General features: G+C 38.0%; 1 protein-coding gene and 1 long non-coding RNA gene across 5 annotated transcripts; one reads left to right on the top strand and one right to left on the bottom strand.

Moving 5' to 3' along the window:
- Nucleotides 1–15,892: 15,892 nt before the first annotated feature.
- LOC140647003 (uncharacterized) lies at nt 15,893–21,708 on the bottom strand. Its single transcript, XR_012040631.1, has 3 exons — nt 21,624–21,708; nt 20,523–20,602; nt 15,893–16,189 (listed from the first exon to the last, which is right to left on the bottom strand). It is a non-coding gene; the product is annotated as an uncharacterized lncRNA (long non-coding RNA).
- A 9,733-nt stretch (nt 21,709–31,441) lies between these two features.
- Nucleotides 31,442–71,247, top strand: RBBP8 (RB binding protein 8, endonuclease). 4 transcript variants are annotated; one of them, XM_072852640.1, is made up of 20 exons: nt 31,463–31,556; nt 33,054–33,191; nt 34,742–34,966; nt 40,213–40,255; nt 44,947–45,042; nt 47,822–47,934; nt 49,652–49,727; nt 52,841–53,010; nt 54,444–54,545; nt 55,662–55,759; nt 56,412–56,539; nt 57,499–58,384; nt 58,468–58,594; nt 59,632–59,732; nt 60,559–60,673; nt 61,554–61,724; nt 62,329–62,398; nt 63,373–63,469; nt 67,888–68,029; nt 70,614–71,247. In XM_072852640.1, the coding sequence occupies exons 3-20, from the start codon at nt 34,855–34,857 to the stop codon at nt 70,709–70,711; spliced, it is 2,745 nt and encodes a 914-aa protein (XP_072708741.1). In that variant the 5' UTR covers nt 31,463–31,556; nt 33,054–33,191; nt 34,742–34,854; the 3' UTR covers nt 70,712–71,247. The 4 variants fall into 4 exon arrangements, with proteins under 4 accessions (XP_072708740.1, XP_072708741.1, XP_072708739.1 ...); XM_072852638.1 differs by having other exon boundaries at nt 31,471–31,997; XM_072852639.1 differs by lacking the exon at nt 33,054–33,191 and having other exon boundaries at nt 31,442–31,556.
- The last annotated feature ends 450 nt before the right edge of the window (nt 71,248–71,697 follow it).

Here is a 71,697-nt window from a genome sequence, read left to right as displayed (position 1 = left end):
GGGTTCCTACTCTTTATTGTTGCTGCCTGGGATTTAACTTGTATGTCTGAACTATGTACATATTTCACTGATTTAGGTGGGGCGCCATGAACGTATTTATACGGGCCGAGACAGTGACAGGACTGCTGATGTTTACAGTAACAGGTTAGAGAGACTTTGCCAAAGCATTCTTAGTTTTTAAAATGATCGGTCCGACCCAGCCCCCTTCCCCCTCTCCATTGTTATTTTTTCTGCTGGATTTACGGAAGAAGGAAATGGTAAATTACAAGAAAAAAATAGCATTTATCTTGCCAGGACGTGTTGCTTTGAACTTGGATGATATTAACATATCAATCAGATTCAGTGATATGTTAAACAAGGTTGTCCCTGGTTTATGGTTCACTGAAGCTGGGAGTTGAGCCGCAGCTTTGTCTGCGCGGTGGGCAGGGAGCTCAACTCACCAGTCTAAATCCTTCACGTGGGCACATAGCACTGACACTGAGCACAGGGCGCCATTTAATTTATCTCTCTGAGTTACGCTGACCCAAAATAAAGTCCAGTTTACAATTTAGTTCGGGCTGAAAATTTGCCCAGATGAAGCTATTTCAATACAGTGATGATGGCTGAAAATCCTTGAAGGAGGAAAGCGTAGAACAGGGAATATAATGACAGACTACAAACACTCTGTTTAGAGTAGTCTTGTAAGAGGAAATATTTTTGGATGACATTTCCAGTTCCCAATCATATCTTGGCCAATTAGATGGAAAATGAATTTAGAATCAGGAAACATTAATTAAATGTTGATACAGATGCTAATTCCAAAACTTCATGAGGCTTCAAAGATTTGCCTGCTCCACTCCACTGTTTCCTGATTATGGAATATTCATTATTTCACAATAACTCTTCAGGCTGGGGACAGCTTAATTTAACTACATTGCTTCCTTTGGGGATGACTAGGAACTTGGTTTTTAAGTGTTAAATGGCAGTACTGAACTGGATAGTGATTTGAGCTGGACCGAACTGGATTTACCACACAAAGAGGCATGCCATGCACCAACCTACTGGCTACAAGGAATTTAAAAAAAGGAGAGAGAGAGAGAGAGAGAATGGAGTAATTCCCACAGGTAGTAGCTTGGAAAGAAGTCTTACCCTTTTCCTTCTTGCCTCTCTTAGGAAATAACACAGAAATCAAAATGAAGAAAAATAGACAAATAATATTTAATCTCACTTGTTTCTGCTTTCAAAATGACACTTTTCTTCCCATATGTAAGCCAACAGTGAAAACAAATCTTGCTAAATAAATAACATAATAACAAAATAAATAACTTAATAAACCATAACAATGCCCCAAAAGTAAATTCATACTCAGGGCTTTAAACAAATACAGACAATTTAACTCAAAAGCATAATTTTTTTCTCAAGGAATTATAAGCTGAGAGCTATAGTGAAATCTTGATGTAATCATAACCACAGTATCTACTATAAATAAGTTGCACACACATTATTGTTCGGAAAATGAAATCAGTCCTTGCAAAAGTACTTTTACTTACTATTTTTAAACATAGTGAAACTCTACAGTTAATCAGCAGACAGACTTCACAAATACATTTTTAATACTCGGACTTACTATGCACATTTTACGCAATTAACTTTTACATTGATGGGGTATTACAAACTAACAGAAAGGGAGCTACAGTTAAAAAATAAAGATGCTGTAGGTTCAAAGTCCAGGATCACAGTGTAGTAATAATTCTCTGGAAGTGAAGAGAGAGGAAAACCCCAAACATTCTGATTTAAGAAGACAAGTAGCTACAGAAAATGAAGCCCAGTTTCCTGTGGCTTTGTGTCTTGTGGTTGAATTATCCCCTGTCTAATAAGATGCAAACTCTGATTGAAACTTTTCCTGTGGTTGAGGCATCTATCAGCTCCTTTTCTCTCCCATGTGGATTTTCTGATGTCCAGTAATAATGTTTTGCTCATAATGAAGTCTTTCCCTCAGCAGAAAAATGAGTCAGGCCCCCCAGCTCTGCTCAGCTACTAATTTTCACTAAACACAGAAGAAATTAATATGAAGTTTCTTTCATCAAATAGACTGAAATTAGTCAGCAAATTCAAAAGTTATAGAGGACTGAAAGATAGGCACACAGGCAGCATGATGATAATATGCATTTCTGTAGGAAAGCAGGTTAAAAGTGCAGATATCTTGGGTGCACTTGCTTTCGTCTCACACCAAGTTTTCCCTCTCTAAAGACCAAGTTTTCCCTCATATGTCGATTTGTATACGAGATCTGTGTAGACAAAGTGTGTGTTCTTTTTACAAGGAAAACTCTGGTAATAGTGGGGGAAAGGAATCCAGCACAGACAAGTCACCAGAGGAGAGTAAAAGATCTGTGAAACTGCTACTCAGTGCAGGTAATTCTGGTAACAAGGTTAAGCAGACTTTTTTTTATAAGATATGCTGATGTGCTTTACTGGCAGCAGGAAACCAATGGTCTGAGAGGAGTAGAGGAGTAGTGGGTTGATGGTTTATGCACAATATGAAAAGCCTTTGCTTTCCATATATGAACGCTGAGGCCTATCTCTGAGCCAACCATCATTGTACCAAGTTTCTAGCCTCCTATCCACTGAATATCCTGGGATAACCTACATCAGCAAAAATAAGGGCTTGAATAAATAGAACTTAATTCCACACTCTTCAGGGGCTCTCTCGCACTTTATGTGAACTCTCTTTCATTAAGTGGAGAACAAGGTTTCTAGAGCAATGCCAAAAAGGGTAAAGGAGGACAGATCTTCTGCTTCAGCCTTTCCTTATGTCTATATTCAAGTAGACAGTCATCACTTCAGCATTTTTGTCTTGGGAAAAAAATTCTCCTTGCTCAGCTTTTGCCTGAAGTGTAGTTACATCCACTATTGAGAAGAGCATGCAAAAAGACAAACGGCTATATTTGTCTCTAAAAGTGCTTTAATAAAACATCTCTACAGCAGGGGTAAAGGCTGTACAGCCAAACCTTGCCAGCAGCTCCTCTGCTATTGCAGGGCAGCAGTGGCACTGCCCCTCCTGCTCTCCTCTCTGCCAGATCGCCCCGAGGGTGAACATGAATTCACTGTTGAGTGTGGATGAGGCCTCAAAGACCTTCCATGACAAGACAAAGCAACACCAGGGTCTTATTTGCCTACTCAAACAATAATGTAGTGTATGCTTTAAAAATTAAAGTCATTTGATGAATTTAAAGATGTATTTCATCTGGTGAGACAAACTTTTACAATGGGGAAGGATTAGCAAACCTGTAAGAACATCTCTTTGCCACAAGAGTTTCCACAATTAACTGAGTCTAACAGATTTTGGCTATGTTCCCCAGAAGAAGCACTAGAGGTCATGCATATTGCAACTATGGTTTACCTCAGCCAGTAAAACCAATTATTCTTCACATCTCTCTCTTCATTTTTTCTTAGGGAGACCATTTTTTCTTGGACTCTTGGCTCATGGCATCTGGCTGGGAGCTAGGGATATATTTGAAAGTCCTTAAGATGAATCCTTAAGTCAAAATTAGCTTACACAGGGATGCACAAGTAGCCCAGCAGAAACAAAAAGCTCCAGACATCAGCTCAACTCTGTTGACAACACTTTTCTGTCCAGCTTTCTTTGAGAAGAAGAAATCAAATGCGTTAAGGAAAGTCTGCCATAACAAGTTTGAAACCCAGGGTCCCAAAGCTGGACTCTCTTCCTGAGTATGAGAAGCATTTGCATTTAGGCATGCAAATTCTCTCTCCAAGGAATCTCAGGTGGCACTTGGGTCTCCATTCAGGAACCTCTAAAGAACAGCTGTTGTGGCATTTGATCCTTTCTGAGATAATCACGTCTTCTAGTACCTCCAACAGCGAACACCAAATGGGATCTTTTAAATATCACCTACTTAAGCCTACTTGGCCCCGCTGGCCCAGAAAGGTCATGAATAAAAATTAAACCTTTCACATAGTTCCCGTTGAGGTTTTGAAACCAGTTGTTGGAAATGAGCACCTGAAGGGCTCTGCTTTTCATGTGCTGTCTGCAAAGAACCAGCAAGTACCAGTGCCAGCCTCCATAGGCTTTGATGGTTCTCATCCGACTGGGAGCCCCTACCTCTTCTCCACTGCTTGATCCACCTGGACTACCCAAGCCATGAGAGGAATCAGTCAGCACAAATTTTCCATGTAATTTACCCGAGATTTTAATTACCAGACAAATCAAACAGCAGAGGGTTCAGGCAACACACAATCCACTTGGGAATTCACCACCTGCCTGGCTCAAAAAGCATAAGCAAAACCACATTGTTTTATAGGTTTCAAAAAGAGAAGGAAGATGAAAAACAGTAAGCATTTTATTGCTTTTGCTTCTAGCATGTATTAATTTCTCTTGTAGCTAGATTTTAACAGAACTACTATAGCAAACTGCAACCTTTCAGTGGCTCGGACTGTAGCTTTGGGTCTGCATTTTCCCAGAGATGAGACTGACAGAAACTTGATTTGTTCTGAGAATGCAGCCCATCCTATACAGTTAAGGACCCTGTGGGAAAAAATCATGTAAATGTCATGGACACAGAAGGAAGAGACAAATTAATGTAACACAGACAACTTATTTCTAATATTTTGTTACTTTGTAGTGCTTGACTTGCAAGCTAAATAATGTAGTTTTTGACTTGCAATTCCATTAAAGAAAAAAAAATGAGGGAGAGAGTGCTGGAAAACTTCATGAGTAGTCATCAGGCCCCAAAAACTTAGATCCACAGCACAGCCTACGATTGTCCTAATCTGCTTGAGCATTTGGTGACACAGTAGAAGACTATTGTCTGTGCCCAGCCATGGGAGGGAGACGAGACAGATCTTTACTGAGTACATTTCAAAGCTATTTGTTAGACAGCAAATGAAAGATGAAAGTTGGGAAAGCACAGTTCAATCACAGAAGAAAAATGTATTTTCTTTTTGGAAAACTCCGCTGTTCTTGTTCTCCCTGGCTTCTCTCTCCATCCCCACATCTGTTCCCACTTAGTCTGCCCCCATTTTCTCATTGGGAAGCATCAGACAATCTTTACTGCAGGCACAAGTATCCATTCCAAGTGTCTTCGAGGGAATACATTCTTAGTCATGCTTGTACTCTACTGGGTGTCCTTGCCTTACATGCAAGTCCAGGTCCACATGTGTACCAGGCCTCGACTCAGCAAAATACTTAAGCAGAGACCTCACTGTATAGAAGTGCTTAAACCCCCAAATCTCTAGCATGCATTTGCATTTAATTTTGAGAACTCATTCCACTGAAGCTAGCAGAAGTGCAGTGTTCGTCACTGCCTTCTCCTAAACTGGGGCCTGAGACCCACATAGGCACTTACCTTTGATATCAACAGTCAAAAAATTCATATTAAATATAGAGCAAATAGAACCTTTAAAAAAAAATTAAAAAGCATAGTGACAAGACAGACTGTTCTTTTCCCCATCTTTTTTCAAGATGAGCTAATTAGGAATTTTCTTCCTCATTTTGTTATACGCTCAAAACTCAGACCAGGGCATTACTCAAGCTGACTCGTGAGACTTGCTGGGTTTCTGTGTGTCCCTTGAACCAGGGAGAACCAGTGAGCCCCTCAGGCACTCATGTTGGACAGAAAAACCTCTTCCTTACTCCTCCACTGACCTTCCCCTGGGGAAGGCTCCTTGCCCTCAGCCCTCTAGATGGCTCAGGTGTCCTTTACAGCCAAAGCACACCACAACCACCCTGACAGAGGGGAAAAAAAAAAACACCCGAAAACCTGACAACACCCGTATTTGCCTGCTGCTTGTGGGTAAATGATTGTGATCCATGGGAGGAACAGAGAACTGGCATGGATGGGGGAACAACATCATAAAAGCAACAGGTTGCTAGGCAAAATAATGACTTAATAGGCAATGCCTGTAAGCATTTGTTGTATTAATAAATTGCAATTAACCTCTTTCAACTACTAGGAAGAATTTCGTTCTGTTAGAAATGGCAAGTGTTCAGTGTGCAATGAAGCAGCTAAATGTAGAAAATCATCGCTCAGAAAATCATAGCCCTGCAAGAGAAGAACGTTGCTGTTAGTTCTTTTTCAGGAGAAAAGGAGCTGACATAACAGGACAGGACATTTCACACTCAGAAAACATGCATGCTCAGGCAAGCTGGAGGACTGTGTAAAGCAGGCAGCTGGGGAGAGATGAGTAAGTCCCATCCATTCAGAGATAAAATAACTTTTTTTTTTTTTTTTTTTACATAGGATAGTCTAATGTGGAAACTGCCAATCCTTCTCCTCTCACTACTTCTTTGATGTTCATGTGCTTTAAAATTTTTCCCCTGTGATGAACAACAGAGATTGCCAGTAAGTATTTGCAAGCTCAGCAGCAAAGCAGAAGGAACTGAGGATTTGTTGCTCAAAATGAATCCTTCAAAATGATTGTCTACAGTCATTCCTTTCTGTTTGCTTCACTGTTACGGGATAAAGGGAAGCAAACAAAGTATGATAGCAATAGCTATAATAATAACTCATTAATGTTTGCAACACTTCTATTGGAGGCTTGTGAGTGTGCAAAGTGCACTCTGAAAGGGATACTGAAGAAGACGTATTTATTTTCTCACAGCCCACCTCTTTTTACTTATACTTTTTACTTGCAACTGATGATTTTTGATAGTAAATTTAAACACTGTCAAAATTACCATGAGAACAGCCAAAGTGCACCCAAACCAGTACCCTGTCCGTGAGGGTGGGATGCTTTGTGAGGAGTGCAAGAACAGAGTCAGAATACTACAAGACGGTAATATTTCCTCCAGACACACTCCCCGTCTCAAACCTTTGTATATGCTGCACAAGATGAACATAGGCAGCATAACCTGCTCCTTCAGAAGTCAGCCATGCTGGGGCCCTCCTTGAACGAGATGTTACTTGCCCAAAGTAGGAAGGCGGGTGGCGGCACTAGATGGCACTGGAAGCCCTGCGGGTTAGGCGTTTCCACGGTTCTTTTGTGCTTTAAGCGCCATCTGGTGGTATTACCGACTTTTTCTTGAAAAGTCTGGTTATGTGACCTTGTCACTACCAATCACCACTTTTCACGTTTTTCAGTAAGTGTACATAACTGGATATCAAAATACAAAGCCATCGAGTTTTTCTAAACTGAGTAGTATTTCCACTCCTTTCTCATTGTACTTTTGGAAAGGAGTTCAATATGCGATGTACTTACCAATTCTGATTTTTGGCCAAAAACTTTTAATCAGAGAAAGTTTGGCTTAGAGAAAGGCGTGCATGTGCTGCCAAATGCAATCCTGCTGCTGGATGTAAGAGTGTTTCAATGTCCTTTCCTCCATAGCTCTTTGGCTTCTCCTCCTTCGTGCTTCCTCCTGAAAACTCAATCAAATAGGTAGGACAAACCAGGGAGACTGGGATGCCATGGGATGCAAGAGCACAAAGACAATCAAACAAACAAAATCACACATCCATATAGTCTGCCAACACCCCCTCCTCCCCCCCCCAAAAAAAAAAGAGAAACAGCAAAGGACTGGTCCTTCGCAATATTCCCCAAAATCAGGAAAGTATCTAATCATCCTTCAAGATGCTGCACAAAAATGCCGACCACCTAGCAAGGGGTTTCTTCCATGCAAGTTTGTTGCAAACCTGCTCATTCCTGACTCCATTCTTAGCTTGAAATGTTTTATGCCTGAATATGTTTTATGAAATGTTTAGCCTGAAATGTTTTAGTAACAAATAACATCTTATTTTATACCCATAGAATATTCCTCCTATATAGAAGGGTGTACCATTTGTGTATGTAAAACTCTAGATTCTGCTTTGCCATTTCCTGGACAGCATCCATTGCTGGGTTGAAGGCAGTGTGTAACAGGTATACATTGAGCTTCCCAAAAGCAGGCATCTGTTTCACATTTTGAAAGACTTTTGCACTATTATAAAGGCTGGGGAGGGGGGCTTCGTTTCAGTCTTCCTCATGTTGAGGCTGACAGAGAAAGGTCCCTTTTATTTCTTTAGGAGCATACAGTAGATTTTGTCTTTTGCTTCTACCGTGTAAACTGATGCTGAAACAAGAAATTGCCAAAGCAGTGTGACAAGGAGGAGCAGCTCTGCCCCTGGGAGCTGGTGGGTGACTGGTGCTGGGGTAGCAGCCAACTAAATCATTGCAGACTGGTCTAAACAACTCCAACAAACTCCAACAAACAACTCCACTGGTCCACCTTGAAAGGCAGAAGGGCTAACTTGTTCTTCCTGGGATTACTGACAGTGGCACACCAAAGCCAAAACTCAGACTACCCTTGTGTAACTTGCCAACAATTCATTTACACCGTTATCATCCTACATCACATCGCCGGCGGGCAAGGATGGAGGGGGGGTAGCAGGTATACACCAGGACATAGGGTAGGCAGTTCTGCAAACTGCCAGACCAAGTAGGCTAGCCAGGGGAATTCAGAAAGGAGTGCGAAACGGTTGACCTACCTAAAAATGAATCCTCTCGCACACATAATGAAGACAGAATTTGCATTAGAAATCCATACAGCTGTTTGGAAAGGGGAACGTTGCCCTCAGGGACAAATCCACTCCCTAACACCCAGCCTTAGCGTCTCCCTCATGCCTGGCCAAGATCCTCCCCCTCATGAGGAAGAATCCTCCCCCCGAGGCACCTAAGCAACAGTGGAGCAATCCCGAGGAGGCTGCTTTATTAAATTAAATGTCCTCGTGGGAGGATGCAATTCAGGGTTTTTTTTCCTTCCCTCCCCCCCCCAATGAACCTCCCTTTTCAAAGAATAGGAAGGACTGCTGCTTTTGTGTGGCAGAATTCAGACTGAACTTTGTCCCTTTGTTCTTTTTTTAAAGTCAAGCATGCACAAAAAGTAACAGATTTCCAAAATCAGGTTGCCTCTTCCTTCAGATCTCATTACTCACTCCAAGTTCATCATTAGGATAGTGTAATGCGGATCCATGTTTTAAGCAGGACTCCCCAGTGAAAACAATGAGGAGTGTCCTGCCTAAATTAATACCACAACATGTCCCATAGAAAATAAATAAAAGATAAATCAAGCCAAGTCTGTTTCATTTAGGCCAAATGTGGGAGTTTTGCCTTGAAGTAAAAACATAGGAATTTGGTCTTGTTCTGTTCTAAAAGAAATGAATTTAAGAAATATATCCTAAATAATCAAGACAGGCAAATGTTTTGTATATAAGTAACCAGGACTACATCCCTGAAACAAGAGATGAGGATTCTTCACAGCTTTAATATCAGGTTTTCTATATAAAATACTCAGCAGAAATTCTCAAATCCAATATTCTTCTTTACTTTTTATAGTCAGCATTTTTTTACTTCAGTCAGTGTAAGCTCCTTAACAACACAGTCCTGTTGCCTGTACTATTCTTTGTACGCTGATGATAGGTCCACAAATATAAAGCATCTTTGCAGAAGCCCCTTAGAAGGTCTGTATTTTTGTAGGGTAAGTGCGTGCTTTACTTGGTGGATCTGCCAATTACTTAAATATTGTTCTGTTTACTGGCCAGCTGCAAATGGTATAGTACATTTATGATCTGAAAAATTACTCTAAAAACAGTAACATGGGGCTTGGTGTTTATGATCACTTAGTGACTTAACAACAAATATTCTTGGTTTAAGTTTTCTTTAAAAACTGTTTTTCTAACCTCATGTAGTACAAATTCAGTATAAGATATAAAGGCCAAGCTATATTATCCCAGTATTTTACTGGTGACGCCATAAATAAACAAAAGCAGAAGGTCAGATCATGATGCTCCTACGCAGCTTCAGTAACGGGACTTTGCACTATAGTCTGCATGGGTATGGACACCACCATGGTTGCTTCCAGACTGCATTTCAAGCTTGGGTCCCAGCACATGCTTAAGCTCAAATTCATTTCATGTCCAAATAACTTGAATACTAACACCCAAAATGCAGGCACTTCAAACAAGCAGAGATTTGGAGTCACACTATCCGTTAGCCCAGATTCAACCATGTGCCAACCCACAGACTACATTAACTCGCATCAAGTTTTCTGCTCTTATCACCATGCAGCAAAATCACATGGTCAACACAATGCAGACAAGTCAACCTACGAGCCTTCTAAAAAGGCTGGTGTCTGCAGCAAGACACTATAGGACATGTAGGCTGCTGAACTGTACTTTAGGGCCAGAACTGCAGACACACAGATGAGAAAGTACATTTAGTTTCAGGCAGCTTTCTGGCTTGTACTCCACCAAGTAAGGGCGATGCAGCCTATCTGGCCCAGAATGTCTTGATTCTTCTTAGAGCAAATGCAATCTCTGCCTCTGTCTTAGGTTACACATAGCAAAAATGTACTTCAGTCAGAAAAGTGACATGTAAATGTTCCTGATTGTGGCACAGGGAGCAGATTTGTTAAATAAGTTCCATTTTTACCCAGTGGCTAATTCCACCTCTGCAAGACAGTTCCCGTTCTAAGATCATACTTTTCATAAGACTTTTCATAAGTCAGGATGTCAGAAGGGCTTTCCAGCCTGCTTTTGTTCATTATTTCTTCGCAGCTCTTGAAGATGCTGAGCAAAATGGCAACACTTGTTCTGAGAAGGGAGAGTGCATCAACAACAGACAGTCTGAACTCCTCTTCCTACCAAACAGTACTCACTATCTGTGTTGTACCATCTTGCAATTATACTGTTCAGACATTTTACTGTTACCAAGGGTTTGGGGTTGTTTTCATCTAATTATCTTCAAGGCTTTCTGCATAGAGCAACTTCATATAGACCAACATCATGATCCACCCAGCTGGGAGAGGTGTACAAGTAAAATTGGCACTGTACTGTAGACTGGAAAAACGAAGGGAAAAGTTAGAGGTCAGACCTCACCTACTCATACTGTACAGAGCTCTAATTCATGTAGGTAAGGCCACTGATGTTGACTGAGCTGTAAATGACTTGCTAAGAAGAAAATTAATATCAGAAAAGTAAACAGAATTACAAAGTTCTTGACTCTCCAGCTTTGCTGAGACCCACAACCTCTTTCTCCTGCCCTCCTCCAAACATAAAATGCACCTTAACTTTCTTTGGCATGCAGAAATTTTCATCTATATGAGACTCCAGTGACTTGCCTCACTGGCCTTTTAGGGTGTAAATACCTTTCCGTAAAAGAAGAAAAAGGTCAGATTTGCTAAAGGCTTCACAACTCTACTCATGACTACCAGGCTGTTGCAATGTAATGACTCCAGGAGATAGGTCTACAGTCCTAGTGTTAAGGAATGCAATCTGAGCCTTTGCCGGCACAGACATGTCACTGATGCTACTAAAACAAAACTTGAGCTAAAATTTGTTTCAAGTCTTTACTTGCTTGCAATGGAAAGTTTGCTGGCAGCTGTTGTCATCATTAGCCTTGTGGCGATGTTTTTTTCTGAAGTGTCTTGTGTCTTATTGAAGCTTAACGCTTGTTAAGTTGGGAGGGGACTTTGGGTGATCTGCCAACAGCAGACAATAAAGTGTTCTTTTCTCCTGTTGTAACAGAGTCATAAGTTTTGGTTTATGGATAATGGCAGCTACACACAGTAAATTAAAAAACACACAAAAAAGAGGAAAACATGAGGGCTTTTCTCTAAGTAGTCCATTTAGCCCATTACAGGCTCCCCTAAGGTTTTAAATGCAATTGTAAAAACACCCTAATTTTTCACAATTAACTATTTTATTTTCCTAGTAGGTTAGGAGTATGTATTTTTATAGCTATATCCCCCTCCAGGGACCCCAGCCTTATAAGCTGTGAGCTGCATTCCTACCACCCCACTTTGCCATGGCTCCCCAGACCATGGCACAGACAAACAGACCACCTCCCACAGACAAAGCTGAGGTCTGGAGAAAACCCCCTCCTCCCTGCCTGGCTGTCTGGGAAGGAGCTGAAATTCATCACCTGCTTGTACACTGTCCTCTGGTTTTACCTACTCACTATGGATTGCTGGGATGGATGGTGGTCTAGCTATTAAATATGGGTCAGATACATCATCTTTATCCTGTGAGCTGACAGAGAGCTGTATCTCAAAGTGTGCCAAGAAGCCCAGGAAAGAACCACCGAAGCAAACCGTGCAGCCCAAAGCAGACTCAAGTACATTGGCCCCATGCAGTGAAGCCTGCACACCTGGCCTAGGGAGCTCTGTCTGGGCCATGGGACCCACCACAGGACATCTGGTAATTAGTTGGCGTAAAACACCAGAACCACGTAAGTCCACCAGCTTCAGTACAGAGGCCCTCTAACGTGTTCTGCAAGCAGATTGGGAGGTACTATATTACCCTACAGAGTCACACAGCAGCCTCAGACTGTTAGGTTTAAGTTTAGGTTCATTATCACACAACCGGTTCAGTGAAGGCTAATCAGATTAAGATAATTAAAAAGCAACCAGGCACCTTCAGCAGAAAGAAAAAGACTAGAAGTCCAAGCAAGGAGTAGCATGTTTTGCCCTTTGATTGTGGGCTTCCTTGTTTGCTCAAGTTGCCAGAGCAGTTACATGGAGCAAGCATGGCCAGGGACTGGCATTGTTTTAGCAGCATGAGGAAATTAAACTGCAAAAGAAATCTGTAAGATTTGTGTGATTTAACACAGAGCTCTGTGGGTAGGTCCTGGGACGGAGACATAGGTTAAATGGGAGATTCAGCTCCTTACAGTGACTCCAGCTCCTCAAGACAATCTCAGGCCTGCCACTTCATCTCTGTCTTTTCTCTCCCTCCGTATAACAGCCATGATGATGATACACGGGTGCCTTACCCTTTTCTGCCTCATCTCCTGGAATGGGAACTCCTCAGGCAGTGAGTTGCTGGCAGCTGCATGCATGAACGCAGCCCAGCACTGCGGGGCTGCCAGCACAGCTCGTCATGGCTCTAACAGCAGCAGGAAGGCGTGCGGCACTTCTGTGTCACTGCGCAAGCAAACGCACAGCAAAGTTCTCTGCCCCTGCCACGGTGCAGGTAGAAAGACAGCAGGCAATAACCCCTTTCTGCATGCTTAACAGTTGAAGGGAGATAATTGCCATACATAACTTAAACCTTATGGGTAATTGAGGAAAGTGGAATTAATTAACTATCTTGGCACTCGGCCTTGATTCTACTGCTAGCATGTATTAAAAAACATATAAACATCACGAAAGTGTTGTTCTATTTGTCATGCTGTGTAACACATCAGGGAAAGTACTACAGAATAGGAAGCCAACGTCTTTCCTCACGCATGCTCTGCCTTAAGCAATCATCTCCTCCAGCAGGGATCTGAGGCAACAGCATTCCTGCTATTAGCTGTCTTCCAGTTACAGGGGGACAAGAAGCACAGAAATAAAATTCCATTTGTTGTGTATCTGCCTTTCCTAAGCAGCCAGCACAAGTAACTCGCTCGATTTAACCCTAGAATCTCAGACTCAGCCAGAAGCCAGCTCAGCCTCCCCAAGGTCACTCACTTGGTAGTCTTTTGCCAGGTTCTCTGCACTTGCATCTTTTCCTAGCTTTCTTTCATGGTGCTTATATGTCTTTTGATCTTCCTGCATGATAAAACCAGATAACCTAATTTAAAAAAAAAAAGAAAAGAAACAGAAAAGACAATTTAGCATTTGTAACAGCAATCTCCTTGGAATTTCTCTGGAAGGCTTGTAGTCTGACCCTGCAGAGGCAAAGTCCTCAGGCTAGCAACAGAGTCCTTCCTCCTGTTCTGACCCAAACATTTACATTAAAATGGGAAGTTTTATCTCTTTTTTTCTCCTAGCATCAGGATTTTTTGAAAAGTTTTTCACACATCAATTTGTACTTAGGTATTGAGATAGCTAGCCTCCTTGATGGAAGTGCAGAGGTCCCAGCTGAGCTGAGTGATCCCTCAAAATAAAGGTAAGGTAATGGCTGCCCAAAATTAGGCAACTGCCATGTTCTCAGGGGCAAAATTTTATTTAAAAAAAAGCTTAAATAGCTGTTCCAAGATAGATATTATGTCCTTTTGCTTTTGAAGTGTCTCTACAGCTCAGGTTGCTTTCCTCTGGTGCTAGAGCTCTGTACCCAGCAGTAGCATATGGATTTCAAACATCAGTCATTGCTGAAAGACAATGAACAAAGGGCCATGCAAAAGGGAGGAAAGAACTCAGAGCCAAATTCTCTCAGGTCACATGCCAGGTGAGATGACACTCGTTCAGGCTGTTCACTTGTCCAAACGAGGCCGTACTGCCATCTGCCCACATATTTCTATCTTTCCGGTGTTGTTGTCACAGCAAGTCCTTCATTCTTTTGACAAAAACCCACCTGAACTATTGTATGTGTATTGATTTGGTTGATTTGCTGCCTGTGTAACTCAGAGCATCATTAATCTGATACAGAGAGCACTGCTTGAAAGGCTTTGACTAAGTACAATATCAAGTGTCACCCTGGGCTTTAGAGTACAAAAAGTACAGATAGCACAACAAAAGGGCCATATTCACCCTAGTTTAACTCTTCCAACCTTCCTAACAATTGCTGTAAGGCGATTATTCTGGAGTTGAATCAGAGGAAAATCTGAACCAGAACAGAAACTGGAAAAAGTTGCTTGGATAAAGATGTTTTCCTGATTTCTTAAGCATGCTGCTTGATTGATACTGCTGAAAACACTGATGATTGGAAACATTCACGTTACTGTTTTTCAGGTGTTGGAACAATCTGGTTTCGCTAAGGATTGCAATATACTTAGCAAAGGTGCTAATCACTTCCTACAGAGAAACAAGACTAATTTCTCTTTAGAAAATGAATATGCAGGTTGCTTCTGACTGGTGAACTGCTTCATAAGCAGTTGGGTAACAGTATAAATGCCCCTGAGAGTGATTATATTTAGATTAAGTAGCAGCAGGCATTTACTTTCACTAGAAGAAAACTTTTGAACTCAAAATCCAAATTGTCTGCGTTCTTGTGCAAATTCCTTCCCCCTTCCTGCACCCTGATTCATACTTCAGTTGCTGTGTCAGCTGTCATCCTCTCCTTCCTATTCACACCCTGAATACTACCACTGGTGTCAGCTGCTGCCTTCTCCAACCCTGGCCTCAACAACACTTGTCAACAACTACAGTACACGGTGCTGCTGTACAGGCTGCAGCTCATCAGCCAAGTGCTTTGGAGTGTGCTCTGTGATCCCCCGTGGGATTTTCAGTGCTGTCTATGCTCCCTCTGTTCCTACAAGACATACATGTGCATCCAGAAGAAGAGGTGGACTGTTTAGTTAGGCCAGCTGAAAAAGAGAGGATGCCAAGCCTCCAAGCAGCAGTGCAATAGGGCTGTCATAGGCCTGAAGCAAAACATAGCACCCTGTCCAGCTTTCCTGCCTTTGCTCACTCCTGATATCCCTCACCCCCAGGGGCTCAATCTAACCTTTATGTCATGCCTATGGCAGACAGAAATTCCCACGGTTTTACTGAAGCTAAATGGTATTTGAATTCTCAGTAATTCTGGTGTCCCTTAAAAGAAACTTTGCAAGGCAATTCAATGCGGTAGCTTTTGTCCCACCAATAAACTTCTTTTTATGTTAAAAAGGGCATTTCGATCTCAGTGACAGAGGCTGGGCCAGATCCTGGGTAGCTTTTAAGCCAACAAGGTGGTGGGGAGCCAGGGCACGCTTGAGCTTTCACTTTCTTTCACAGCCCAGGAATGGGCCAAACATAGCCTAGAAACTTCCAAAAAGGAGAGAGGAGAAACCAAAGTGACCGTTTTCAGTTTTTAAACCAATTCCAGTTGAAATCAACCCCATTGTGCCATGAAATTCACAGAGACCAGAATGTCTTTTCTTGGGTGCTATTCCTCTTGCCTAGTATTGTAAATGGCTATGATTGATGCAAAAAAGAAAAAAGTCACTGAATTATTGTTTCTCACTGATGTTAAGAAAACAACCTGGAGATTAGCCACTGATAAATGGTTTATATTTCCTCAAAGGTAAGTTTCCCGTTTTATGCTGCAATTCAGACAATCGAGCCTATGTCAGATTGTCAGTAACGCGTGACAATAGTTTCCTGTAACAAATAGGCCATGTTCCAGTACGCACATTCCACTTGCATTAATCCTTGTACTGCTTTGTGTTTAAAATATAAGAGGCAGACATGACTGGAAAAACAACAAAGATACCATCTGAGCAGTAAGTATATAAGTGTGCCGAATTCTTAGAAAACAGCATTGCTGACACGGCTGTCCCAGGGCTTCTCAGCATGTAGGGAAGATTGGATCTTGGCACCCTAAAAAAGAGGATAAAGTAACTCACATGTGCTGACAAAACTCAAGAGCTGAGGGTTTAACCCCTGCTGCTGCAGTGAAGAAACTGGAAGTAGTAGATTGCTCCTGCAAGGAGATATTACCCCTTCCTCCCCTCTGCTCTCACCCCAAAATAGCCACCACCCATCTATTTCCTTGACCTTTTACTGAGGAGCCACTAGGTATCTGCCTGCACAGGGGAAGCAGCAATCATCTGCGTGGGCAACAAGCACTCCCTGTCCCTTCCAGCACAGACATTTAGGCAGCAGGATCCTCGCCAGCCCAGCTTATAAAAGAGGGGAACCGATTTCATCCCTTGGTTCTGTGTGCCCCCACAGAATAAACAGAGACAATTCTTTGAAGAATCCTAAAACACAAAACCTAAACAGCAACAAATCAATGAATTGAGAAAGCACAACAGGACAAATTATTCCCTCACCTATGCTGAGATCATCCATTTCAGGCTGGAAAAGAATTTTATGCACCTCGTTATTCAACTATTTTGTACCTTCATATATAACGAGGAAGTCTGCTTAAATAATAGCAGAGCCTAGACCAATACCTCAGATGTGGTTTAACACCTTATACTTTTGTTTCGGTGCCTTTTAAAGCATAACTCAATTATGAGTCCCTGATATTTGTTCTTTGAACCAATCATAGTCCTGTATTTGCTTGAATATGAGCCAGGAGTGAACTATAGACATGAGTGTCAGAAAAAATATATGACCGGAGGTACATATACACTGGTTGTTCGCTATTCCATACATACTTTAAATTGCCTGAGGTGGGGGAAGGTGTTCTCTCAGATTTTCATCTAGCTCACAAATTTTCATTTACTAAATACTAAAGGGGTTTGTTAGACAGTATTCTTTGCTGTCTTTTAGGTTCCTATTTGCTTCAGTTTTACAGAGCATACTGTCTGGTCCTGACTGTGTATGAGTCAGCCCAGTTATAAGAAGGTAGGTGGAGAGTCTGTGTTTGGGCCAGCTAAGGAGAGTGATGGTTACCCAGTTAGTTTTGGCTAGAAATAGATTGTCAGGGGTTCTTTTCCTTATAAATGTGGTTTTGTTAATTCTAGAGGGTGCATCAGAGTTATTTTTCTCAGTGTTGGGCCAAACAAAGAATGGCTTCACCAGCGTGTTCTGATTTTGCATTTCTAGATGCTTACATAAGAAGAAAACCACATTGCTGATTTGCAAATAGAAACACTCAAGGCCTTCACACTGTACAAATAGAAGCATTTTTATTACTCTAGATGAAATTCCAATGATTTTACTTTCAAAAAAGCATCTGTTAAAATATGATTTATTTCCTAAAGAAGAAAATACTGGGAGAACTTGCACAAGGGATGGTAGGAAAGCCCCTTTTAGATACCTGAATCACATAGCACCCAATTCATTTACACACTTTATCTGCACAAGCACCAGTTTTAGAGGAGATGCTCCAGGTCAGGCTTGCTGACATTTCTGCCCACTTTCTGCTAACCGTGGAAGAATACAAATGAATCTCGCACATGGGATATGAGCAAGTTTCAGTAGATTAACTTAGGTCTCAGCTATACAAGGTAACCACTGCCAAGTGGACTAGGGAATGCCATCAGAGTTCCCTAGTTAGTCCACTTTGAAAGTAGGATACACTTACACTTACTACAAGTGTTCGTTCAGAAAGGACTAGGGCAAAGTAGCTAGTGCTGTAAATTCACGCCTTAGTTTACTTCTCCTTAATCTTCCTATGTCAGACACGCTGATTAAAGATGAGATTTTAAACTGATTGCACTGAGCAAATCCAAGAAGTTGTCTGATCACTGAAGTTCACATTCAAACTAGACTTCCTAGCTTAGCTTAGCCAAGTAGGAATGGAAATCAATATAAGTGGCTGCAGATGAATTTGATCTAGCTTAACTGAATCATTTAAAAAGCCCTTCTACACTGAAATCCTGTAGTATCTGTTTTCTCAGACACCATGACTCAGAATCCTGAGGAGCTATCAGCTGTGTTCTGGTCTTGCCTCAGGTGGAGGCTCAGGTAAAGGCTACTTGAACTGTCAGTCCTGACACAACTGCTTTCTTTAGGAGCTTATGGAAGTACCAGAAAAAATACACTTTCCTTAAGGCAAATTCCCACTTCCCTTGGAATTTTCAGAAGCTCGTAAGTACTTACAGAAACAACAATACTTACATTGTGTCTGTATTGTACTTCTTTTTTTGATCACTAGAGCATTGAAAATACTGTGGTGTTACGCACAGCACAGTAACCACAGTGCAAAAACCGGCATCATGTAACGAAGAATCACTTCAAAGTTTAAATCTTTCCTGTGCAGGTGAAGAGTTTATGTTTTAGCTATACAGCTTTCCTGAGGGAGGAAAATAAATCTAACACAAAAGACATTGTTAAATCACAATTACCTTTTCTGTGTTTGGTTTTTTTTTAGTTGATCCCATCTCTTCAGTGATAAACAAGTTGGGAATGAGGAAAATGTATTGTGTCCTTTCTATAATTAGTACAGCTACATTGTAGCTGTAAGTCCATTATACAGTTTCCTCATGAAATTAAGGCCTGAACAGCATTCATATCATATTAAATAAGGTTTTGCTTACTGTGCATGTGCTAGTTTCCCAAAAGTTTGATCCCTTTCATATATTGAAAAGGTCTAAGCATGTGCCCCCTCAGACATGCTACCACTGATGGCTTTGTTTTAAAATGAAACATAAGTTTTGCCAGTACTGCAGCTACCCTAATACAGGGTTTGTGGGGCTGTGCTATTATATTAAATTAATAATTTTTGTTTAAAAGTTCCTTTTGCTAAAGTATAGAATTTTTTAACCAGATTATTTCACTGATGCCCTCCACCAAGAAAACCCACAAACACTTTCATTGGCACAACTGGGAGACAATGTCAAACTTGGCTTCTGGGTAAATCAAGAAGGGGAGCGACAGCCTCTTTACCATCCGTGAGAGTCAGGGCTCCAGTTGCGTGTTTCAGAGGAAGGTGGACAGAAGCTCTGCAGAGAGCTGTGCTGGGGGAAGGCACTACCACACCATCTCCCACGTCCCACTGCTCTTCCCCTCCCTCTGCCAGGAGCTACCTCCTCCTGGGATTGCCCAGAAAGTAGCTAATCTATATTTTAAACAGGATAAAGAAGAAATACTGGATGAGGCATAAAAACAAGCCCCTCTGTTCATTCCATTTCAATAACACTGCCATACTGGTGTGAACTTTTTCCTTTTAAAGTTCTGAGAGAGCTGACAACAGGTTAAGTAATGAAGATATGACTCTATTGTAGTTGCTGAGTATAAACAACTGACCATAGATGACAGAAGTTGAAGAAATGAGAGAGGGAGAGGAGAAGATCAGATGATACAAGTAGGCCCAATTCATCTTCCTGTTAGTCACATTCATTTTAACAGAAATTAATTTAGTTCAGTGTGATTAAGCTAAGACATAAATAACTTCTCAGACACTTAAGTGGGGAAAGTGGATACCTGTTAGAGGTCACAAAATTAAATTTAATATAAGAAACAATGACAAATAAAACCAAAAAAAGGCTCTCAAGAGTCAGAGGTCCTTTTCTCTTCATACAAAAAGCAAATAAAAAGAATATGAGAAAATAACCAAATTCTTTTTAATTATAGATATCCATGAGAAACACAGAACGTTGTTAAGGAATCAGACATAAGAGCTATATTAACACCAGTTTCCCCAGGTTTTCCATAGGTTACTCGATTGTTCTGAGAGTGACTGCTTTTGAAACAACAGCAGTTAACTTCAGATTCAGCATCCCTTCTCATAGCACCTTGTAATTTCAATATGTCGTAGCTTGCAAAGTGGATTAAAAAATGGATTAGCTATTTTGGAGATGGACTGATGAAGCAAGACTGGTCTTATTCTATATATGCTAGATATACATTAGTAGCCTTTGACAAGTTACTGTCATTTAGCCTTAGAAGTGCTGTCACTAAGGAAGTGAAAGAACTAAATATGATGAAGCGCATTTCATTAAAAACATTCTTATGATTCCTCTTTTCTGACATGCAATACAGTACCTCAACATGTTTCAAGACAAAAGGACACATCTGACACATGGTGTTACTTGGCAGGCAAGAGGCATGATGGAAAAAACCCTACAATGCAGCTGGGGAGTCTGCCACTTAATGGGTTTATCTGAGCACAAGGCATTGCTAAACAGTATGGTTTCCTGCTTATTGCAACGGGATGCTGCTAGACCTCTCCCACAGAATCAAATTCACTAGAGGTAGATGGTCACTGGATTACAGCCGGCTGCTGGATGATGCACTGAACTGATACAAGCATACTTACGGTTCAAGTCACAGGCTGAAGGTCAAAGCTGGAGGCTTGATGGGGCTGTGTCTTGATTTGCTGCTTTTATCATGCAAGGCCTGGAAGGGATTCTCAGATTACAATAAAGCATGGTCCTGTATTCTGTGTACTGACCAGCACCACAGGGGAAATGGCTGCTCAAGTTTATCTTTCCCCCTTGCTTCAAAAAGCAAGTAGCTCCCGTAACAGCTCAAGCCAGAAACATATACTGGAACGGTAATTTTTTCAAAAGATTGTTTGATTATGTTCTCATACAAGAAAGGTAGCATAAGAGGATTAAAAACCTGGCTTCAGTAAAGCCATTAGCAAAGCTCCTTCTAACTTCAGAAGTTCAGAATTTTACTCGAAAGATATTCATTGCAAAAAGTCTGCTTTTCTTTTGAAAAGTTGGAACCTACATTTACTTCCATCTAGTATTTTCCCAATACTCTCCTGCTCTTGCTGTTTCTAAGTACAAGAAATATGAGAGACCAACAAAGCTTTAGGTATTGGAAGAGAAATTGCTGCAACAAAAAACTGCTGAATGAAGTAACAGAATGTAAGAGCGGTTGGGTTTCTCTTGATGTTCTGAATTCTGAAGATGCTTAATAACAAAGTGGCATTTTAAGTTTCTAACAAAAGATATTTTCTCACTAATATCAAGTTTCAAAACAAAAATATATTTTCTCACTAACACTCAAAGCACCGGAAAGCAACAAATATATATTCCTTTTTTAAAAATAGACCTAGTGAATAATCTTGGGAAATTCTAGTGAGTCTTCAGTAACAGCTTGATTTAAACTATTATTACATTTAGCAATATGAAACACAAAGAGAAACCTAATATGCTAAGGACATTTCAGCAAGCCTCCTGCAATAGAAAACTGTAGCATGTTATTAAAACTATCTGGTATATTAGTAAAACAGCAGATAAATGAGTAACAGATCATGTACTTGGATTTTCCAAGGTTTTTGACAAAGGACTGCAGAAGAGGTTGTAACTACAAGCTAAATCACCATGAGGAGGGAAAGTACTTCTCATGTTTAAAAAAATCTGAAGATGTAGAAGACAAAATGGAGAAATAAAATATCTAATTTCACCATGGGAAAAGATAACTGTGAGGTCCCGGATTTCCCATGCTTCCATGTCTCCACATAATATCATCAGATCTTTTTCAGTATCATCTGAAAAAGAAGACAAATAACAGAAAAATATTATTCAGACTCCCAAACAATTGCAGCAATGCCACTTCTGGTTCCTGCTTTATAACTCTCTTTATAGCAAATACTCTTCTGTAAAGATTAATCTCCACAAAAAAGGCAAAGTATTCCTAAATGTCTGAAGGAGGACAAGCTGCAATGCTTCATAATAATAATTCAAACCTGGTCAAACACAGACAATAGACAAGAAGAAAATCCAATGAAAAGGGATGTTGATACTTTAGTCTGTGGCAGTCTTTTCTGAAATAAGTAATAACCAATCACTCTCTATATAAGAGAGCACTGGAAAGGACTATTTGTAGGGAGGACTTCTTTGAATTAGACAAAAATGGAGGTTCCAGCCATTTGTGCAAGCTCGTTCCAGAGTAACTATTCCAGTGTAATGGCCTGAGGCCCTTCTGCTACTTCCTGTTTGTATTTCCTTTCTTTCCCTCCTCCTTTCCAAGAGCGTATGGGAATGTTGGAATTTCCTAGGATTTAATTCTTCTCTTACATTTCCTCACAACATTCCTGCAGCATTACAGCCCATAGGGAGACTTCTCTACACCCAAAAGTTCACAAAACTGATTTCCCTTCTTGAATTACTGAACTGGACCAACTGTTAAAGACAGTCTTGAGAATTGTGGAGAAAGAGGTAGACTGACACCAAGAAGAACAATATTTCAAGGCTTTTTCCTCTCAGAGAAAAATAGCCAAGCTTTTATATCAGGCTTACTCTTGTAGTGAGAATAGTGATAGTTCTCTCGTAATTTTTTTTGATATCTTGCCAGCGCCCAGCCCTGCTGTCTCAGCTGAGGTAAATGAGAAATTGTCATCATCAGCAAATTAGTTGCAACAAATTCTAAACCTGTTCTTGCTCAGAAAATCATCAAAAAATGCTTTAGGATGCATCCTTTGGCTCACTTGGAGGCATTTTTCTCTAGCTAGCCTCTAGGTCAGAAATAAACTGCTGCTACCTCTCCTCCCTATCCAAGGTGTGACTGGGCCTATTTTTCAATATGCCCTTTATGAACCAACAGTCTCCCTGTCCTTACACTGCTACACAACCAGTCAAGAGGAGAGAGATATTACCCAACTCTGATAGGGGTGTGGGGGCATGTGTGTTATCTGAATTTGTTTGTGAAAGTACTGAGCAGCTTTTGATAGCTACGGGGAGGTATGTTGTAAACTCTCTGTAATGAATACTTGTAGACATGAATGTTTGTGCATACCTTCACTATAAGAACAAGTTGAAGCCTGCACCATTTAGATTGTCTTACTTTTCAGAATTGCACCTCTCTTAGCCTCTTCTCCAGAAGATTTTATGTGATCATTGTAAAAATTGGAAGAGTTCACAGATAAGCATTATGTGACTCTTCTTGACTGAAGTTGGAGATGACAAACAACTTATAATTTATTCTCAATTGGAAAAGCATTTAATAATAGGTTTGATTTGAAAGCGCATTCATCTGTAAGATCCCTTTATTGCAAATTATATTTGAAATAAGAGAGGATTCACTACTGCAGATAATTATACTGCCTTCTTTAGAAGGAAAAGCAATCTCTCGCACAAAGAACTCAAGAAAGTCTGATACTACAATATTTATTTCTGTTATATGTATTTTTAGAACTGTCATGAGTTATAAGGCTGAGAACAACAGTCAAGTGATGTTTATCCAAGAATGCATTGATACATACAATGACTTCTTTGTCCTATACCTTTACTTTTTACTTATGAAAAATTAAATTTCTGTAACTTGTGGAAGTGAATATAAAAGCCTAATTTAAGGTCTCAACCCTGCCAGCAACCCTATATGAGAAGCCCCTGCCGATGAGAAGCCCCTACTGAATCTGTAAGGTGTGTACATGGTGGTTTTTGTTTGAGGGAGCAAGAGGCTGGAGAGGAGAAAAGGTATTCAAACTCTTCTTTAAGCTACCAAGTCAAAGGAAGAGATAGTAAAGATCTCTTTTATCCCTATACTCTTAAGTGTTTACTCCAGTAAACACTTAAATGTCAAGCCCAATATCTTTTAAAGGCCCACCATCAGATTCACTACAAGGCTCCAAGTTTAATGTGGAGAAAAGGTATCAAGAAAGCTGGCATTTATTCTATCTATTTAAAAATGGTCAAAAAGTTCTTTCCTCAGCCCTGGTGTTGCCATGATGACCTCAGGATGCCAGATGTAAAATTTCAGACAGTGACTTTTATGAGACCAGCTGACATAGCTGGAAGGAGTAGACCAGCTTTGAAGCGCACCAGCCCTCCTTAAGTCTATTATGCAAGCAGAACCTTTTCCACATTGTATAGTCTAACAGCTATTTTGGGTGGTAATTTACCTGTGTTAATCAGTTACGCAGTTTATCCAATTATGCGACACTCATAAAAACAAATTGTAGGCAGATATAGTACATTCACATTGGACAGGGATTTACAGTTCAAGAGGTAGTGCCTGTGGAAAGTGCTTTGGAGTCTTTAAAAACTTTAATTTTATATGGCACCAAGACTGTGGCATATCCAGGACCCAACGTCTCCATCACATTTGGCACTGATGCCCAATTATTCAGTATAGCCTACTGAATCACCAAAACCACTTCCTGCAGCAGGCTTTTTGTAAATCTCTTATACAAGTATTGACCAAGCCCCAGCCCTGCTTAGCTGTATGAAATCATAGCCTGAGGTGGTGTGACTGCAAGCACAAAGAGTATACATCTGTCATTTCAGCTCAGTTAGTAATCCAGTTGCCTTCTTCAGAATTAAGCCCTCCTTTCAAGGCTGTCGTAAGACGTAGTCTTTTAAGAATGGTTACTTTCCTGTAGTAAAATAATCTGAGTAGAGTATATTAAAATATCAGCATTTTTTCTTTTACATATTGTGGTCAATTATGAAAAAACTGCCCATGTTGCACAACACTGGTTGAATTGGATGGTAACTTCCTGTTCTGACCACTAGTTGTCTAGTAACTATTATTAAAATGGGTAAATAAGAAATGAAGATTTAAAAAGGATAAACGATACCACTCTGGGATCATTTTATGAACAAACACAGGTTTCTGCAGTTACTCAGAGCCTTTGACAACATTATTTAATGTTAATAAAATGTCTATTTAGAGCCATTTTTTTCAAGCCTGAGTGTTTAAATATAGATGCCTAAATAAAAAAATAAAGGAACCTGCCTAAGCATAGATTTAGCACACTGATTGTATGTATCCATGATCACATTTCCAGAAGTGTTAAACTTCTACAACTCCTACTGATTTTAGTCAACATCTCTGAGAACCACAGCAGGAGATCTGAAAATTATGGTCTAGATTTGTATTTGAAAAAAAAAAAGTAGTAAGTTTACACAGATGCAGGCTTCTGTTGGGGCATATCCTGATCTCTGCCTATAGCTTGAATAACTAAGCTATATGCAGGACTGATGTGCAAGTATTCTTGCCCCCCAGCCATGAACAAGAAGCAGTGCAGCTGCTGCTGCAGCCCATGTGCTATTGTAACAGGGCAGCTGCTGTATCTTTTGGAGAAGGGTGTTGCCTCACAAGTAGTTCCTCATGGTTATGGAAGCATGTCCCACATGCGCCACGTTCTCTGACCTGTTTCACCTTGAAATTTCCTGTGCAGTAATTCAGGGTGAGCTTGCACTGACCTAGGGCTCCACTGAAGTCATGAGGTGGATATTCCATGTGCAAGCTCCCAGTGACCCGTCTCCCACGTGTAACAAAGCTGTGCTGAATCCTATACTTAAACATTTGGAGCAGGACTGAAATAAATCTGAATTACAGCATAATTTGGGGGTTTTTTTAGCTGGTCACACTAAAGATTTGGTGTTATTTGATTATAATAAGTCTGTACGGTTAGTGTTATAAAAAAAAGGTATTTTCTTTCCTGTTTCTCTTTGTACTTACACTGGGCAAGACCTCTAGCCCAGTGCATCTGCATATAAAATGAAAGAAAATTTATAACAGTAAGATCTTGCTACACTTAACAAGGATGTATCACTCCCCCACCCCTCAGTAAATTATTTTGCTGGAGGCTACATCATTCTCTCTGAGTAGTATGTTGGGAGTTGACAGAGGCGTGAATAATTCACTGTGTATGAAGCCTCCCTGAGCCGAGCTGAGCTGCAGCATGTTGGGCCGGCCTTTGATGCAGACTGGTTGGGCAGGTTCCTGGGCGCCCCGGGAACTGGTCTGACAGGCCTGTTATGCCAACAAATTCTGGTATGATTCCATGCTCTCCAGAATGCAAAAACCTGCCCAGCCAGTTAAATGAAAGGCATATTAGGTTATCCATTGCACATTGTATATATCTTAGGTGGAGCAGATCTCCTCTCGGCATTCTCTAGTGTGGTCCACAGTGGCTTCCTCATCTTACTTACACTTGAGGTTTTATAGCTGGAGGGGAAGTCAATAGTAAATATTTATCACCCCGATCAAGAACAGAACTTTTCACAATTCAAACAGAAGGGTGAGTTTTGAAAGTCTTTCTTTAAAATTAATTTAAGATAACCTTAAGCAAAAATTTATCTTATGCTTGAAGTGATATAATGGCTATCTCCTTAATGTGTCTGAGTACTGACAGTCTCTATGGCGCTTGTTGACAGGATTTTTGTGAGTTGCAGCTTTTTGACCCTTCCGTGTGCAGCTCAACATCATCTGCTCTGTTTGCAAAAGTATTTACTGGAGAGACAGTTCAATGAACTAAGCACGGGAGTGAGAGATAGAAACTCCACTGCCAATGACTTAGTATTTTGAGCAGGTCACTTAAGTATTGCCTACTGGTCTTCTCTTTTATACAGTGTTTTTATAATCCATCTCATAACAGCACTGTCGTGACAAGGCATAGTGCAATTACAGTAAGATGTGTGGTTACTAATTCCTGCCAGACTAACTTTTTTAATTGTTCAATTTTATGGAGTGAGTTAATTAAATCTAGATTTACATATTCAGAATTGGCTTCATGGTAAAATAGGAAATGTACTTGTCATTCTTACTGCTTTCTTTCCATGTACTTATTAGAAATGTACCTGTTTAGAACGAGTAACGGTGGTGGCAACAGAAACAAAAAGCAGTTCTAATCATAAAGAGTAGGCAGACCTGAAAGTTGTACCTGTGTCTGCAACTGAATCCAATCACAGGTTCTGTGTCAAATAAGAAAAATTAAACAGTGTGAAAACTAAAGCTGTGGAATCTGGTAACTGATTAACTACTGGAGCACAGAAGTACTTGCTGAGCTGAACAGAAAGGAATGAAGACAGGTTTTGTCATGCCTGTTAGGACAAAATAACTCTTTAACTTAAGTAAATGTGAATCTTCTCGCTATCTGTGTAATTACATTTTTTAAAACCCTCACATAGCTACTTCCATCTCCCTGGAAATCTTAATTTTGTCTGTCTTTAAGTGAAACAATTACCGTTCTCTTTCATGATGTAAAATAAATAAATAGGAGTCCCCAGTGGACATAAACCACTTGATACAAAAATATCTATACAGGATTATGTAAGACTTTATGGTAGTCACACAACAGGAAGCTTCAATTATGGAGGTGTTTACTGCCAGCTATTTCCAGGTTGATGCAAAAATGAACATTATTATTCTTTTGTAGAGTGCCAATAAAAAGGCCTCCTGAGCAGCTCAAAAACTCAATGAATAGCAGATTGAAATGACTTTCTCATTAGCAGCATTGTATCTGTGTGTAAAAATTTTTCTTCAAAGTGTGGGAAAACGGAAAAGAACATAGGGAAAGTTTTGTACTCTCACAGAAGCTAAAAATATTCATCAGGAAAAAACATCTAATTTTTATAATCTCTGTTGATTTTGCTATCAAATATGGAAGGAAAACTTGTTAAGGAATAAACCTTTTTCAAAAGAAAAAATTATAGCTGGCTGAACTGTATGGTTTGCACAGGGACTCTCTGTAGAGCCTATAAAATGCTACAAGAGAGCTTTGATTTCTAAAACTACAGGATTTTAACAGCACATTTTTAAAATTCAAACCAAATAAACCAGTTTTTCAAAATACTGCTTGCCATCCTCTCTCTCTCCAGTTTACATGTTCTGTTTTATTTGGGTTTTCCTCAGCTGCCTTTTTTTAGGGGGCAGGAAGGGCAGAAGCCGTTGTTTAGGGATTTTTTTTCTCAAAAGGTAAGTAAAATATTATTTCCCATATTTTGTTTCTCTTTTGCTTGTTTTCCTGTCCTGAATTCTTGTCATTCACTACAGTAAAAGGTAGGTGGCATGATTTTGTACACAGACCTGTAAACTTTTACTTCAGCCTTCCAAGCCTGAAACAGCTTTCCAAGGCTGAGATAAATATGCATAACTACTCAGACTATTCATGTTAACCTGAGAAACATAAGTAGGAGCAAAACATTTCCGCATGCAGCTAACACAAATAGGTGCTGCTGCTTAAGAGTCTGAGGACCAGGAACACTGCACTGGGGTTCTGCAACAGCATCCCTCAGGTTGCTTTTTTTTATTCCATGAAGGCTCTCTAAAAGACCTGAGAGTTTCAGCTGAATAAATCCTGGCTGTTTCTGACTACAGATGAGGAGCAGTGAAAGCACTTCAAAGAAGAGGGTTCCTTAAAGTGAACAATGTTACTGGCATCAGGGAATTTGATCTTGGCTCTATTTCAAAAGTGGCTAAGCAAGCAGCTTGAGAAGAATCAAATTCAACTAATGGGGGTGATGGAGTGGCTCCTCCCTATTTTTGCAGAGAAAGCAACTAACTACCTGCGCCAGATAGCAATGGTGTGCTCTGTGCGCCCTCCCAGCTGTAAGAAATCATACCATTCAGAGGACTGCCAGTTCCTACACTCCCAATTCAAGTTCCTTTTAGGTAGCAGCTGAACTATGCCTCATGCTCTTATTCGCTGCATCTGAAGTTGGGCCCCTTTGATGTCCTTATTGGCAACTGCAACATAAAGTTCATTAAATGAACATGATTAAAGAGTTAAGCAATATATTTATCCCTCAATGCAGATCTACAAGTCAAGGAGGTTGTGAGCACACTCGCCATGTATATATATGCGCAATCTACTAAATCTCATGCGAATAAGTAAGGACTTCACTATTTTCTATGTAGATATATATGTATATATATTTATATATACAGGAAAAGTGTGATATATTTACCATTGTCTTTAAAGCAATTAAAATATTTAAATTGGAGTTCCCCAGTGTAATTCAAAGCTGGTTTTAATCTTTACATCTACAGTTAAGGTAATAGAAGCAAAAAACATAGGCTTCTGCTCTTTTAACCCTATTCTGTATGCATATGCAGTGAGCTAGGTCACCTTCTGCTACCTGAACAGTTAGAAACACTGATGCAGAGCCTCTGTACTACCCCCCAAAAAGGAGGGGGCGGGGGGGGTGTTAAAGGCTATTTTTTATTTTACCTGTGCTGCAACATTGTGGTACTCTTACAAGAGAAATGCAGTCATTAGTTCATTTGCTGGTAAATAGTCCAGTCATCAAGAAGGAAAGCATTACTACTAAAGCGTAATTGAAAATCAACAGCTTCACATATTAGTAGTAAGATTAAACATTTCAGACCAGTCAGGTCTAAAATGGGCTAGAATTTAATCAGATTCCCTTTTTGCAGAGTTGCTCATGGATAAGTATCCTGTCACCTCGTTCAATGTGCCATATTAAGGGTTATTTTGAAATTTGGGCATGAGCCATGACACCATAGAAAGTTTCCTATCAGTTCAAGCGCAACAATGGTGAAGTATTTTTCCCACAGTTTTATTGTCTAGGTGTGTGTGTTTACTTTTATGAGATGAATGAGATGCAGTTCCAGTTAGACTAGTCAGCTTAAGACATTCAATATACATGAATGTGGAATATCAGACTCTTCAGTTGTTTTCTAGTACGTTTAATGAGCCAGGGATCTATTCAGTAATTGGTGGCCAAGTATGTGATTATGGAACACATAAAACCAAATAAATCTGGAAGGGAGATAAAGTTCAACTGCTGGTTTTAATCCTTTATCACTTATTGTTGACTAGATAAGAATAACACTGTAGAAGTCAATGGATTTATATAGCTGTAAAGTTCAGAGAATATGAGAATAAACTGCTTACACAGTTTATTGGGAAATAAAATGGATGACATAATTATTTTCCAGAGTGCTTCCTATAAATACAAAGAAAGGTCCAGTTTATGGTAAAATACCTGAACAATCGGCAAGAGGGCTATTTTATTGCTACTTATCAGATCTGTGTATATATTTAAGACATGTTTCTCTTATGTCTGAGGAAATGACTACTTTCCTACATGACAAACTTTTAGATTATAAAAGTTTCAAAAATAGAATAAAAAGCTGCCAACAAGCATTATTTAAGACTGGAGTGTCTATCACAAGCTATTATGACATTTCTTCCATAAGATGAAGCTAATTTTAGTTCTACCGTATGCGTACTGATATGATAATGGATCAAACTTACAATCTAAGTAATCTGCTGCTGACCTACTGAACATTGGATTTATTTTAGTTGAAAAATAAGTGGTTAAACAATGGTGAGGAATGAGCACAAAAGTTAACTACAAGATTTTTCAAAATACTTCAAAATTCAAGGTACATATTTAATGGAAAACCAAGAGTATTTTCAACAAAGGTGAACAGATTTAAAGCCTGCTTAATCACAGGTTGTCTTGGACTCCCGTCTGACAGTATTTCAAAATACTTCAGAAATGTTGAAAGTGTATTTCAGATTCAGTTTTATTTATGCTGTAGCTCCATACTTATAGTACTTTCTGGAGATCTGAGTGATCTAAGTAGTGTAACAAGAGTAAGATGGAACAGTTACTAACAGTTATTAAATACCTGAATACCTAACTTTTTTCATACCGCTATCAATAATCTAGAAAGTGTGTGGTTTGCAGCACTGGCCCTTGCAAACTGATCACCATTGTGTCCTCTAATCATGCCACTAAGCTGTCTCTGCAAGCGTTCCTATACATACCAAAATGGTGCAGTGGAATGGTGCACAAAAATTACATTGGTAAAAATCTCAAAAGTGACACAAAAGTTCAGCTGCCTTGCGCCATACTAATTATATGAGACTACAGGTTTTCATAGTCACATAAAACATTAAAATATGCTCCAGGCTGTTCTGCCGGATGCTAAAATAACCAACCCATGGAATCTGTTAAGATCGGGGGGGAGGGGGACGGAGAGGGACGGACGGCATTGCAAATACATCTTCTGTGTGTAAACCCCAGTAGTCAGCAGAGTACAAATCCTGCGGAAAAGATAGATTTGGCAGCATAGCCTGAATACTAGCAAGGCCAATTCTGCTACAGGAGTTTTGAAGATCCTCTTTACAGGTAAACCAGCATGACTTTCTTTCAGGTAGGCTCCCCCTGTATGGGCAGCATTTGCTTTAATGCAGGCTCTCACACACACACCCTTGCTTTTCCATAATGCTTTGTTGCCTGCCATGCTTAACCGTGGCACCTGCCAAAGCCCGGCTCGTCCCCTTGGCTTTTCTCAGGCTGCTCTCTTTGGAAATCCCAAACGCCAGGCCAGACACAAGCTGAGGAGGAGAGGACTGGGACAACGCCTGTCGGACTCTATAGACGTTCCAAATGGCGGGGCCCGTGGCACCTGAACGCCGGGCGGGAACGATACCTCCCGCCCCGGGGTGCCTGCCCCAGAGACCGGTGCGGGGGGCAGCCCCGACGCGGCATCCCCTCACAGCCCTGCTCTCGCGAGAGCAGTGCGGAAGCCTCGTGAGAACTGCTTGGGCCCCGCCTCCCCCGGCAGGAAAGGCGCTCAGCCCCGGCTTTCCTTTTTCCCGCCGTTTCGCGCGGAGCCGCCGGGAGCTAACTAGGTAACGGCGCGCGCTCTCCTCACCGCCGCCGCCTGGTAACGGCCGCGAGCGTGCCGCTCCCGCTCCGGTCCAGTGCGGGGACGGGCTCTGCCACAGCTCCGTGCCGCGAGTGGGGCCTCCCCCCGCGGCCCCGAGTCCCGTTGGGTTCCCGCGGGGCACGTTGCAAACACTGGCCCTCCTTCCGCCGGGAGCCCCCGGCGGGGAGCGGGCCGCGCTTGCCCGTACTCTCCCTTTCGGAGGCTCCGGCCGGCCTTGCTGCCGCTCGGGAGAAGGGGCGTGTGGGGCATGCCCGACCCCTTCTTTGCCGTCCTGGGTCCTGGGCGTGACACAAGCCTGGCGGGAAGCGGGGGCGGCTGAGGCGCGGGTGCTCGCTCCCACCTGGGAAACTCTCAGGCGCTCGTCATGGCAGGATTTCTCAGAGCACCCCGGCGTGTCTTACGAGTGAGTTTTCTGTGTAGTGTTTGTGCAAAGGGAAAGAAAAAAAAATCACGGTGGGAGAGCTGAGAGCTGAGTTTGTAGGAGCAGCTGGTGCTCGGGCTTTTTGGTGGGGGTCAGAGATTAGGAAGCTTTGTGCTCTCCAGAATCAGGGAGGCAATGTGTTTCTGTCAGCGAAGTACAAATAAGATAAGTAGCTTCAGTGCTTTAGCTAACTGCCAGTGCTGATGAAGGCGTGTGTAGGAAGGCAATCGTTTATGAAGCTGCACAAGGTCTTATGATGCCGGAGGGAGTTGGTGGTTGGAAGAAGAGGGAAATAGAAATGCTTAGGTTGTTCTGTGAAAGGGTTAGTCGGAAAGATAGGAGCAAAGCCCCGTCTGAGAGAGTGGCCCTGCACCCTGCCTGTGTACAGCAACAGGACATTCGGGAGGGGGCTGACATTGTCCTTCCTTCCCCCCTGAGGCAGCTTCCAGTTCTCTCCCTACCTGCAAGTGTCTGTACATCCCGCTCAGGTGTTTTTTTCCTTAAGGACTGGAAAGTTCTTTCTTAGGACTAGAGAGTAATCTAAGAAGCTGACATCGCTGAATGCCTTTTACACTTGTGCAACTGCGCAGACCTGTCAAAGGCTCTACTTGAACACTTGTTGGGGGCCCTCTATTTGAAGGCAGGTTGAACACCTGTAGAAAGTAAGGTATCATTTTGCGATCTTGAAGCAGGTGAAGCTTGGGAAAACTCCTTGCTCTTTTTTCCCCTGTTTGTATTCAGTTGATGTACTAATCATTTGCAGAAACTCTGAGCAAGTTGTGTGCAATTTTCTTACAGTCATCTTTGGCGGGAAAAAAAGAACCAAACCAAAAACACTAGGGACAGCCTTTGCTAATTCTAGAGTCAGATGCCCTTTTCCTGAAAATGATTCATCTGACATACTAAAATCTAAGGCAGTGAGAGCAAGTTTGTTGATTTCACTGCCCTAGTGCTTGACAGAGAAAAAGATGGTTTCTGAGATATCTGTGCTTGAAGGTAGAAAAATAAGAGTTTAAAAGACATTCCTAATGTCACTAGGCAATCGGTTCCACAAAGAAGCATTGTAAGATGGCTTAATGTGACTGCACACAAAGCGGAGCCTTTCAGCTGCAAAGTTGCAAGCAGATTACTGTTCAACTTCCGCTGAAGAGTTGTAGGCATTGCTAATTTAAAAAGGTAATTTTATTTTCTATTAAAGACTTATCTTAATATAAGAACATTAGCTAACTTGAAATGAGATACTGAAATGAACACTGAATTTTCTGTAGACAGAGCCTGTTAAAGTGAATGTGGAGCTACCTAATGGTTACTGAGGGTTCTGTCAGCCCCATTACTGTGGTGTTTAAGTATCCTTATGCTATAGAAAACATACAGTTCAAATGTTCCTGTGTTGTTGAGAATAACGCTTTGTTCCATTTATTCCATTATTTTTATTCCATTTTAAAGACAGACAGACTGAAAGAAAAGTGACTTGCTTAAGACTGTGCACAGAGATATGAGAAAGGAGACTGGAACCAAGGCCTCCAGGCCCTACACTAGGTCACTGACCACTGGACTAAAGATTTTATCATGGTGAATCTAGGGGACCAGCTAAACCAGTAGCTGCATTCAGATATTCTAAGTTGCTTGAAGGCTCTCAAGATAGGAAATGCAGCTTCTTGACTGATTGTAGACCTTGTGTCATCTGAACTACAACTATAACTTGTGCCTCAAAAATTTAAGAGCCAATTGCTCCTTCTATTTGTCTATATAGACATTGTGGCTTGCTTGCTTAGGCTACTTTAGGAATAGTACAAATTACCTTACTTTTTTTTTTTCTTATTGTAATTTATATTACAGAGTCATAGAGATAGCTGTGTCCACCTGGTAATGACACAGTCCCTGTTCAAACATGTTTGTTTAACATTGACCCCATAAAAATGGGGAAAACAGAATGTCCAGTTTCACACACAGGGAACTGAAGGACAGAGAGATTACGTGAGTATTTCAGTATTGGATACCCAGTGCCAATAGAACTGAATCTTACCTTGGCTTAGACCCAGGTCTGAGTACCATGCTTCCCCTATAGTTTACCTGAGGGCATCATCTGTGCTAAGAAACCCTTCAAAACAAAGAAGAATTATGGGTAAGATTGTTCTGAGTTGTGTAGGCAGTCTGGCTTTTAAGACAGGGCTGTCTGACTTCAACAGTTCTCCTCAAATACTAATTTTTTTGAGACTTTGAGATTTTGAGATTACTCTCCTATTTCCTTTTCATCAGGGAGTGGGAATAATTTCAATGTAGAATCACAAAGACTTCAAGGGTATGTGAACTTTTCTTTACAGAAGGGTGTTGTTTGAATCCATGTTTATGTAAAGGATGTATGTACACAAATATATCTCTGATAAAACTTTTGACAAATGTTTTTGCTGACAGCAAGATTTTGGAAGCATGGGTTGCTTTTGGAAAACAGGAATTCTGTTTAACTATAGCTTTATGTAGGAAAAGAATAAAGACTCCTAGGCATCTTAATCTAATTTTAAGTTGATAGTTGTTTAAATGGGGACAAAAATTCTGTTAGTTTATAATTACTTGTAGCAAAATACTTAGCATCTTCCACACTTTCAGGATGACTGTCAGTATATAGGTAGAACTCAACAAGCGTAGGCAGTAAGCTTTGTATTTCATCCATGGCTGCAAGTTGTACTCTGAATGCAAACATAAGTGTTGTCGATCTGTCATTACAGGCATACACCTGTCTTCAGAAACAGCTTCATAACTATGTAATTTAAAACTTAAAGTGTGAGAGCAAGCCAGTTCTGCAAATAAGTCAAAGAAGCTGGGAGCGGAAAAAAGCAAGATGAATGCATCTGGAGGAAGCTGTGGGAGCCCTAGTTCTGCAGAACCTACTGGAGATTTCTTCAAGGAATTGTGGTCCAAACTGAAAGAATGTCATGATAAAGAAGTACAAGGTATATTTTAAATGTTTGGGTTCACAAAAGGCTGTCTGTTACCACAGGAAAACTTTAAACCAGAGTACCACTCTGTCTGCATGGAACTAAATAGATTTTTTTAATGTCTTATGTTATGCAGAAGGTTGGACTGGATGATTACAAATGATCCTTACAGATTGACTGCCTAAGCCTGCCTTAACAGGATTAGATTTAACTTATCAATAAGTATAAATGATTTGCTAGGCCAGTGAAGAAAAAGTAACACAATATTACGTGGGATCTGTGTTTGCTTAGGAAATATTTAAATGTTACTTTGCCTTTAATGGATTATGATTAAAAGTTTCCAAATCAAGTTATTCAATGGAATTTTTTTCCTTTTTTTTTTTTTTTTGCATTTGGGTTTAGTCACTTCGGATAATTAAAATGCATTGTTTATTTCCCCTAACTTGTGCAAAATACCTCTGCAGATTGATATTACTGAAGGGAAAAGTATTTTTTTCAGTTTTTAGTGTTCTAAATTTTCTCAACAAAAATTATAATAGAGTTGCTTATTTTTACATTATATTTTGTGACCTGTGATATCAATTTTACAATGGATTCACTGTAAGTGTCCATTCATTCTTCAGTAGTGCAGGAAATTAATAACACTCAAAGATGAATTATTGCACCATATATTTATATTCTTATTATAATATTGTTTCACAAGGAGTATTTATAAAATGTTTTGCTAAAAATACTTTAGGAGAAGTTAAGGTTTTGTTCTGCTAATCTGAAGTCATGCGATCCTTTCTTTTGGATGGAATTAGAACAGTATTTGACTGAATCTTCCAACAAGCATATCCTTATGCATGAAACAGTATTTATATTAGGCTGGAATAAAAGCAGGTGAGTTTTTGTGAATTAAGAGCTTTAGTCATGCAAGTGGATCTTTGTAGCCAGACCATTCCAGTGGCCTTGGTTGTTTCCACCAGCCTCAAAACAGTTCCAGGTCTGTCCATGTAGGTCCAGTTATATCATCACTTCTTAATTTCGAAAACTGTGGGGGACTGTTTTATAATGTATAGATGTTTCATACCTCCTCCTGAAAGTTTTGACTCAACAGTTTGCAACACTGGGCCTTGACACTTTGTGTTAGTAATTTAAAAAAACCCGACCAAACAAAAAAAATTTCTATCAGTTTGGCAACTGAAAGGAAAGATGTACCAGATAGTAGCATTTTGTTACATTAAAAAAAGTATGTGTAACCATATGAAACACAGTTTTATATTATGTCGTCCCCCCAAAAAAAATCTTATTTATTTTTTAATGACTTTTTTTTTAAATTCTTGATGGTTCTTTTCAGAGTGGGTGTGATGTCAACTGCAGATAAATGCGGAAGTACTGACAGAATGGGATCTGGCAATCTATGGCATGTCTGAACAACAAAAACTGAAAAAACAAAGCTCTAATGTAGAGGGTAATGTTAAGTGACCCCTTCTCTAGTTTCTTGGGATGTTCAGCACGTGATTTTAAAGTTTTGGTTTTCTTTATACAAGTGAACATGCTTTTTAGAATGCATGCTGGGTGGGGCCAGATAATTTTGCCACTAGGCAGTCTTTTTCATGCCTAGCCCTTTGTCAGTATGTCCCACACCGTGTTAGGTAAAATTAGGTCTTCCATGATAACATCAAAGACATGCCTGAAGGATAGTTAATTTTTTCAAAAGGTGGGGATCCTCTTATAGAAAATGGTACTGGAAGATATTTTAGAAACATCAAACACAGGCTTGCCTGGACTTTGCTTGTTTCTGAAGTCTATAAATAAGAATTAAAATTGACTCATGAGTTTCCAATCTAAATGTCAGCAAAAAATTATTTTAAAGATGGTGGAAGGTGGATTAAGGGAAAGTTAGTAGTTGGAGAAAAAGCTTCTTGCATGTACAGGGCACAAGGTACTGAAGACTGTAACGGTGGAATTCTTATTATTTATTACAAATCCATGAAAAGTAGGATTTATGACACATGAGCTTGAAATGGTCAGGCATATTATACAAGTTATAATATTTATGTAGCTATAGAATATAGACTAGAGAATACTTCAAACTCCTACAGTTTGAAACTGATTTTATTGATTTTTTTAATATATATATTACTATATTGTAAAGGGTATATTTTTTCCACCATGCTAGCTAAACAAACCCAGCTTCTTATTCTTTTAAACTGATGACTTGCAAAAAATTCCAACTGTTGGCCCTCTTCAGATGAAATAGCTACCATTTTCTCTCAAATTAATTATGTGACAATGGGTAGTACTCCTACAACACAGTTTCCAGAGATTTTGGGCATGGTGAATGTCAGTTGACTTTTCATGAAATTCAGAAGTGCTCATCAACTCAGAATAATGGTCATTAAAACTATATTTGCTTTTATTTTGTACCTGTAGAACGTGTGGGATACTTGCATAGTGCTCACAAATTAGAAAGGAATTTAATAATGCTGTTTATAAAGTGGCTAATTTCTGCAGGTGTTAATACTTGCATCAAGCTCAAAGTAATTATATGGATACTTGCTGCATGTGTGTCTTATCAACATGGTTCCTGAGGATGAATTCAAGTCTAAAGCTCTATACTAAAAAGAAATGTATTTCAGCATAGAAATGTGAGGAGAGCTTTGTGTACAAGAAATAGCCTAATTATCTTAAACTATTCCTTACCTCTGAAAAGCAGAAGATACCAATGGGGAAAAAACTGTAGTCATAGATGCAGAGAAAATTATGAGGAAAGCAATCTCATTGATAGATTGCTGTAGGAAAGGAAATGGCTGGAAGCTCCTCAGAAGTAAATAATTATAGAAAACAGGGCTGGAAGGGATCTTAGGAGGTCATCTAGTCCATCTCTATACCCTTAAGGTAGGATTATGTCTGTGTCATTACTGACAGAAGCTTGTCCAACTCGTTCCGAGAAAACTTCAGCAATAAAGGTGCCGCAGCCTTCCCAGGCACTGTCAATTTTAAGAATTTTATGCATTTGAAAATTTGTCAGAACAGAAACTGTCGTAGCCATTAATTGAGATATGACAGGTACATAGTCTAATCAAGTTGCAAGTTTCATAAAATAGTGTTGTGTGGTTAATTAATCTGCCTAATGATAGTTTAAAGAAAGTCTCCATCCCTTTAATGGAAACAGCGTGTCATTTAGTAAACACTTACGAGCTTTAGGTAGTGTAGATTTATATAGTCTGCAGCTTGTCTATTTCATAGAAATATTGTGTGAAAGATAAAATTGAATTGAGAATGTACATAGTGTGGTTTCGCTATGTTATAAGTTTATATGCTCACTAGAGTATTAAATAAGGAAATCTGGAAAAGCCAAGCTGTCTTAATGAGTATACTTAAAACCTCCCAATGTTCTGGAAAAGCAAAAGGAAGAGATTATACCCGACATAGTAATTCAATGCTCTTGGATAAATGTAACAAACTGGTTTCCTGCCTTCTCATTGCAGTAATTTGAATTAAGAAAAAAATGCAACCTTTAAGTAACTAGTTTGGTTCCTCCTGCATTCAGGTGAGAGGGGAGATAGTGTTACCTGTAGCACAGTGCTCAGCCTTTTGAGTGCTGCCTCTTCAATTTGTGGCTCAGGTTGCCAATGTTACAATCCTAAATACTTGCTGAACAGACTACCTGTTCATACAGGAGATGCATTGTTGTGCAGCTTCATTCCTTCCGATGGGCGTGGAGCAGCAGTAAAGCACACTTTACAGGGATTCTAATTGCAGATGCCTAATTGACTTGATGAATAGCAACTACTTAAAAAAATAAACCCTCTTTCTATGCTGATCTGCATGATAGAACATAACATCTCACAGGTGTTGAACACTTAGAGATAAAAGAAATCTTGCTATATTTCCTAATAACTTTTTTTTTAAGTAGTCTGTGCATTTTTACCTCATTGTCTCACTGACATCTTGTAGCAGTCTGTGGCATGAGTTCACTGAGGCTCTGGCTGGCCTTACTGTTACATTGTAAGTGGCCTGAAGAGTGAACCTTCTCAAGTGAGTAGTTTTCCCCTTTGAGCTGTTCCTAGTTGACTATGGTAGGGGAGAGAAAAAAGTTTATTAGCTGCCTTAACCTACATTTTCTATAGTAAGATGTAGTATCAGGTATATGTTTTGGTTTAAATTCAAAACTGTCAGAAGTTTTCTTAAAAGTGTTCTGGTTTCATAAGTTTATCATATTATCCTAAATGACTAATTGCAAGAAAGCTCACAAGACACCTCATATTCAAACTGAAGTTGCTCACAGCTTTTCATAGTTTGAAGAAAATATGGCATTAGGAAAAAATTGTGTTTCGTTACTTTCTGATGTCTTTGGAAAATTTCTGTTGGATTTGTATTTAAGAAAATGTTACACTGTTGGAGTCTGATTATTTCTGACTATTTATTTAGAAGAGGAATGGCCAGCTTGTGTGTGGGTAGTATCATAAATTTCCATAGCACTGCATTCCACTTGTTAAGCTGTGCCGTACTTAAAGCACCTTTATCTTCTTGCCTGTCTGTACACATACATACGCACCCAAAACCTTGCAAGCAGATTGGCTGGACTGCTGTCTAGCCCCTGGGCTGTCAGCTGCCCACTCCTGCCGAGAGTATCAGTTGTATTTGCAAACCTTTTTACTTCTGCACACAACGTACATTTAGGAGTGTGTGGGCCTTAGTGGGAGAAGGGCCACAGATGAAATACCATTCTTCAGTCCACTTTAAGAGGTTCCAAAGAAGCTTTGGCTGTGAGGATTTGGTAGCATACCTCCAATAGAGTATGTTGTCCTTTTGTGCTTTAAAGCCTTGAATCATCTATTTTTAATGTTTCCTTTATGTGTATACATTGTAATACATTTTTCAGTTCAGTGGTTGGATGCTACATTTCAAGTGTAGTATTATGCATTTATGCATACACAGAACGTATTTTATGCTACTAATGTAGGCATAGTCAATGAAAATATATTGACAGTGCTTGGTATTCATGTGTGGTGTTTTTATACCTGTTTAAGTGGCAATCTGTGTGTTTGTTTAAGAAGTCCCTATTTCCTAGGGATCATAATAGCTATATTTGTTTCCAAGATCGTGTAAAACATACTCAAGAAGTCCAGAATGAACCATTTTCTCTCAAAATTAGTGACATTTTTTCTCTTTTGCAGATGTCATTGGCAAAAAGAGAGTTAGTTTATTGTTTCACTCATTTTGTTGAATCAGAATTCTATAACGTGTATTTTCTTCTTTCCACTTTTCAGGCTTACAGCTGAAAATATCTAAGTTGAAAAAGGAAAGATGCTTGTAAGTACTCATCCTGGTGATCTAATTTATAAAAGGAGAGTCTGAGTACCAGTAACAAGCCATAATTCTTGTAAGATCAATTGAGGTTTCATGGATTCTTTCTTCAGACGTGTACAAAACTCTACTCACCTAAATAATTCAGCTGAAGTAATCTAAAGATATACGTAACTCTTCATAGGGTGTGTAACCTGAACACTGGGTTTGCCTTCCTTGAACAAATGACTGGTAAGGTTTTCTTATCTACAGTATTTCTAGGATGCCTATCAAGATTTTGACATTTCTAATATGAAAGATAATTAGGGAGATATTTTAAAATTGAGGTAAAATCTGTAAAAGGGAAGTAAGTGACAAGACGACAAGCCAAGATTTTTAGAAACTTTCTTTTGCTACGTTTGCCTGTAGTATCAGGTGTTGTGCCTTAACTCAGCTTTCAGTTATTCAGTAAATATTCTGGTAATAACCTTGCTAATTTTCACTCAATTCTTATATTTTAAGACATATGTAACTTCTTTTGCAGCCATTATTTGCTGCTAATTTTTAGTTCTGTTCATTAGAAGCAATTTGGGAAAAAAAAATCTGAATTACAAGATTTACATGTATAGTAGAATCACAATAGGTATTTACAGCACTAAATTAGCTTTTATTTTCCTTCTGCTGACTAAAGCTGTATTTAATTAAATGATAAGAGATATGCTAATGTCATTCTTGATTCAAATTTTGACCTCAGATTTAATTACATTAATATTATGTTAATATTATGTATGACCTGTATTATGAGTTGCACTTTATAAAGTGCTGTGTAGGAGGAATAAAAATAAATTACTTGATTTTTTTTTTCCACTTTGGAAAACAATATAATTATATTAACTATGTTAAAGAAATTAAACTCTTCTTAAAATTAGCAAAAATACTCCATATTTGCATTCCCAGCATTGCCGTCTGAAGTCAAAGATAGACAGTCTTAGTTTTAAAGTGTAGTGACAGTGCTCTCAAGCATAGTTTGTGCATTTTCAGAATTAACATTTCTATCATCATCTAGTCGGTTTTCTTTCTCATTCATTCCTATTAGGTTTTTTAGTTGTCCCTCTTTTTAGTTACATTTTTCAAATTGTATAAGCAGGAAATAACCCTCCCCTAGTCGAGAAAAATTAGGTCATCATGTACTTTTTTGTACAATAGTAACTCAAGCAACTCTCTAGCTTTTTTGACAGTTATTGTCTAAACTCCCTGATGAGCTTTTATTTCTGGTTGGGAGGGAAACAAGGGTGTCTTTCCATAGGAGTAAATTCCCTCTAGTGGAATCCATCTTTCCTTTTCCTGTAACATGAAGTATGTAAATGCATCTTATAATGATACTGGCTTTTCTAGTATGATTTGATTGTACTACAGTACATACTTGCTATCTACTTTTATTATAACTGTTCTTCTGTAATTATAACTGTGTCTCACTTCCAAGAAAATTGTTCTTGTTTCTTTTCACTAGGCTTTTGGAAGAAACTGCCTTCAGTTGTGTAATGCCTGTGTTGCTCTCTTCCCTAGATATCTTTCTGGATTTTGTTTATCCTTTGTAGTGCTCAAACCTCCTCTGAGCTTCTGTTTTGCTTATTTCAGTTAAATATCACCCATCCTGCTGGCATTTGATAATCCACAGTAGCACTTTGAGCCTGTGCAGTGTTGTGTTTTCTCACATTTCGGCTGCATTCATACAGATCTCATCTGTGAAGGCTATGGGTAATTGCTTATGATTTTGACTTTTGTCTGCACGGTGTCACTCTGATGCTGGCAGAGCAGGTGCAAGTGGTTTTTTTGCACTTTCTGAGGACTAAAGGCTGCAGAGAAGCTGCTAGAAGATAGTAGTGGCAGCTGAAGGAACAGTTCAGGACAGGATCACAAAAGGAAAGATTAATTAATCTTCCACAACAGCATCCATCTTATTCTGGCACCATCAGGATTCCCTGCATTGACTAAGCAATTCACCAAACCTACAGCAGGGTTTACAATCCCAAGAGTACCTATGTGGCTAACTCCCTGTTCCCCTGCATACACATATGCTCCTCAGGATCAAGATTTATCAGCTTTTATAGGGCTTTGTGTTCAATCTCCAACACTAGTAGAACGCAATGTATACTATTTGCAACTGCTGTTTAATTGTGCATAAGAGTTCACAAATTATTAAAAAAAAAAAAAGTGGCAATAGAGTCCAGTTGCTTATTTGGTCTGTTGGTGAATTTTTAGTCAATTGGAAATATGAATTCATATGAACTTTATCAAGATTTTGAGTTCAGGTTGTGTCATGGAACGTTGTCAGATCTGTCTTAAAATCCAAACAGCATATGTGTTTACATTTTAAAGATATGCTTTCTGAACATTAAGATTGATATTGCAGTATCAGAAGGAATATATTTATGTTAGTAGATGAAATTATATTAGGTTATTAGATGTCTTTCAGTTAACAAATATTTGGTGCTATGTTTTATACTTAGAGGCTACACTTACTTTTGTGGAAAAAATCAGTTTAACATCTTGTTATTTCTTATGTATCATTAATAAATGAAGTAGTTATTTAATTTCATCCTTTTAGATTAAAAATGATTTCTTGCTGTTATTGTTAACTTAACCTGGTGTATCATGAGTTGCTTCCACGTTCTGAAATCTTAAATTGGTCAGTTAATTTTCTAGATGATTACTATTATCAGTGATGTGAGTGAACACATACCGAATGGCTTAATTATTGTTTGTTGGAATCTTTCTACAATTACCACGTTGTAGATACAGTACTCTTACATAGGAGGTCTTGTTCTCCTTGGTGCATCTGAATACCTGAGGTTTAGTATTTCAGACTTGGTAATCAGCTGACAATGAGCACCTTATTTTGTATCCCACCAGCATTGGAGCTAATGACTTGTAAATGCTAGGTCAGAGACTGTTCATTATGCAGAGTGCCTTGAGAGCCAAAAATGTCTGCCATGTTTATCAGGTGCACTAGAATTAAAAAAAAGCCTAGTTCCTTCTGTAATTTTACTATCTTAATGTGACATTTTACAGGGTTTGGGTAGAAGGCATGGAGTATTTTAGTGTATGTTGATGGCTCTTTGTATTTTTAGGGATTTTTTTTTTTTACAAATAACTTAATGCCACAGAATGACTTAAAGGTATCTTGAGAAAATATTTTTTAAATTTTATATTTTAGGCCTTCTGTAAGTTGCATAAACTGAAAAAAAAAAAAGAGATTTTTTTTTTTATGCCATAAACATCAGAAAAATAGACTGCTTTTTTCAGACTTCAAATTTTGCCCTGGCCTGGCTGTACTTGATTAATGAACTGAGGTAACAGAACTTTAACACTTTGTCTTCCCCAAGTGAAAGTACAAGTTTATATGTTGTATGTGCAGCTGAAAAGGACAATATTGGTCTGGATGGTAGTACAGAAAAATAAAATGTCTGTACTTAAATTTCAGAATTAATAAAATATGGCTGTGATTGTACACTACGGAAGTTTACGGCTGTCCCATTCACTTTATCACCTATGATTAATTGCTTGTATTATTCTAATACCAGCAATATGGAAATGTGTTTGACTAATGTCTTAAAGGGATAGTGCTAATTTAAAAGTATGATTGTGTAAAAGAATTGTATCAACAAGTTAGTAATTACATTTTCATTTCCTGGTGTGTGTGTGCTTAGCAGCTTTTTGTGAACCAATTTCATGGCTTCCTCAAATAATCCATCTCAGGCACACTGAAAACAAACACCTGCTTTCATGGAATATACAAAGGATTCCATGGTAAAAAGAAGAGCTGGGAATGAGTTCTTGGAAGTTAGTCATTGTCATGTTACATAGATTCAGCTGCTTAGCTTTTACTGAAAGTTAATTTCCTTGTAGAAAAAAATTGTGTGCTTGTTGCTCATACCTTGTTTGCATCTTGAAGAGGTGTTGTGATCTGAAAAAAAGTGAAGAGGAGCTAAAATTGGGAAGTTAGTGTTACTGCTTTTCCTTAGCTCTTTTGAGGAGGAAATGTTCTTTGTTAATTAAATAGTCCTAGCTTTTAGAGAAGGTATTTTCCCCAAGATCTTCTATTTCTGAGATTTTTGGGAAGAGAGGTCTCTATCTGTAGGCATATTATGGGAATCCACGTTCTATAGACTCTGAGAATTGCTTCTTGAGGAACTAAACCTGTAACAGATCTAAACCAAACTAACGGATCTAAAAGGTTGTCAGAGCTTTACAAACCTAATATGGATTGCCACACTGCAAGATGCAGTCACTGCGAAGGCAAGACCAAAATGACCTGATTGTGAAAGCCCCCAGTTAGCTTCCCAACAGCTCCGCAACACAGTAAAATAAGAGAAGTGCTTGAGCTTACGTTCCCATGAAATTGTTGCTTGAATATTATGCTTTTATGCCTTGACTGTCATCGACTCTAATTTTTGTCCTGAGCAAAAATCAGATTTATGAACAGAAGCTCAACTGTAATATGAATTAGAAACTAGCTGCTCCTTTCCTAACTCAGACATTTCTAAATTACCATTCATCAGAAACACTTGCTTCATTTATCTTCAACTTAATATTTGTGCTGATGATAATCACATTTCCCAAGAATATGAAAGAAACATGCCAGAGAGAATTCTCTGTTGAAAAACTAATGGCTGTGATTTAAAGCTAGAACTAACTTTTTCTCTATCTGATTTTAGGGATGCAGAGAGGCTTGAAGAGTTTTATACCAAGAACCAGCAGCTCAGAGAACAGCAAAAAGCACTTCATGACACTATCAAGGTTTTAGAAGACAGGTAAAGTAGTGTCTCTTAGCTTTTGGGTTTGTTGTGTTTTGCTCTTAGAGAGTAGCTCTGGATACTTTGCAAATTGGAGTGGTTTTTTTTTTTCATAAACCAGTCCTTTTCTAATACAATTCAAATAGCCTGTTTTAAAGATAAGTGTAGAATTTAGATTATTCTGACTGAATTAAATTTTTGTTATTTGTTATTTTCGAAGTGCTTAGCTTGGTTAGTTCACTTAAGATAAATAGAAGTTAAATAGATCAGCTTGGGAGGCAGACAGCTATTTTAAAGCACATTCTGTTCCATCCGTTTTTGTAGAGGTAAGTTTGATATCAATTGAGATGTAACACAAGTACAAAACCCAAGGGCAAACTATATTATATACTTTGAAACTCATGAAATAACTCACTAGGAAATCTTTCAGATTTGGGGGGGGTCTTTTTTACCAGTTCTCTGTTTTATCTAAATTTAATCACATGTTCTGTCTTTTGCCTTCTTTTGGACTTAGACATTCTGATCACCTTTTGACCCGTTCTGCCTTTCCCTTATTTGTTCCTGTTTAATCTGGTATAGCAAAACAGAACCAATAGACATGAAATTACAGTGCATTTTTTCATCTTTTAAAAATGATACCTGTTTTGGAAAGTGTATATTAAATTTGCTGCTAATAGGTTCTCAGAAGCTTTCTGGGAACAGGAGATCTTTACATAGTAAATTATTTTCCCACATTCCTGAGCTACCTCAAATTTTAGAGCTATGATACTCAAATTTTGCATTCAACTCTGTTTCTCTGTGAAGGGCATTAGGGATAAACTTGTAACTGTGCAGGTAACAAACTTTCATACCACATAGGTAGAGACACATTTGTGGAGTGGATGGACTTTTCTAATCTCTCAGCAGATGAAGTACATTGTGGAAAACTAAAATGAGTAAAGTGGTTTAATGCAAGGAGATGATAATACTGTGTTAATTACACAGTCAGATAAGCTAGTATGAAGAGGCATTTCAGTATTTTACTCTTTCCATAATTCCACAATGTTAAAATACCCAAGATGGCTTTTGCTTCCAATATTCAACTGTGGAATTGGAAACTTAGGTGGTTTGTTTGGGGTTTTGTTTTTTTAATACTTCATGTGCTAGCAGCAGTAATGCAGAACTCTTAACCAATTGGTCTCTTATTTAGCAGGCAAAATAGAGCGTGGTTTTCACTTTGGTAATACTGTTAGCTTTTTGTTGTGTACCAGAAATAAATGCACTTCAGTTATCACCTGTAAAATGAATGCGCATTTCATTGCATGAATGAATGTGTCAAGTAAGATGGAGTGATCATAACAAGTCCTTTTCTGATAGCGGATATGCTTTAAAAAGCTGATCTAAACCATTTTGACAGTGGAGGCAATGCCTCACAGGGACTTTTGGATACACTTCTAAGTATTGGTGTCTAGATAAAGATAAAGGATTTTGCATTTGCTTGGTATTTGTTACAGAGCGAACTTACTATTTCTCCTTTTTATTTTATTACTTTGCTTAATGACAGCGATATATGTTTCTTAGATGAAGTAGTAATTATATTTACTGAATGATTTGCTTATTTGTATTTGCTTGAATGAGCTTTACTTATAATTAACTCACTTGGGCGGGAGTGTTGATCTGCGTGAGGGTAGGAAGGCTCTACAGAGGGATCTGGACAGGCTGGATCAATGGGACGAGGCCAATTGTATGGGGTGCAACAAGGCTAAGTGCTGGGTCCTGCACTTGGGTCACAACAACCCCATGCAATGCTACAGGCTTGAGGAAGAGTGGCTGGAAAGCTGCCTGATGGAAAAGGACCAGGGAGTGTTGGTCGATAGCCAGCTGAATATGAGCCAGCAGTGTGCCCAGGTGGCCAAGAAAGCCAATGGCATCCTGGCTTGTGTCAGAAATAGTGTGGCCAGCAGGTCTAGGGAAGTGATTGTCCCCCTGTCCTCAGCACTGGTGAGGCCACACCTCGAGTACTGTGTTCAGTTTTGGGCCCCTCACTACAAGAGAGACATGGAGGTGCTGGGGCATGTCCAGAGAAGGGCAACGAAGCTGGTGAAGGGTCTGGAGCACAAGGCTTATGGGGAGCAGCTGAGGGAACTGGGGCTGTTTAGCCTGGAGAAAAGGAGGCTGAGGGGAGACCTTATTGCTCTCTACAACTACCTGAAAGGAGGTTGTAGCGAGGTGGGTGTTGGTTTCTTCTCCCAAGTAACAAGTGATAGGACAAGAGGAGATGGCCTCAAGTTGCGCCAGGGGAGGTTTAGATTGGATATTAGGAAAAACTTCTTCACCGAAAGGGTTGTCAAGCATTGGAACAGGCTGCCCAGGGAAGTGGTTGAGTCACCATTCCTGGCAGTATTTAAAAGACGTGTAGAAGTGGTGCTTAGGGACGTGGTTTAGTGGTGGGCTTGACAGTGCTAGGTTAACAGTTGGACTTGATCTTAAAGGACTTTTCCAACCTAAACGATTCTATCTTTCTGTGATTCTATGTAATTTATATCTGACAGTACTCTTAGTAGGACACCTCACAAAGGCTTTCATTGGCAAGGTGTAGCATGCACCCCTTTATTAAAGTAATGCATGTTGTTTTAGAAGTATCCAGTACCTACAGTCATTTATGCAAACATTAGTATGCATAGTATTAGATTGTTGAGAAATCTGAAAATATTGCTATGTTTTCATTGTTCCAAAGGCCAGTTAAGTGTGGATATCTGCTTCATGTGTGGCAATATTTTCTTAACAGAGGGACTTTTTTCTCTTAATTTTATTGTAGATTAAGAGCGGGATTATGTGATCGCTGTGCTGTAACCGAAGAACATATGAGAAAGAAGCAGCAAGAATTTGAAAATATCCGGCAGCAGAATCTTAAACTTATCACTGAGCTTAGTGAGTTTTATCCATGAGTCTGAAGGCAACACATACTATTCTCTAAACTAGTTCCTCTTGAATTCCTGTAGCTTGATATAATTTATATATGATGTGTTTAGTAAGCCCAAGTTCAGTTGGGGGATACTTAATTCTGCAGTCTGAAAATATGTAACACACCAATTACCAGTCATTTGACCCACCTTCTTAGATTGAAGTGCTGATACTGAAAGTGAACTGACGTGGAAAATCTTACAGTGTAAAGTAGCTACTGTAGATAAAAGGTAGCTGCTTCTGTTTATTCCTACAGCTAAACCATAGAATGACCAATTGCCAGTTTTCCTAAGGAAAGCCCAACTTCAAAAGTAACTGGTGATCACAAAGTAGCGAGTTCAAACAAAAGTTTCCTGGGTCCAGCTTGTGTCCGTTAGTTGGTCTTGGAGTTTAACTGCAGTAACCCATAACCTTCACATAACCCTCTGAAGCCACAAAAGAATCGCTTCATGCCAGGCAGCTTGTAGCCAGCTCATTTTGAAATCAGGAAGTCGTACATATGGGACCAGAAAAAATAAACTGTTCTGGGTGACCTGAAGGCAGGACACAACAAATGTCTTCATAAAGAGAGTTTGGAAAGATTGGTTGTATAAAGTGCTAAAAAATACAGGACAGAACTTTAAAATGTTAACAGCATCTTTACCATTAATTAATTATTTTGTGTTATTTAGTTGTCGTCTTGATCAAGAACAAGCAGACCTTCAGTGAGATTTAAAATACTGGAAATGCAAGACACAAAAAGTAGCTTTTCAATGCTGAAATTATAGAAATATTAGATTCTGTAATACATCAGTTTTTCAAGGACTTTTAATATTGGATATTTATATAAAAAAATATTCTGAATTCTTGAGTTTAATGATTAACAATGCACAGGGTACAACCAATCTTTAAATAAATCTCTCAGCCTTAAAAATCAAGGTGAGACCTATTAGGTACAAATCTCGAACACTGTCTGACAGAACAGTAGTCTTCCACGGGTTTGGGTTGAGATCTATATGACCATTTATGTATTTCCTGCAACCAGCAAAAAAGGTCAGTCAAGAATAATACAGAGGTAAAATATACAACAAAAAAATAAGAACAAGAAAATAAAATTAAAGCGAACAGAAAATTTGGGAGTTATCACTACATTAGTTTGGGACAGCATGGAAAAAAGGCTGAAGGGGATGCAATAAGCTTGTGTGAAGTATGGGCAGAATGAATTGGAAATTAAGAAAAGTCAATCAAAAATTTCTGACAAAATATTTACATTATTTTTAAGAATTTTTTTTCCTGTTCTCTCCAATTAGCTGGTCGCTTCTGTGGCTAAAACAAAATTCTAATTACTTTATACTTCATAGGCTGTCTTCAACCTAAGGAAGCAATTTTGTCCATGGAGCTGAGTGAGCAATTCGTTCATCTTTACAACACAGTCTCACTTGCATATACATGGACAAAAGTAGCTAATGATTGTGTGGAACTAATATTATGATCCAGTAATTGTGACACCTTTGCCTTTTCTAACAATCATTTTACAACTTTTTAGTGACTAGCTTGAAAATTCATTTTGGTAAGCCGTAGAGGGTGTATGGTATTACATTTTAGAATTGGTTCTGTTTCCTTGAAGGACCTGACAAAATTAGATATGATATGTTGTTAACATGTGTTCATTGATTTCCCCCCCCCCCCCCCCTATAAATTGCAGTGAATGAAAAAAACAACTTACAGGATGAAAATAAAAAGATAACTGAACAGTTCCAGCAATTGCAGAAGGAGTTGGAGTAAGTTTTGAGGTTTTTTTTGATATTCCCCCCCTCCCATTCCTCAGTAGCAATATCTGGGAATACAGATAATCAGCTTTTATAAAACTTGAGTTTCTTCTATTGTGAAAAGTCTACAGCCACTATAACATAAAACTAGCATCTTTGTATTGTGCAGAATTTTTGCTTTTTTTAACTGTGTGCATCTTTCTTTTTTTAAACGGAAAGAGAGAGATAAATTTGTCATAGAAATTATGTTTGACTTAATGATTGTTCAGGATTATTCTGGTCACAGTGCATAGCAAAGCCTTACGTCTCATTCTATTGTTCCTCTGACTCTTTACCAGTTCTTTCTTCCTAGGTTAAGACATTAGAAAAGCAGTTTCTCAGCTAGTCAAAAAGTCCTATGATCTTGGAATAAATTTTTTAAATAAGAAAAAAACATAGTAAATTTCAAAAGAAAACCATAAAAATAATGAGCTACAAATTGACTGTCAAATTATAATCTGATACGATAGCAAGAATGTGCTATATAATGTTGTGGTTAATATACAAATATGATGCACTGTACAAGGCAGAGGTAGTAGTCCTTTCTTGAATAGCTGTGGTCTGACATAATCTGAAATGTATCTCAGTTTTGCCTCTCTGTGAACAAGTTGCGTACGTCCATGGGGGGGGAAATGGGGCAGGATATGTGGACTTGATATGTAAGGCTTTTTCTGCATGTAATGTTTTCTTGTCTTTGTCAGAAAGTAACTTTGGTAGAGGAATAACAACTTAGAGTTCAGTTCAAAATTACTGTGGTCCTATTCCACTGTATTTCTTGGTTTGTCTCCCATCATTTGCATCTTAATCATCCTTTCTTTCTCTGTATGCATTTCATCTTCTCAGAGTAACATATTTCATGACCCTAGGAGTACTCCTTTTTAATACCAAGTAGGAACAAATTTCTATATGCTTCCCACTGTATAATGGCTTCTCAATAATGGTTCTCCTATGCAGTTTGACAGCAGTTAGGAGGTGACATTAAAAAAATTGAAATCAGACAGATCCATCCAAACGTATTAGTTTGATCCCCAGTCTTGCAATTTAGCTTCCAGTAAAAATCTCTGGCCACTGTAGCAAAGTTGAAAATGAACAATGTAACACAAAGTTATTTGCTCTGCATGTTGGATGGTCATTTAAATGAGTGCAGAGTTGAGTGGATTAACAGTAATTAACAAGGATGGTCTTGCTGTTTGTGATATAGCCACTACGTTTGGTTGTTTCAGTTGAACTACAGTCATGTAACTTTATTTAGAATGAACAACTTAAATCACTATACCATCGTCATGTAGGTGAAAGGTAACGTTGTTTCTGGTGGATGACATGAAATCAGATTTTTGCAGTCTTCTGTATTTTGTTACCAAGGTTTAATATTTTAGGAAAAAAATGTAAGAATCCTTTATGAAAGTGAAATCAATGAAATTGTAGAAGACTTGTATTATCTGATCCTTTATCAGATTAGAATTTAATTATCCATGGATAGAAACAGCAAGGAAATTTCTGCAAAAATCTTTTCTGGGGTCTCAGATAAATGTTTCCATGATTCAGAAATCATTTATTGCATATTTATGATGTATAGTATGTATGGCAGTTTCTTAATTTGATAGTTTTTTGTGGTGGTATGTAGGAACTACCTCTTGGTTTGCATGGAAGTAAGGTACAGAAAAATATGTTTATAGCAGGCTAATTTGTCATACAAGGCCACAGGTGCCAGTAAATGTAAAGAGAACTCTAACAGCTAACTAAAATTTGCAAAGTAACTGGATGAATATATTGTTTTACTGCTTGTTTTGATTTGTTTCTTAAGATATTGTTAGTAGATTATATATTTTTCCAGTTATGGTGCTTTCTTTGTAAATGTACTAGAAAAGAGGAATTGCAAAATCACACAGTAGGATTCGTGAAGACTTCAGAGCACCAGTGCATCAGTGTTTGTCATTAAGTGTTCAAAGCTTGTCACGGTAAAAAGCCTAACTGCAAAAATACTTGTTGTCTCAAGCCAGGCAGCTTTCTACAGTTCTCCATCATGCTATTAACTTATTTTCTATAAGATCTTGTGGTTCATTTCAATGCAAGCAGAAATATATCTGTATTTCCTCTTCTTCCCTTAGATCAAAACCTTACATCGTTCTCTTTATAGTTAGGAAATGATCTTTTGGCCCATGTTTTCTCTTGAGAGTCATAAGGAAAAGTGCTACTGCAGAAAGATGACCAAGAGGCCGAGTTAGATTTCCTTGTGTTTTTCTTTTACTGCCTCTTACATTTCTCGCTACCACCACCATACAACAGGTAGCAATGCCCTTATTAAGTACTAAACAAACTGTATTTAAGTTAAGAGAACTGAAATTAGTGGGTTTTTGTTATTTCCTTGCTATGCCTAGATAGAGTTTTTGGAGAGAAAAGACATAGTTATTTGTTATGCTAATTTTTATATGCTGACTCTGCAACATGCTGTTAGAGCTGACAGTGTAAGGGAAAATAAACTTCATAACTCATGTTGTGTTTTACATTACTTGTTTTACATGGTTTACATTGCTTTTTACACTCCTCCCTGAAGACCTTCGTGAGGTGAATAAGAGGTATCATCCAGTGGTCTGGAGAGGGATTGTTTTTAATACAGTGCGGTTCATTACCTTTTAAAATTGTCCAAAAGCTTTTGTTTTGTTTAAGACAGTTAGTATTCTTGGGGTATACAAGGACTTCCATACAGAGAGACAGACACTAGTCCATCCATTTCAGCATTCTTTAATTCAAGTAGCACATGCTTCAGAGGACAAGCTAGAAACTCTACAGTCCCTAGTTTCTCCCAGGGAAGGTCTTCCATAGTGCAGTAGTTAAATGTTGACTTCAAATGTGAAGAGCTAGGGTTGTATGCTGTTCTTATGCTTGATGGGAGCAAGTGTGAGTTTGTTGTTAGATGTGTCTAAAAACTGGGTTCTAGTATTACTTTTTTACACTGTAATGTTATTGAGAAGCTGTTTTTTCTAAATTGTTGCTTTCTTGAACCATATGATAGTCCTGCTTGCTGAAATGAAAGCTCTTAATCTTGCTGACTTGGGGTTTTATTGACCACCTAATTTGGTCTCCAGGGAACGAAAGCAGCAAGCAGTGGAATTAGAAGAAGGAGTCATTCCAGATTCTCCAGTTCTGACTTCATCATTTTCTGTGGTTAATCGTATGAGAAGAAAAAAAGAGAATAGGCATATCCGATACACAGAACATACACACCCGGATTTGGAACTTGCAGAAAGCAACAGTGGTAAGAGTATTGTATTTTATTTTTTTAATATATTTTTAAGGGCTAAAGAAAAAGATTATGTATAAATTCGATTGCAAAGGGTGAAAACTAAAAAAAAACCAGTCTTTGTTTGGCTTTTTTCCATTTATGCTATAATACATGAGTCAGGGGAAAAATATCTTTAGCAGTAACTGTTATATCAGTGATATGCTCAAAGCTTATCTCAACCTCCTACTTTTCTTCATCGACATCCACATGCAAATATAACAGTTTTCCAACCCATATCTCTTCTGTAACTCCCAACTAACTAAAAAAAAATGTTAGGGTTTGACTTGTGCGTACAGTTATGTCACCACCTAGTGGAGAGAGAAATAAATGTTTTGCCACATTCAGCAATTATTCTGCAATTGAAGTAACATTACTGAAACTGATAGATATCTAATTCTAGCAGCTACATGATCATTCTTTTTCTGGTACTGATGCACTGCTTGCATTTGTTTTGTGTCTAAGTCCAGAAGTATTGTGCACATTTAATTTCTAAAATTAATTCTGTAATGTCATAGAAATAGCTCTAATGTATTTTAACTGTAAGAAATACTTTTGTGAAATAAGGGACTTCAGGCTTCTATTTTAATGATACATAGGAAATATGATAAACAGTCCAGGTGCTCTTAATGTGTTAATTTATCTTACGGAATAAAAAAAAGTATTTTAGATACAATATGATTACATCTCAATATAAGTCTTGACTAAAAGCTTATTTCCAAGAACAAAAATAGCACAACTGTGGGGTGAAAAGGGTGGGTTGGTTATTCATGCCCTTTATTTTGCATATGTAATTTTAGTGCTGTGAATAGTTTCTCCTTTCTAAACATACCTACTTCTCTCCATTTTCTGAATAAAAAATTGAGATACTTAATTAAACCAAAGTTAAATATGTAGGAAATGGTGTAAATACCTATCACAGTTAATGGCTATGAAAAGCTGTTGGTGTCCAGATAGAAAGGACTACGTGGTACAAAGTTGGTCATGATTAAAATCTCAGGTTTTTCACCTTTTCATTACCTTAGATGATGCAGAAAATTATTCCCTTGGATGGTTTACTCTTTAATAGTTTTGTTGCCATATTAACAGGTCAAATACAGATTGAATACATACTTTTAATGTGGTTAGTATAGAAAGTGATGTAATTATGTGTTGGTATTGTTTTATGGCTGACTGGCTAGGCTCATATTTGTGAGAGAAAGGATTAATATGAAATATTTGACTAATTTGTCATAGTGATACCTCAGAATAAAAATAATCAGATGTGCTTAGGTTACTGGATCTACTGACATATCAGAATTCACATTCAAGTGCTTTTAAGATCAGGATTGTTGTCTGTATCTACACAAAATTATCACAACAGGATACCTAATTTCACTGTGTGAAAATGTTTCTACATCTTCTCCAAGAGTTTGAAAAAATTCCACTGTATTCCACACAAGTGAACAGTCACCACGGAGAAGAGATACTAGTGGCAGACACCTGTGATTCACAACTGTCCCCTGTACAAAGTAAGTATATTAATAGATTTAGTTCTAATTCCATTCAAAATAAGGCAAAAATGTTATAAAACTGAGCGTTCATCAACAACTGAGGGTTCATCTCTTTAAACACAGGAGCCAGAAAAAGGATATTATGTTTAATCACAGAATTGCTGCTGAAACGCCTATCTTTTAATGCCTATCTGTGTGCCACTAGATACATGATCTAGTGGCATAGCATCAGGGCTTAGGGTCAAGAAAAGAATAAAAGAAGCTCAGTGTAGCTCTTACTGCAGATACCTTATATTTTAGGCGACTTATCCAATTGTCTTGCGTCTGATTTTCCAACTGTACAGGAGGTAAAATATTCTGAGAATTGCACTTCTGTCTGACACGAATATGTAACATTTAGAAGTGCTTCTGTTAATTATTCCCTTTTTTGCAATTGTGAATTGGTACAAGTCTTTAAGTCTTAAGTCCTTCTCCATAAACAGTTCTTTGACAAGAACTTTCTGTGTCCCTGATTTTTTATTTTTTTTTTCTGTGAAGTATTTAACTATAAATGACTGTGAGAATCAGCATTTTGGAGTTATTTGTGCAGGTCAGGGTTGTGGTGGTTGTAGTTCTTGTACTTTCCCATCATATTACCTTGCCCCAGTTTAATAAACTGAGTAATGTTAAACCCCTGAAAGAAGGGAAACTCATCTATTTGTTTTCCTAATAAAAACACAGGAAGAATAATTGTGTGTCACCTAGGAAATGACGCAACACAAGCATTTTGCTATAAATATACATTATCACTGTTCTACATGCTTTTCTCAGACTATTCATGCCCTGAGAGTTTGAAAAGCAACTTTTACATTGACTTGTCTTTGTATTTTAATTTTGGGGAGCTGTATTCAAATTGGAAGTATATTTCTCTGTGATGATACAGCAGTTTGCTCTCACTAGAAATTCTTCTTTTGCTCCCCTTCTCCACTTACCACTTCCAGATACAATTTTTATCTGACACAGCTGAAACTATTTCCATGATTACTGATTTTAATTTGTGATCTTTTTAGTTCTGTGTTTGTACCATCTGTGTGAGTGGAGTAAGATACTATAATGTATATGTAACTTATTGTGAGCATCTTTCTACTTATAAAGATAAACCAAGGATGGGAGGCTATCCTGTTCCAAAGCCATCTTTTAACTTGGCTGCAGTCGTGGCAGAAACAATTGGACTTGCTGTTCAAGAGGAGTCTGTAAGTAGTATTCCCAGATCTCTTACATAATCAGCTTTTTGTACCAGTTGTTTTCAAAAACAGTATTTTTCTCTTTTGCATTAAAATTCTGCAAAAGTATTCTGAGTTTCAGTAAGCTCACTTTGATTTGCTTTTGCTTACTCATTACAGAATTGCTCTAGCCAGAAGAGATATAACTGTGCTGACCTGTCCGGGGGTTGGGGAGGAGGGTAGGGGCACAGTTCCTGCTGTGTATACAACTTTCAAGTTTGACTAAGACAGTGGACTAAATCGTTGGGTCTGCCAAACTCCCTTTGTGCAGTAATCCAGTCTAAGACACTAAAAAAGATTATTTGGTGATGAGACTGTTTGGTGACTCAGGTGAGATTATTTGATGTTTTTGCTTGGTAACTACAGTGAAAATGATAGTATGCAGACTATTTTGTGTGTGTGTGTGCATTTGAATGATGAAACTTTTTAATTTCCATAAGATTTCTTTAAAGTTGTTGGTCAAAATTTCATCTCTTGTAACTTTTATTATTTTTCAGAGTTTTGAATGGTTCAATTTGAATCGGTCTTCAGAATATTTATGTGCAAACCTACCATATTTCTAATTTTTAATTCTAATAGCTTCTCACACTTCCTTTCTTTGTTTTCCTTCACTCCTTGTCAGGAGTCCCAGAGTGTACTGAGTCCTCCCTGCACTAATGTTGTGATGAACCAGGCCCCAGAGAACATGCAGTCTGAAGACTCAAGAAAACATCCAGCTTCTGAATCAAGAAATGATGACAACAATTTAGGGTGTGTTTCTACTTGGTTATAATAGTATTGTTTTAAACAGGCTTATATGAAGTTCTGGTTTTAGTAGAATTTAAAACCTAACAGCAGTTTGCTTTAAAGGTACAGACATGGAAGTAAATATTTTCATATTATACTGGCTTCTTTCAAGTAAATAACATCAGAAGCAAAGGAACTGATAGAATGCAAAACTGTGGACTTCTACTTCATTCTTAAACTTCTGATTTGGGCTTTCTATGTACACAGTCCCTCCCTCACTGACTTATTATTGTGAGGTATCTTCTGAGGCCCATAAACCTAGGGGTAAGGGGCCTAGAGCTGGGGTAGGAAAATGATCATAAAACTTTTCTGCTGGCTAGATGTCCTACCAGTTGACTGCTGCCCTTCCCAGTCTCCTCAAGATGTTGTAGTCTAAACTGAAATTTTTTTTAGCCCCTATTTGTCATCTTAAATGCATGTTTTGGTGACGGCAAGTAAAAAACAGAGTACCTGAAAGAAGCTTGCACATTTTTCCTTCACTTGCAGAAGCTTTGAGAATCTGTTATTGTGGTTATAAGATCTATGCAAGAACCTAGATAGACTGCTATCACAACCATTCTCACTTTCTTCCATTTCACTGCATTGAAAGGTAGGGAGTCCTTTGGTAGAAGAGATTCCTACGTAGGCTTAATTAATTATGTCCTTGGTTCTCAGTTGCAAGTGGAACAGAATTTCACACCATACTAAAACGAAGGACAAGGTCTGTGTTGTGTTTTGCCTTTTACAGCTCTAAGTGCAACAGTACTTAGTCCTAGACCAAAAATTTCCCTTTTCTTTTTGCTTCTGTTTTCAGTTAATACTAGCATCTCTGACAGCTTTAAAGTAGATCACTGGTAGGAAACTTACAATTTTTGTATATCCCTTTCTCTCCTCCCAGCCCCCTGTGTACTCCAGAAAAATATCTCCTCTCTCATTGTATTCAGTCTTTCAGATCCATCTCAGAACACTCCACCACATGTTGACTGGGATTCTCAGGTAGCCTCTCCTGTTTTTGGAGCTTCTAGCAATATGAAGAACAACTCAAGTACAAGTCATACCTCTTGTAATCTAGATCCAGGATTGAAGCCTCATCTCAAAACCAACCTCTTCAACAGTCCTTCCAGTTCCAGATCTCATAAAAGTAGATCAAAATCTGAAGATGTTGCTTTTGTTGCACCGCTGAATCTTGGAACTGAAATCAACTCCGTTATCAGCCAGGCCTCTATCAATAGGCAAATGGTTGTGAAAAAGAGGAGTAATGAGGCAGTAACCTGTGTTGGAAACACTTGTGCAGCTAAAAATGAGGTGATTGAGAGCGATTTCCTTCTCGTACACCAGAGGCAGCTAGAAAGCAGGTGTGCTAAGAGAAAGAAAGCTGAAGATGAGCATGCAATTAGCTGTGAAAAAACATCCTTCAACAAAGAGAACTCTATGCCCTTTCGATCGGACATTCAGCATATTAATGGGGAACATACAGTTGATAAGCCCTTGGATCTGTCTGATCGCTTCTCTGGAGTTCGTTGTCAAGAGAAAAAACAGGGAAGTGAGGAGACCTCTAAAAATAGACTGAAACAGGTGACTCTGCATGACATTTTTTCACAGCTAGGAAAGCCCATTCCTGAAGGTTCATCATCCATTCAAAATGCCAACAATGAGAGATGTTTGTTTGGCAGAGATCTACAAGAGGAATCCTATGTAGAAGAGCCAATGCTGGGAAAAACATTCCCAGATAAGAAAAACCAGATCCAAATGAAAGAAGAAGTTCCTCCCTTCAAAATTGCACCACTGCCAAGTTCTGCAGAGACAGAGCAACTTTTTGATGATGTGAAGGTATGCTTTTCTGACTTTTTTTTTTCCTTCTCCTTTGAAATATTAAAGTTTTGGGAAATAGTAAAATTGCAATATGTTGTTAGGTTGCCAGTGGCCATGTACCAAATAGAAAGAAAACAAGGACAGGACATGGAGAGTCTGAACCAGCATCTGTACTTCAGCCAAACCCTTGTAGACTATCAAAAAATAAAGCACTGCAAAATGAGCAAGGTAACTTGATGAAAATGTTCCTTTTATTGCCCCCCACCCTTCCAGCCTGTGCTATGATTTAATAGAATTTTTAATATCTTCTTTTCTCCCACTTTAATCACGTTCTCTGTTCTGCTTCTAACTTAGTCTCATCCTATTCAGGACTTCTCAAGATCATCCCCCACATTTTCAATCTGTGTCTTCCTGGCATTCTTTTGCTACTATATAATAAATATATCATTGGCATTCAGCTGTAAACTCAACAGGCTAGGAATCTTGTTCTTTCTCATTTATTTAGCATTGTTGTTTACTGCAGCATGTGAAGTGTAAGGGTAAGTCATTTTGTTAATATTTTTCATGATTCCTGATGATCTGTTAAAGAAATTTATACCTTTAATGATAATGAACAGATGCTGCCAAGTATTCTTCCTAGAAGTTGTATCTTCTTTCCTGTTAAGTGTTCCCAGTCTGAAAACTTATTTTTTGCACTGGGATTGTAGAATCACTGCTTCTGTACTCCTTAGCTGAGCTGTTACGCTTCATACTTTATTTAGAAATACTTGCATTGTGAATTTAAAAAAAATCTGTCGGCAGTTGGTGTGGCCATGTAGCTTGGAATCTAAACCTCTACTTCACAGATAAATCAAGAGCCATCTCTGGAACAATGACCAGACACTTTTGTACTCTTTTGTATTCTAAGACCTGACTTTTGTATTCTTATTGATCTAATGTCTTCTATCCAGTATTAATACTACTTGATTTACACAGTGCAGAGATTTTACGTGCAAGAGTATTTTATGTATTACATACCTCATACAAACACAAAGGAGTAATGTGCTCCCTGCATATGACAAAAAACTTAAAGATCTACTTCTAACTCTTCAGACAAGATATGATTTACAAAAATGAGCATGTTCATTGTTTGAGAAAAATCAATCCCTAAACCCAAAGATGAATTGATAAAAGGAAAGCTGACTTATAATTATGACGCTATAGGATGCTGTTGGCAGAATTGTATTCTGATTATTTGCCTTTTTTCTCATATTCTCTGCATCCAGACCTGAAAGATAAACCTTCTTTAGAAAACCTCCAGTGGAGCATAGATCCAGGAGCTGACCTTTCACAGTACAAAATGGACATTACTGTGATCGATACAAAGGTAAACTTGCGCAAAAAGTCTGCATGTTCTATGATTTTGAAGAAAGCCTACAAAGGTTGAACTCTATTCTCCATGAACTCTAAACTCCATGAACTCTATTCTGGGCAGACCAAAACCACTGTTTAACAAAAATCTAAATTCATTTGGTATTTGTTTGCACTCTTGAAATGTTTGTTTATGCATAGTACACTACAGTTATTCTAAAACATTTCCACTGTCTAGTTGTATTTGATAAATTCAGCCAGGTGGCTACTCAGTATGAAACTGATGTGTTTGGGGGTGGTTTTGGGTTTCTTTTAAGACAAAAAAAAAGTTCTAAACTTCATAATTTTTCCTGTGAAAATGTTCACCGTGATATCTCTTTATGTTAAGTAATAGCAAATGTGTAGATAATGACTATTATTTTTCTTTGAGTTGGGTGCAGGTTGGTTATTAGGATCTCTGAGAATTTCCCTGAAGTCTATTTGTTTTGTCTCACTTAAAGGCTATCTTAAAATGTATTAATTTGACTAGTTTTTAATTTCTGTATGTTTCATTGTTACTTTTTATCTTTGTGGAATTTAACATGAAAACTTTTAAGGCATTTCTTGCCCATCAGGTAATGTAATCCACCAGATAAATGCTTCACATTTGAATTTCAAAATATTATTTTCTTATGTAGATTTTACGTCTTTATCATGCAGACATTACTGCAGAAAAAACATCACAGAAAGTGTCCAAAAAGATGCCAGTAACTTGTTGTGAAAGTGTTTCAGATATACGGCGATGACACTGACTATACCAGTTGCTCCTGAGTGCAGTTGTCGTGTTTGCTTTTTTTATTTAGGGTGGTTCTCAGTCAAGAGTCGGAGGGGAAGTTGTTGATATGGATTCTACATATGTTAATGAAAGTATGCTATTAAAAATGAAAAATCAAGAGCAAAGCCAGGAAAGCAATCAAAGTAAGACTTTTATATTTTTTGGAGGAGGAGGAAAGAAAGAAGGGCATTTTTTCCCCTGTATGAACAGATAGTAGAAAATGGTTTGCAGTAAAACAGCACTGATGTACTTTTGTAGGTTACAAAGTTCAGTCTGTTTCCTAGTAGAATCAGTGGTTGTCGTTGCGCTTTTTTTAACTTAGATTAAGAAAATGATAGCATTTGTGCTGAGATAGAGCCAGGAGCTATGCTTTTACAGTGCTTAAAGAGTTAAGTACTTAACCATAAAATAGTTCTGATCTCATCTGCAACAATCACTCTTACAACAAACCGCTTTGAAAATTTGCTATGTAATCATATCAGACTTTCTATGGGAAGACTAATTTCATTTTTAATGGCATATAAATAGAACTAGTATACTTAAATCCAAATGTGTTTATATCACATTTAATTTATGGTATGTGGTGAATCGTGGCTGCAGGGCAGTGACTTTTAACAGTGTGTTTTGTATTTTTTAAGCTGTTGCAACTTGATCACATTTCTGTAGTTTATCTCCTACCCACAGAAAGTATTTCCTTCTGCTTGGATAACTCCATAATTACAAGAACAAAAATTTCATGTAGCCAGTATTAAGGTTAAAGATATATCAAAGTGATTTAGTAATTAATCAAATTTTAGAAATTGAATGAAGGTATCTTCATGAAAAATACATGAGCATTGTCCACACTTAAAAGATTGACAGAGAAGTTGCAGAAAGAATACATGTATCGCTGGTGTTGCGTTAAGCAGTACTGGAGCAGGAAGTAAAAGTTAGTTCTTTTGATACACATTCAGTCAAACTATGCTTTTTTGACTTCAGTTGTTGAGAGACTGATTTGGATGTTCATTATGCTTTTTATAATAGGAGGAGAAAAAAAAATGAATACTACCTTAACAGAAATGTTTGATCGGACAACCCATGAAGAATACGAATCCTGCCTACCAGAAGATAGTCCTTCTGCATGTGATGAAAAAGAAACTCTTCATGATGAAGAGCAGGATAAGGGAATAACAGCAGCAAGCAAGAAATTAAAGAGTGGGATATAATTTGTTTTGTCTTTATTAGTCTGACTAAACTACAAAAATCAATTTGAAATCAGGCTCTGTTCTCTAGGAACAAATAAACCATGAGTTCATTTTTCATAAATTCATGGGAAAATGTATTAATTATAAGGACATAACATAAACCAATATGAAAATTATTTTGGTAGTTCATTTATATATCCACCACACAAATATGGGATGTGTAATGGAAGTTGGCATAGAAGCTGTACAGCAAAGTGACTCTTACAGAAAACACCATGTTTTAGCTGCAGATTACTTGTTTTTTCTTTCTTCTCCCTATCCTAGGTTCTGTAGAAGGTTTTGAAGTATTTTGTATTTTAAGCAACCTTTCCTTTGCTTATCTTTTTTACGTGTCTCACTGCTGTTTCCCTTCCACTCCAGTAATGCTTTTTGATCACTGGTTCAATCAATTCTATCTTATTTTTAGTGTCTGTTTGAATCTGTTGTCTCAGACTGAATGTACATGGATTTTTGTATTTCTTAATAGCTGGCTAATAATTTTACAGATGTTTCTCCAGGCAGTCTGTTAACCTTATATGACATGTAATTTTTTTGTTTTGCATGTATATTTACAGAACATGAGGATAAACAAGATAAAGCCAAGCAGAAAGCTTTTGTAGAGCCATATTTCAAAAGCGATGAAAGGTAATTTAGTTTGTTCTGTATAGGCATTTTAAGGCTCTTTATATCCTTCCTATAGGGAACTTTTCTTCCATAAAATAAACCTGTTTGGGTGTAACATACTAGCAGCTGAAGATGCACAGGTAAAAGATCTAGTGTATTAGATAAAAGCCTTAGATAAAAGCTGGGGCAGGGGGAAAAAAATAAACACATTGAGATGCCAATCTATCACATTTGCTGAAGAGAAGAGATTGCCTCTTCTGCTTTTTATAATTTTATTGAATGCAGTATTTTGTAATTCATGTTGTTTCTTACAGGCATGTGGTCATGCATGAGTTTGAGCAAAGAGCCTATGGGTTGCCTTCCTTTTCTGGCATTTTTGCCCCTTCCTCTAGACAATAAATGAGTAATGTTTAACAACTGTACCTCTTAGTGCTTCCTCTGTTGCCTTTCTGTGTAATCATAATTGGTAGTCTGAATCTTCATTTCATAATTATACCAACCCCTTCAGTTAAATAGTTGTTAGCTTATTTTTTACCTCAGCATGTTTTCTTTGTAGAGTAAAACTTTAGTGTTTTGTTAGCAGATAAGTTGAAAAGAATCTGTTAGTTCTGTTCTTGAACCCCAACATACGTTCCTCTTGCAGAAATCAGGGCAAGCACAACTGTGTCGTGGACAAAATAAGTATTCTACAGAAGATCTATATTTGAATAGTTTTGATCTAGTAATTACTTTGACACTATGAAAAGCCATAATGAGGAGATGCACATGTCTGGTTATGTAAAAGTTCATATTACATTTAAAAAATCCTGGAACTGTTTTAGTTACAAAAATAGTCCTATTCAGCTATGAAATGCAGTATGATTGGGTTTTGCAGGCATTATCTGATATTTTTTCTTCTCTTGAGACTCTCTTTTATTGTGTTCTAAAAACCGAAAATTTCCAGACATGCAGGAGAAAAAAATGTGTTATTGTGTGAAAACACTTTTGTTTTTCAGAAAGAATACTGTGTTAGATTTTCCTCATATTGAGGTTATTCGAAAAAAAGAAGAAAGAAGAAAATTGCCTGGCCATACTTGTAAGGAATGTGAAATAGTAAGTAGTGCTTTAAAATTTGGTCAGTCTTCCATTCTTTTAACTCTGATAGTATCTAAGTGCTAACATGCTGTTGACATTATGAATCTGGTTGCATCATCATCAGTACCTACAATAGCAGAGAAGTGTTTACCAAAGCTGTTTTACCAAGTTTTGGGTTGGTTTGTGTGCTTTTTAACTGTAGTAACTGCATATAGCTTAGAAAGTCTTAAATTTTTTGTGTGTATCTCTATGAGGATAGAAACTTCTCACATCATGGTTCCAGTAAGATTTTTGTTAATAAAAAATACATTAGCTAGTCAAAGAATAATTACAAGTTTCTAAACTTCAGCTCAAAACATCTACTGAAATTTACAGACACTGGAATAAGTAAGTTCTATGACCTTTTGTACCTATGTAGAGATATATCTTGATGTGGCTTTTTTTTCTTGTTTTCTGGCGTGTCTGCATTTTCAGATAATTGCACCAGCATAGGTGCCAATGTGTATATATGTGCAAATGCATGCAAAAATATCTACATTAGCATGAAATTTTAGGTTTATGTTACAGTTTTTTCCTCCCTTTCAAATTACTAAACTGCTTTCAGATACTTGGTATAGAGATAAAATATTAAAGTAATTACATGTGTAATAAGGACATATTTCATTTGGTCATTAATGGACTTTCAGGCTGGAGTTAATTAGGTGATGATCTTATACATTATGACTCAGCAGAAGTCTGGATTAATGACTGAATACTGATGAATTCTCTGGGATATTTTCACTTAATTTCCACACCTATATAGAAGTAACTTTTTTCATAGATTCTCCTGCTATTCATTTTGTAATCGTCACGTTTACTTAGCTGAATAAATTTATTAGAGTATATTTTTAACAAAAACACATTCCTGAAAAATAGCTTTGGTAAAACTTGTTAAATACAAACAATTAAGTTTTACAGTCAACTATAACATTTTCAAAAATATGTTTGATTTAAAGAGTTTGAAAGAAAACAAGATGTTGGAAAAAACAAAACCAAAAAAACCCCAAACTTTCAGTCTATTTCTTAGCCCAAGAGACATGTGTTAAGTGTTTTAATTTCCTGTCTCTGTAAGCTACAGATTTTCTCCTCAGCAAATCCAGTTCTTATTACTTTCTGGCAAGTTAGAGTGGTAACTATGGTGTTTGGAAACATTTACAGCTCCAATTTTACACTATTAGGTTTCTACATTAAACTTCAGAAAAGTTTGGGTTTGTTTTGGGTGGGTTGGTTTTTTTGTTTTTTTTAAGTCTACACCATTCAAGATGAATGTCTTGGAATGTGTGGAATGCTTGGCTGTGTCATTGCACCATAATAAAACTAGCTTTGAATGAAATACCTGTGGAAAAAGGGAGTATTAGACAAAGCTTAAATGATGCTTTAAAAAAGTCTTGGCTTACTTATTAGTCATATGGGTTTGAAAAGTCTCCAAAGTCTAAGGAAATACTTGGGGAGTGGGTAGAAATCAGTAAATTGTTTCTGGCCATGTGCTGCATGCAGTATGAGGGTGGGGACAGTTATCTGTCATTTTGAGAAAATATGAGAGATTTAACTGATACCAAAGGCCTTTATAAGTCCTTATCTTAAAACTTTGTGGAAACATCTCATTCACTTTACAGTATAGAACATTTGATAAGAGGTCTTGTTTTGGTTTGTTATGACTTTGCGATGCGATCAGAGAAAGATTGTATGCAGGAGTTACTGGGAGCTTGTAAAAGTAATGTTAGTGTGGTTAAGTCTAGCTACTCTTTAGATAAGTAGGAGAATCAGTTAGATGTTTTTATATATATTTGGATTACAGAAATTACTCTCTAAGTAACTTTGTGCTAAACTAATGAGAGGAACACTTTAAGGGTTTGTTCTCTTTTTGAGACTGCAAATTATAGAGTTCTGTAAACAATTATTTTACAGTGAAGATACTGCAGGATGAGATTTTGCATATTTTTTCACACATGGAAAAGCCTAGCTCAAATGCTTTGTGTGGGTTGAAAATGTTGTGGATAGTAAGATCAATCTAGAAAACAGCTGAGAGTTCTTTTTGCTGTTTAGCAGACATATATGTAACTTTCTCATTATTTGTCAACCCTAATAGATTTCTAAACAAGCCAAAATAAATTAGAAAGTAACTTTTCTTTTGAATACATACGTAGCTTGATTATTGATTGTTCTTTTTATTTTCTGTTCCTACAAAGCTGTACTGTATTTTTCATTGTTTGATCCATAAATATTCCTCACCAATCATAAACATTTTAATTCCAAAAAAAAAGCGGCACACTGCAAACTTTTAGTAGGCCGATTTCTAAAATTCCAAGCTATTTAAAGTACAAACATAAGGTGCACTGCTAATTATCCCTAAATAAGACTCAGCTGTTAATCTATTTGGTTTATACAGATACTGTAGAATTCTTATAATTAATTTTGTTGACTTAACACCATGTCATTTTTAAACTTTTATCAGTGAAAATTGATGTGTACTGGATGATAATTACCTGTTCCTCTTCTTTCATTAGTCTTTAGATATTTAACTGAGTGGCACAGACATTTTTCCAGCTGGGTCTCTGAAGTTCAGCTGCATAAGTGACCCTACTCCATCTGACTCAATCCCCAAGCTACTGATATGCACTTAAGTTCTGGTCTTGGCATAGGCTTTTTGCTGTTTAAGGGAACATTGTATAAAACAGTGGCAAACATTTTCAAACTAATTGTCTCCTAATTCAGTGACTGAAAGGGATTCTGCTGTCAAGAGTGTGGGAGTATGCTGGGCTTATACACACTATGTTTTCAAGAACCTTTTACTAGGGGCTCATAACCATTCCTGAATATTATCTTTGGAACTGGCAGTTTATACTATCCTGCATACGAGGACACTGTAGTAGACAGACCAATAATCTGAAATTTTGGGTACACCCTGCTAACAACCTGAATCTTTGTTCTTGACCAGGAGACCCACATGTTACTAGATCAGATTCCTGTACTAATAAGGGCTTTGAGAGCAGAATATGTTCTGGTGACACATGTTGTAGATGGCAAGAAATCTGAATTTATTTGAGGGGGGGGAAGAAAATGTACCTCAGTTTCAGGCAGTTCCCATAGACTACAGAATTACAAAATGAAACAAGTCTACTTTTCCTAGTTCATGCAGTTTTGTCACTGACATTTTCAGAGCTGTGATTACGCTTTTCTATACAATCATCAAGATTTCTCTCTCGTAATTTTTTGGAGGAGGATTTTTATGCCTATTTTATACGTTGTCTGCCATCTAGTAGGAAAAAAGGAATGTATTAGTGTACTTTATGATTCCAAGTAAGTAGGTTTTCTGAAATCCTACCAGTAGATGGAGAGAGGAAGTAATCTTTATTGACAGAGGTATTCTGTTCCTTTCCTGATTTCCCCAGTCTAGATCACTTTCCAGCTGATTGAATGGGGTTTTAAACTTTAGTTTGCCTTTTTTGAATTGCAACACTACCATTTCAATAGAATTGTTTTACCACTTTTATGAGGGTCACGTTTCTTGTGCAATCCAGATGGTGACTGTTGGCTTACCACTTGAATCAAACTGCATTCGCTTTGAAAATATTTTGGTACTCTGATATCTTAAGTGCCAGATTATTTTTTTTTTTTAGGAGATGCTAACTAGAATCACAAAGTAAAACAGTAGAAAACTGCATTAAAAAAAAATGGGTTTCTATGATGCTACTCATGGGAACACCCAGCAAAAAAGTTTGGAGAGTGTATAAACTTTTCTCATTGCAGCCCCCAGTACAGCTGACAGGAATGAAAGAGTAGCTAGCCAATTTACTATATACTCTAGATAATGCCCAGCTGGCAGATAGTTTCTGGAGTCCCAGTGGTGGTCAGCTAGTTAAACTAGCTATTTACTCCTAATTTGAGGGTAATAAACTAGGAAGCATTTTGACTTAAGTTTGCTGTTACTACTATAAATTTAGACACTGGAAATAATTCTGCAGCATGGATTTTGTATTGCATTTTTTCACTTTTCTATTTTATTTGTAAATGTGAGCTGAAACTTAGTTTATTAGAAAATTCCTATCTTTTTCAACACCTGTGCTACTTAGCTTTGTAGAATCAGTCAGTAAAACGTTGACATAAGTAATTGTACACATGCATAAACCTTGCACCTATGGTATGTTAAAAGATATAAAGCTAATAAACTTGCCACCATAAGGTTGTACTTAATCTGTAAATTCAGTAAGCTTTTAGGATAATGGCCAGGTGTTTGTCATTTGAATAACATCTCTACTCTTGGCTATCCTCACCATTATTTTTAGATAACTGTGTTAATAAACAGTGATTGACAATGTCATTGTGTAAAGCAGTTGCTCTATATGTATGTATTTGTTAACTTGGATTTCCCCCCCACCCCCACCCCTAACATTCAGTATTATGCAGACATTCCAGAAGAAGAGAGAGAAAAGAAACTAGCTTCCTGTTCAAGACACAGATTTCGCTACATTCCTCCAAATACTCCTGAAAATTTCTGGGAGGTTGGATTTCCTTCAACCCAAACTTGTGTGGAAAGAGGTTTGTGCAAAAAAGGCTTACAAAGCACTTTTTAAAGCTGATTTTTTTTTTTCCCTAAAATGGTTCCCTGAAATTATCGCTTGTTCATAAAGCAGCCTTTCTCACACAGTCTTGTTGAGGTCTGTTTACTTATCAGCAGCCATTATTTTGAAAAAATACTGTCCTTTTTTTACCAGCTCCTGTGCTACTAAGAAGAAGGGAATATAAGGCAACTTTCTTAGACCCTAGATAGAGAAGGCAGAAATAATTGGGATTTTCATAGAACTTAATTAAAACCCTACATGTCTTTGAACCAAAGCAAGAATTGGGTCAACGTTTTCAAAGGCAAAGGCTGAGAGATTGTACTTACCAAGGAGAGACAGGCAGTACTGTTGATGTCCTTTGTCTGTATCTGTAGAGGTCCATAATACCACATGATAATGGAAATATTGAAGGTAGGGTGTGATTAAATAGTTTTTAATACATATACCCTTCTTGTTAGTGACACTCAAAAGCTGGGGGTTTGGGTTTTTTTTGACTCCTCTTCACGCAGAAGATTGTTCTTTCCTAAATAATTCTTCTAAATCCTAGAGCTTGGTATAAAAATTAGTTTTTACTAATGATGTTAAAACATGGTGAGTTTGTAGTGTACTACAAGTACATTTCTTCAGAAGTGGTGAAACTCTGAGGTAAGGACTATACGAACTCTCTTTGAGTTACTTAACTTTATTTGTGCATATGTTATTAGTTGTGAAGCATTAATCTTTACTTATTTTTATCTGTTCTTGTAACAGTTTCAGGTCAGGCATAGGAAAATGTAGCCAGAGATGTGTATGTGTTCTTGTGTGATAGTGTTGCAGTATCATCCTTAATCTTTCAGAACAGGGAGCTTTGATTTTTAGGGACTTAATAACTTTCGTAGTGCAAATCGTACTGCTTAATCAAGATATACTGAGTTGACTTCATTTAAATTTAAAGCCGTATTTCCAAGAAATACGTGTATTTCAAACACGGTGTTCAGAACTTCAAGCCTCCCCTCCATTGTGGGGGACAAATGTGAAATTTGCTTGAAGCCTTAATCAAGTTCCCCCTTCTTAAATATCCATTGCCAAGGGTTAAGCTAGTCATAGAATTTGCAGGCCGTTAAGCTTTCTTGGGCTTGGTTAGGCTTTAGGAAAATGGTTCTTTTTTTTTTTTTTTCCCCCATCAATTTGTCTCTGGTATCACTTAAGGGAAAGTGAATCCCTCAGTCCAGCTAGCCAGCGCCTCAGGAATGCTGCTGAATCGCCACTTCCTTTGCGAGTAGTCTCTTTGCTCTCTTGTGTATCCAGTTAGACAGGGCTCGGCTGAGGCTAATCCGTTCCTCCATTACCCTAAGTAATGACAGTTCTCACCACTCCAGAACCACCTTTGGTTCTTGATCATTATCTTTCAAGATGAACAAATCATAGTCCTTCCTCTTCCAACCTGGCTGCCTCTTACCTGTTCCAGCTGATGAGAAAGCTGGTCTAAACTAGGCATGTCCATTTATAACTTCAGGTGATCGAGATATCCTGTTAGGGAGATTGTCTGTTACTACTCATTTAGAATCTGCTTGCAACCCCATTAAAATTAGCTTCTTGTCTATCTCCTTGTTCTGCTAGAGTAAGAGCTGTTCAGTTGTTAATGGTCCTCAACAGCATCTCAGAGGCAGACTTTAGATCAGCCCTTTCCTGATAAAAAGCCATATTATACGAGAGTGCAGCAAGAACACCAAAACACCAGAGAGAGTTCCCATGATGAGCAATTGCAGCTGTCACTTAGTAGTGGGGTATAAAGGATGTATTTTCTACTTATTGGTATCTTGAACCAGTTGTGGTTTGTGTTGGTCTTTTTGAATAACTGAGTTGCATAGAGCATTTTCCAACTATGAAGTAGGAATTGACTACTCTCACTTCAGGGGATGTTAGTGCTGATAAACAGTAAGGATTTGTCAAAAGCCAGGTGCTGTAACTGATTTGCATAAAATGTCTGCTTACTATCAGTGAGCATGTTACAGAAATTTTCTACATACTTTTCTTATCAGAGAGCTTTCAAGGTGTGTTTGATCCATAGGTTCATGTGTGGCTTTTTCCAGATGGACAAGTCTTTAATAAATAAGAATGCCCTCAAAACAAAGAAATGTACTATTTAGACCCACAAAGCACACGTGCCTGAAGTTTCTTGTGTATGACTAGGAAATACATTTCAAAAAGTGATTTTTATTAGTCAACTGTGAATTTGCAGTACTTACATACTTTTTTCTACAGAAGGTTTTATATAACAGTGACAGACAATGAAAAATGCAATTTTGTTTTGAATAGATGAACAATTCTTCAGTTTCCATTCTTCAGTATTATGTGTCTGTATTGCATTACTCTGCAGTCATCAACTAGAAAGCAGTGGAGTGTTTTCATTAATGATATTGCACCCTGGGATCTATAACTTTTTGTCAAGTGAGAACCAGTTGCCATAAAAGGAAAAAAAAAATCAAGTTATTTTTTGAGGGTAAACAAAAAATGAAACTAAAGTTATGTGTGTTTTTATGTTGTATTTCTTACTTCAGATTTATTCTTATTCTTTTAAGGATATATTAAAGAGGATCTTGCTCCCTGTCAACGTCCAAAAAGACGGCAGCCTTATGCTGTAATGTTTTCTCCGAAAGGCAAAGAGCAGAAGACATAAAGGATGGGGAAGTAAGGCACGCCAACTTGAAGAGTATCTTTCCTGTCCTTAGATATTTATAGTTAATATAAACTTGAAATAAAGAACTGTGTTTTCCACAATGATAGATAAATCATTTCATTAAATATGTAAAATTTATAAAATTAATTTGAAAATCTGGTGTACCGGAAACAAAACTATTTAATGTACGTTTGTTTCATATTGTGTTAATAGATTTTGTATTAATGTTTGCACCTGTCAGACAATGAGTCTCACATTTTTTTACTTTGAAGTCAACAGCTACAATTCGAGCAAATCCTGTCTAAACTTTGTGCCAGTGAGTAACTGCTTTGAGTCGCTGAAATCAGTTGTTCTTGCAAGGTCTAAATGCCTGTCAATGGGAACAGAAATGCAGATTTTGTAGGGTGCTTTTATTTTGCACTGGATTTTTTTATATAGCCTTTCTCTTTTGGCAATAATGATTATATTTACTTGTAATAAAGCTGTATTAAATATGAAAGGTATCTACTGTTAATAGTTTGGAGGTATAAAAACCATGTAGTCTAAGTGTCTTTCTTAAATTTTTGTTAAATGTATAGCACCATGTTTTTCTCAGCGTTTAAATTAGAATATCCAATTTTTTTTCTTAATTTGGATCTGTTTGTATATCTAGGTCTCATTTATTGATACGGAGTTAAGCATTGTTATTTCTAAATTTGGATGACAGCTATGCACGGAATTCTCCTAGGTGATGACCATTGCTGTCCACTAGATTATGAGTGATTGCCCAGAGGTATTTTAAATTAATTTTTTTGTAGCAGGGGATATAGTTTCATACTTGGATTTGGAGAGTAAAAGCATACAGTATCACAGAGGCAGGGTAATGCTTTTACATAGGTAGGCAGGCGAAAGATCATTATAAGATACTCAATACTTAAGCATTCTAGAATAGAATAAAATGTTCAAGCAGTGTACAATCAGAGTTTGGTTCAGCCAGTGAGAATTCT

This window comes from Ciconia boyciana, chromosome 2 (genome assembly GCF_034638445.1).
Source record: "Ciconia boyciana chromosome 2, ASM3463844v1, whole genome shotgun sequence".
NCBI classification, from domain to species: Eukaryota; Metazoa; Chordata; class Aves; order Ciconiiformes; family Ciconiidae; genus Ciconia; species Ciconia boyciana.
Note: the sequence above shows the minus strand (reverse complement) of the source record. Positions and strands in the feature narration are given on the sequence as shown.

What these genes read in the sequence shown, in the direction of transcription:
- RBBP8 (XM_072852639.1), top strand. Translation starts at nt 34,855, where the DNA reads ATGAATGCATCTGGAGGAAGCTGTGGGAGCCCTAGTTCTGCAGAACCT. An exon ending in TCATGATAAAGAAGTACAAG is followed by an intron (nt 34,967 to 40,212) that starts GTATATTTTAAA and finishes TCCACTTTTCAG; the next exon opens with GCTTACAGCTGAAAATATCT. An exon ending in AAGCCAGGAAAGCAATCAAA is followed by an intron (nt 60,674 to 61,553) that starts GTAAGACTTTTA and finishes TTTTTATAATAG; the next exon opens with GAGGAGAAAAAAAAATGAAT.